The sequence below is a fragment of the Peromyscus leucopus genome, chromosome 17, assembly GCF_004664715.2.
Source record: "Peromyscus leucopus breed LL Stock chromosome 17, UCI_PerLeu_2.1, whole genome shotgun sequence".
NCBI classification, from domain to species: Eukaryota; Metazoa; Chordata; class Mammalia; order Rodentia; family Cricetidae; genus Peromyscus; species Peromyscus leucopus.
In genome coordinates, this window is record NC_051077.1 from 27,212,762 (window position 1) to 27,284,850 (window position 72,089).

The 72,089-nt window shown below is 35.6% G+C and overlaps 1 non-coding gene across 1 annotated transcript; it reads right to left on the bottom strand.

Moving 5' to 3' along the window:
- Window positions 1–27,107: 27,107 nt before the first annotated feature.
- On the bottom strand, window positions 27,108–27,274 carry LOC114695180. Its single transcript, XR_003734818.1, has one exon. It is a non-coding gene; the product is annotated as a U1 spliceosomal RNA (small nuclear RNA).
- Between the last annotated feature and the right edge of the window lie 44,815 nt (window positions 27,275–72,089).

Here is a 72,089-nt window from a genome sequence, read left to right on the forward strand (position 1 = left end):
TCAACATTTGTGCTTAGACAGGGAAAAACTTTTCTATTTCCCTTAGCCTAGCCTGGGAAAGAAAGGCTTTGCCATTCTTATGAGTCTGAGGTATTGGGGTCCTTGATATGACTGCACTTATGTCAAAAATACACATTACTCAGGACGTCATTTGCTCCTCACAATATACTACCAATCTAAATGAGGATATGGCCTCACTGAAGTTAATTTTTCTCTGCTCTAGCTTTCTTCTGTTTTTCCAATATATTTCTGAATTAAAAAAAAAAAATGTGATGCCCAGGTTGTGGTGCACATGCCCTTAATTCCAGCACTCAGCAGGAAGAGGCAGGTGGATCTCCGAGTTCAAGGACAGCCTGGTCTGCAGAGTAAGTTCCAGGACAGCAGCACTACACAGAGAACCTTGTTTTGAAAAACAAACAAACAAAATGGGATGAGTCAACTATATTGTCTAGCATATTGAAATGTACAGAATCCTCTCCTGTGATGAGAAAGACAGAAACTTATCTGATCTAGTTGAAAAGATTATGCAAAAACAAGTACAATAAAGGATACTTCACTTTTCAAACTCTTGTTTTCGCTTCATCTAAGTAATATTAATACTTAAAAGTAATATCTAAATTAATATATAAGAAGAAAAATGTAACTTGCGGTCATGGTCTGTTTCTCTTTTTCTCTTTGTTTGTTGTTTCTTTCTTTCTTTCTTTTGAGAAAGACCCTTCCTGTATCCCTGCATAGTCTGCATCTTGCTATGTAGTCCAAGAAGGCCTATAACTCACAGAGAGCTGTCTGTCTCTCTTCTGAGTGTTGGGATTAAATGAATATGCCACATGCTTCTATTTTTTTTATGTATAAGAATAGTAATAAAAAGCATTCTAGATTTGGGTAGAGTTATAAACTTGTCTTATGTCTTGAAAAGGCAAAATATTTCAAGTAAAAAATGTAGAGCCAGTAGACCTCAAATGTAAAGTAAGCTTTTAATAATACATGCAGCTTCTCCTCTATTAAAGCTTTATCATTGGAGCTAATGTGCTTACTCCTGAAGGACTATTTTCCACAACTTTGATCACAAGGGTCCATAATATGTTTATCATAATCTTGCACAACTACCTAATTAGTAGACAGACCAGTGAGTTTCTGAGGCAAATGTTTCATTCCTTAAATGGAACATCTGTCTTTTTTTTTTTTTTTTAAAGTCTCCTGATCAAATATTATAGTATATGATTTACTGCAAGCTTGGTAGAAAATCTGCCAATCTAGTTCACATCAACATCAAAGTTTGTAAAGTGTTTGTGGTCTGCAGTGAAAAGTGCTAGGGCTGATCTGTAAATAAGTAATGATGTTGCTCGTGGGGGCAAAAGCACAGGAATCACCTCAGATAATGTTCAGCATTCCACCTGCCAGAGTAAGAGTTCTAACAGCTACATCTAGCATCACTAGAAATGCCACAGCTATACAACAACTTGTATTCCTGCGTTTCCTTCATTAAGTGACTTCTTTGTAAATTTTATTCACTGAATATGTGTGTTTTAGTTTTCTAAACTAAAAATATTTTAACTTATGATAAATTATATTTCCTGAAACCTATTTGCCTGTTAAAATGTACAGGACACCCTCCTGTGATGAGTTGATAGATACTGACCTGATCTAGGTTGAAAAGATTATGTGAAAAGAAATTGGAATGATGGAAATACTATATATAATAAAGGAGAACACATTTCATCCACTTTCCTAAGTCAGTACAATTTCTGACTGTACTATAAGTAAATATCCTTATATCTACAGATAAGCATAGCCCTCATTTCTTCTTGAAGGAGTTGCTTTTTTGCATCATACAGAGACCATCACAAAAAAATCGATAACTGTGGAAAATGCAGAAAATTCTATGGGATGTGTGTGTCTAATTATACAACTACAGCACAATACCACAACTTAGACTCAGGGAACATCATAAAAAGGGGGTGGTAGAAAGACTGTAAAAGTCAGAGGACTAAGGCACCTCTTGAAAGACCATATCCTCTGTATGTGACAGGAAAGCTGCACCCTCAAAATCTCACAATATAGTACCCTAAACAAGACCAGCACAGTGGCAATATCAGCTGACATGTTAACGTGAAGGGGGAAAATCCACGTGGTACCACATGTACGTGAAGAGCTACAGGCAATTAGTGGCAGATGAGAGAGAGAAGCAGTCTTCCCCAGGATCTAGCTCCCAATATGTCATCCAATTCCAAATGATCAACCTTAAATATATGTATATATATATATATATATATATATATATATATATATTATGTAAGACTAAACGGATTCCATGAATTGTATTGATTTATTTATGTGTGCATGTAGCATGTATATGCATGTGTGTGTGTGTGTGTGTGTGTGTGTGTGTGTAGCAATAATAAAGAAAAGGAGGTCATGATTTTTAAAGGAAGTGAAGACACGGGGGAGCTGGGGAGAAAGAGAGATGGAAACAATATAAGTACAGTATTTGTGTATGAAATTCTAAAAATAATTTTAAAAAGTAGAAAACAGAAGTGATAGAATTAACATATATTTCAAGGGAGATTTAACAGTTGGGCTTACACCGTAGGGGCTGGCAAGCTTTACAGTTGATGCAGGCTAGAAAGACTGAGAACACAGACTCCTCCATTCATGAGGCTTGGGTGTAGCTTCTTCATATTTTGGCCTATCAGGAAGCAGAAAATAGCTTCAAAAGTCAGGCCAGGCCCTAGTCCCCCATGAAGCCTCCCTAATGACCCACCTCTATCACTGATAAATCTGTGCAGTGAAGCCATCTGCATAACAACTAACTGGAGTTTAAGGATGACACTGTAATTAGTCCCACGGTGAGGACACTCCATATGTAAATAAATATGAATATAACTCCTGACACTATAATATAATGACAATATAAAAATATATTTCTCTCAAGAATTTCACATTAAGAAGGCAACAAGCATACTATATATCAAGCAACCAATAGTTGAAAACATTTCTTCAGCCATTTCTCTTAATGACAAATCTTTTCCCCAATGCACAGCTGCTACACACCTCTCTCTATTCTATACAAAATTACATTTTCTCTTGTGATTCTAACCCCAAGCCGTAATACCCCCCAATGGCCACATATCTTCCTTAGTAAGGCCTCTCTAGAATTCCTTCATGTTTTTCTTATTTCAAGTGAAAATATTCAAGAAGACTTTGCTTTTTCAGTATTTATTTGCACTGATATCAGGATCACCCTCATTCAAAAGCAAAAATAACAATACTTTATTTTGTGTCTAGATAAGCAAATATTTTTAACACATTGTCAAAACACTAAAAAACACATCTATTATTAAAAGTGTCCTAAAGCAACAGTCAGCTAACTTCCTTTCAAGTAAGTTACTTCAGACTAATTAATGGAACAATCTATAAACAGGACATTACATTTCTCAATATAGATGCACAGAACATGGACATGGTGCCACAATTTTATAAACAAACATAGCTAGATAAAGTCACATATTAATCCCAGAACGATAATAAGGAGTGACTTTAATATCCTACTCTCACCAACTGACAGTCTGTCCTGTCAAAAAAATAAACATTTTAATTAAATGATGTTACAGATCAAATGAACTAAGTAGACATTATGGACCATTCTATTCAAACACTGCTGGATACATGTACTTCTCAGAAGCCCATGCACCTAAAATAAAAATAATCATTAAAGTAAATGTTGAATATTTTTAAAAAGATACAGTTGACATATTCAACATGAGAACAATTGGCTCTTTTAGTAGATCAATTAAGAACCCTCTGAAAATATACCTAAAAAGGATCAGAGTTGTCTAAATAGAAACATAATACCAAGATTAAAAATATGAGAAATGGATCCTGCCCCCGACTTCCCTTCTGGACCAGAGAGCACACATCCTGCACCAGACTTTCCTTCTGACAAGACACCCATCCTACCACTGACTTCCTGTCTGGACAAAAGCTCCCATCCTGCCCCAGACTTGCTGAATCTGTCAGCTCTGTCTGAACCAAGTGCACTGATAAGGCCAAGAATGAACCACAAGGAGATGGGCAGACGTCAAGGCAGAAGTACATATGACAAAATGAAGAGCAGTACAGCATCACCAGAACCTAGCCCACCTCCAACATCTAGACCTGAACATCAAAAATTGGAAGAAGCAGAAGAAAACAGCCTTATGAATAATATCATGAAGAAGGTAGAGGCTTGTGTAGAGGAAAAGACAAAAAAATGGGAAGAACGCTGTAAACAACTAAAGGAAAGGGCAAACAAATTAGAAGAAAACAATAAAGTACTCAAAGAAAACAATAAAGTACTGAAAGAAAATCATGAAAAAGCAATGAAACAAATAAAGGAAACAGTCCAAGACCTGAAAAGGGAAATAGAAAAAATGAAGAAGACACAACAGAGGGAATGCTGGAAATAGAAAATCTGAGTAAAAGATCTAGAACTTCAGATGCAAGTATAACTAACAGAATGCAAGAGATGGTAGAGAGGATCTCTGGCATTGAAGATACAGTAGAAGAAATAGTTTTCATCAGTCAAAGAAAAACACTAAAAGCCAACAAAGTCATGAACCAAAATGTCCAAGAAATTTGGGACACCATGAAAAGACCAAACCTACGAATTATAGGGATAGAAGAAGGTGAAGAATACCAACTCAAAGGCACAGAAAATATATTCAAACAAAATCATAGAAGAAACTTCCCAACTTAAAGAAGGAAATGCCCATGAAGATATAAGAAGCCAATAGAACACCAAACAGACTAGACCCCCAAAAAAGTCCCCTCGACACATAATAATTAAACAACTAAATGTACAAAATAAAGAAAGAATATTAAGAGCAGCAAAGGAAAAAAGCCAAGTGACCATAAAGGCAAGCCCATCAGAATAACACCCGATTTCTCAATGGAGACTTTGAAAACCAGAAGGACCTGGACAGATGTAATGCAGACACTAAGAAGACCATGGATGTCAGCCCAGACTAATATACCCAGCAAAACTTTCAATCATCATAGATGGAATGGACAAACATTCCAAGAAAAAGCCAGATTTAAACAATACTTATCCACAAACCCAGCCCTACAAAAAGCACTAGAAGGAAAATTCCAACCGAAGGAAGTCAGATACACACTCGAAAACACAGGCAATAGATAAAGCCACAGCAGTAAACCCAAAAAAGAGAAGTACAAACACACGCTACCACCAGAAAACAACAGGATAAACAATCACTGGTCATGAATATCCCTTAATATCAAATGGACTTAATTCTCCTATAAAAAGAAATAGGCTTGCAGAATGTATACGGAAAGCAGGACCCATCTTTCTGCTGCATACAAGAAACACATCTCAAATTCAAAGACAGACACACCTAAGAATAAAAGGCTAGGAAAAGACTTTCCAATCAAATGGTCTTAAGAAACAAGCAGGTGTAGCCATCCTGATATCTAACAAAATAGACTTCAAACTAAAATCAATCAAAAGAGATCAAGAAGGGCATCACATCCTCATCACAGGAAAGATCCACCAAGATGAAGTTTCAATTCTGAACATTTATGCCCCAAACACAAGGGCACCCACATATGTAAAAGAAACATTACTAAAGCTTAAACCACATATAAAACCCACACATTAATAGTGGGAGATCTCAACACCCCACTTCCACCACTGGACAGATCTCCCAAATTGAAACTTAACAGAGAAATAAAAGACTTAACTGATGTCATGACCCAATTGGACCTAATAGATATCTACAGAACATTCCATCCTAACAAGAAAGAATATACCTTCTTCTCAGCACCCCATGGAACTTTCTCTAAAATCAACCACATACTGACCACAAAGCAATCTCAACAGATACAAAACAATCAGAATAACCTCCTGTGTTCTATAAGACCACCATGGGTTAAAGTTAGATTTCAACATCAAAAACTACAGAAAACCTACAATCTCATGGAAACTGAATAATGCTCAACTGAATCACCAATGGTTAAGGAAGAAATAAAGAAAGAAATTAAAGACTTCCTAGAGATCAACGAAAATGAAGACACCACATACCCAAACTTATGGGAAACTATGAAACCAGTGCTAAGAGGGAAATTCATAGCACTAAAGGCCCACATAAAGAAGTTGGATAAATCCCACACTAGTGAATTAACAGCACACTGAAAGCTCTAGAACAAGAAGAAGCAAAGTCTCCCAGCAAGAATAGACTCCAGGAAATTATCAAAGTGAGAGGTGAAATTAATAAAATAGAAACTAAGAGAATAATACAAAAAAAATTAATGAAACAAAGAGTTGATTCTTTGAGAAAATCAACAAGATAGACAAGCCTTTATCCAAACTAACCAAAAGACAGAGAGAGAGAGAATCCAAATCAAACAAAAATCAAAATGAAATGGACGATATAACAACAGACATTGAGGAAATCCAGAGAATTATTAGGTCATATTTCAAAAACCTCTACTCCACAAAACTGGAAAACCTAAAAGAAATGGACAATTTTTCTGGATAGGTACCACATACCTAAGTTAAATCAAGACCAGATAAACTATTTAAATAGTCAAATAACCCCTAAGGAAATAGAAACAGTCATTAAAAGTCTCCCAACCAAAAAAAGCCCAGGACCAGATGGTTTCAGCACAGAATTCTACCAGATCTTCAAAGAAGAGTTAATACCAATACTCTCTAAATTTTTCCACATAATAGAAACAGAAGGAACATTACCAAACTCCTTCTATGAGGCTACAATAACCCTGATTCCCAAACCAAACAAGGATACAACAAAGAAAGAGAACTACAGACCGAACTCCCTCATGAACATTGATGCAAAAATACTCAATAAAATACTGGCAAACAGACTCCAAGAACACATCAAACAATTATCCACCATGACCAAGTAGGCTTCATCCCAGGATGCAAGGGTGGGTCAACATATGAAAGTCCGTCAATGTAATACACCATATAAACAAGCTGAAAGAAAAAAAAACCACATGATCATCTCACTAGATGCAGAAAAGGCATTTGACAAAATCCAACACCCCTTCATGATAAAAGTCTTGGAGTGATCAGGAATACAGGAACATACCTAAACATAATAAAGGCAATTTACAGCAAGCCAACAGTCAACATCAAATTAAATGGAGAGAAACTCAAAGCAATTCCACTAAAATCAGGAATGAGGCAAGGCTGTCCACTCTCCCCATACTTATTCAATATAGTACTTGAAGTTCTAGCCAGAGCAATAAGACAACATAAGGAGATTAAGGGGATAGGAATTGAAAGGAAGAAGTCAAGCTTTCCCTATTTGCAGATGACATGATAGTATACTTGAGTAACCCCAAAGATTCCACCCAGGAACTGATAAAGCTTATAAACACCTTCAGCAAACATAGCAGGATACAAGATCAACTCAAAAAAATCAGTAGCCCTCCTATAATACAATGGACAAAGAAGCTGAGAAGGCAATTAGAGATACATCACACTTTACAATAGCCACAAATGACATAAAATACCTTGGGGTAACACTAACCAAGCAAGTGAAGGACCTATATGACAAGAACTTTAAGTCCCTGAAAAAGAAATTGAAGAAGATGTCAGAAAATAGAAAGATCTCCATGCTCATGGATAAGCAGGATCAACATAGTAAAAATGGCAATCTTACCAAAAGCAATCTACAGATTCAATGCAATCCCCATCAAAATACCAACACAATTCTTCACAGGCCTGGAAAGAATAATACTCAACTTCATATGGAAAAACAAAAAACCTATACCACTATTGGGCATATACCCAAGAAATGCTCAATCATACCACAAGAGCACTTGCTCAGCTATGTTATATCAGCATGTTTGTAATAGCCAAAACCTGGAAACAACATAGATGCCCTTCAACTGAAGAATGGATAAATAAATTGTGTTACATATACACAATGGAATACTACTCGGCAGAGAAAAACAATGACATCATGAGGTTTTCAGGCAAATGGATGGATCTAGAAAAAATCATCCTGAGTGAGGTAACCCAGACTCAGAAAGACAAATATGATATGTACTCACTCATAGGAGGATACTAGTTGTGGAACAAGGATGACTGGACTGCTACTCACATCACCAGTGAAGCTACCTGGAAAACAGGACCCCAAGAAAGACATGGGATCACCCAATGATGGAGAAATGGATGAGATCTACATGAACAGCCTGGACATGAGTGGGAGCAAATGAAGGCGAGGGTCAAAGGAAAGAGACCCTGTGGGAGGGAGAGATCCCAGCTGGATCAAGAACAGAGAGGGAGAACAAGGAATAGGAGACCATGGTAAATGAAGACCACATGAGAAAAGGAAGAAACAAAGAGCTAAAGAGGCCCACAGGAATCCACAAAGATACCCCCACAAAAGACTGCTGGTAATGGCCGTGAGACAGCTGGGACTGACCTTCTCTGGTGATGGGATGGCCAAACACCCTAATAGTTGTGCCAGAAACCCCATCCAAGGACTGAGGAATCTGGATGCAGACATCCACTGCTAGGCCCAGGTGGAACGCCGGGAGTCTAATTAGCAAGAAAGAGGAGGATTTATATGAGCGAGAATTGTTGAAAGCCAATGTTGGATAAAGCACAGGGACAAATAGCCAAATGAATGGAAACACATGAACTATGAACCAAAGGCTGAGGGCCCCCAACGGGATCAGGCCCTCTGAATAGGTGAGACAGTCGATTGGCTTCATCTGTTTGGGAGGCATCTAGGCAGTGGTACCAGGTCCTGGGCTAGTTGCATGAGTTGGCTGTTTGAAACCTGGACTTATACAGGGACGCTTGGCTCAATCTGGGAGGAGGGGACTGGACCTGCCTGGATTGAGTCTATCAGGTTGATCTCAGTCTTCGGGGAGGCCTTGTTCTAGAGGTGGTAGGAATGGGGAGTGGGGGGGGAAGGGGAGGGGGGCAGGAAGGGAGAGAACAAGGGAATCTGTGGCTGTTATGTAGAACTGAATAGTATTGTAAAATAAAATTTTTAAAAAAATATGAGAAATGGAGATCCTTCAGATATTATTAGCACTAAAAGGTGATTTTATGAGCAATTATATCATTTATTTACTTGACAGTGGATAAAATGAGAAGATTCTTTTAAAATATATTTGCCTGAGATTTAGACAAGAAAAATAATCTTAAGGATGAAAATTCTAATAAAGAAACTTCTAATAAAGAAGAAAATATTATCAAAAGGCAATGTCCTGTGATCCACTTTGGAGAAATTTCTCAATGTTTAGCAAGAAACAGTACAAATTCAGACAACTCTTCCAGAGAACAGACTCAGAATTAATTCTTAGTATTTATAACTTTGATATCCAAGTCTGTTGAAGGTATTACAAGAAGTGAAGTAGAAAGTACTGACTCACATAAACATACATTAAAAAAAACCTAAAGTTCTCAACTGGATAAATATAATTATGGATAATAGAATAAGATATGTTCAAATTAAGTTAATTCTAGAAGGATAAAATAATGTGTCTGAAGTAGAATCTATACAAATCAACACATTAATCTGAAGATTTGTTCATATGGATGCAGGAAAGGAGGACTTGATACAATTCATTCCATATTCATGATTTCATAATTCATTTAAAAGATCAGTTCTATGCTTAACTATGTGTATGTGTGGATGTCTGTGTATGTGTATGTAAGTACAGGAAATTGTGGAAGTCAGAAGAGGGTACTGATAGCCCTAGAGCTCACAACATGCAGTTGTGAGTTGTCCTAGATAGATGTTGAAAACAGAAATCAGGTTGTCTACACAGCAGCAGCATTCCTAACTGCCAAGACCTCTCCCATCCACCATCACAATTTTTAAAAAACTTACTATTAATATTAAAGCTAATGTTTTTGTAATCTTTCAAAAAATATTTATTAGTCTTGAAGACATATCACATTCCTTTGAAAAATTAAAGCCTTCTTGTGAAAATTCAGAGTGATATGAAGAATTTGTTCTTAGCACCTAGATTCAACACTCATCAACATATACTAATCAATACAACTAGATAAGAGAAAAGAAACATCATTGTGTCTGAACTGTATGGTGTGGGCCTGAACTGGCATGGAAGCCTTTTCCCTGAAGACTAGCTCTCATAGAAGGTGTTACACAAACTGGCAAGAGAGGAAAGCAGTTAATAATCTCATTCAAATGTAAATCCTGTGAACTACAACCATGACCAGCTCGCAATGTATCCCCAGTGATGTAATAGTGGTACTTTCATCCTGGGGACAACATATGTCTAACTGGATTTAGGCTTACTCAATAGAAAGTGAATTATGTCTGATAATGCAAACCACTCATAGCTGTGAGGTCATGGTTCCTAGAGAAGAACCTACTACTGCCACTTTCTTCAACCAATGAGCTTACTAATTGCATTCTTAGTATTCTAGTACCCACAGGTGAGTCTAGCTCTCATTCCTCATCAAAGAAGCTTCCCTTTTCAGACTGGCCCACAACTGGTCATAACACAGAGAAGTCGCAGTACTTTCTCATCAGAACAGCAAGCTCACAAATAATTATAGGGTGACTTATTAATAATTATGAATGCCCAGCCTTAGCTTAGGCTTATTCCTAACTCATTCTTATAACTTAAATTAACCCATATTTTTAGTCTATGTTCTGTCATGTGGTTCATTACCCCACCTCCGTACTGCCCATCCTGCTTCCTCCGCATTTTGCTGGTGACTCCATCGCTCTTCTTGCTAGAGTTCTCTCTTGCCTGGAAGTCCTGACTATACCTCCTGCCTAGCTATTCGCTGTTCAGCTTCTTATTACACCGCAATACATCTTCACACAATGTACAAATGTCCCACAACATTTCCCCCTATTTATCTAAATAAAAAGAAAAGGTTTTTAACTCTAATACTGTAAAATTATATACAATAAGAACAATTATCAAGTAAGAATTACATTCACAATGTTCAGACTATGTGTATTGGTAAATTTGGAGACATTACTATCTATCTTATCTTGATGAGGCCAAAGTTTTATACCTAAACCATTTTTTATCATATCTTGAATTACATTCTAAAAATATCTGTTTAGACATTATAACATCTTCTTAAACAACTTGAGCATTCTTGTTTCTCAACTTTATAAACTTTACACCTTTACACAGATGTTTTTCTGAATTTGTAACAAGGAAACTTGTATATCTGTTCTTCAATACCGTCAGAGACCCAAGAAGAATAAAATATTACTTGAGTAAACATGGAGTGCAGAGCAAACGACTTTCAAAGCTACAGAAACAACAGAGACATTGGCTGCCTAGACAGTCACCAAGGTTCCTCTGCAACATTGGCTTATCGATTTTCAGCCTATAGGCCTAGAATATCTGACAGATTTTGTTTTTTGTGAAGCAAGAAATTTTAAAGGACTGTACTACTTTGTCTTGCAAAATTCAGTAGTTGCCTTCTTTTGGTCCTGCTTGTCCAATTTGGAAAGTATACTGTCAGTAGTCGAGGCAAATGAAGTTTCTTGCCCAAACGCCTAGCTTTGCCATTGAAAGCAAACTCCCAGGATGGACTGAGTCCCAGGAAGACCTTGCTTTGGAGTAGGTGGGAATGGGGGGTGAATTGCGGGAGGGATGGGTGTGGGAAGAGGGAGGATGGGGAATCCATGGCTGATATGTGAAATTAAGCTAATTATAAAATAAAAATATTTAAAGAAGAAGAAAGCAAACTCCATATGGATGTTCTTCAATTCCCATCATCCTTCTTTGAAGTAGATTGGTGCTGTCATAAGCAGACATGTTTCACTGTAATGAAAAGCCTTGTGTTATTAAAATATCATAAATGTTCTATTCTGTAGGCTTCTGAAGTGTTTGAAAATCATCTATCTAAAATATATCTCTGTTAGACCATGAAAACATACCTAACATGGTCATAAATTACGACTAACTACTAATCTGTATTTTCTAATTATCTTAATAGTTTGTAATAATAACTTTCAAGGGCTAGAAATTTACATTATGTTATTAAAGGAGCTGCATGGGTAATATACCTTAAACACTGTTTGCAAAAATTACTATTTCTTTATCCATCATTAAAGATGATTTCATATAGTGAGCAAGTCTTGTATGACAATTTCATAATCCACATAAATGCTTAAAAAACTAATGTAAATATATATAATACCATACATAATATGTATTTAGATTGGTGAAAATCAATCCAATATGTATTTTGTTATTGAAATTATATTACTGTCATGATGAAGATAAGTTATGAGTGATTTTTTTAGGTAAATTTACATTTAAGTCATTTTAACTTTGTTGTTATCTGGGAAATATTTGACTTGGCTGACTTCAAAATAAAAATTAATATGATGCAAATGTAAAAAAATATGTATTTTCTAAGTAAAGTATATAAGTGTTAATGGTAGTCTTTTGTCAACTCTGCTCCGAATGTAGACTTACTCTTTCTTTCTTCCTCTCTCTCTTACACATATGAGCACCTAACACTTTAAATAGTTCACACACTTTATAGGACAGATGTGTATAGTTTATTTGTAGAAAATCATGAATGAAGATGAGCTATGAGTAATTTTTTAAAATAAAATTATATTTAGGTCATTTGAAAAAACGTACCAAAGCAGGTACCATCATTTCTTGACTACCATTTTTTTCATCCATGTATCCATTCATTTACTATTTATTGCCTGCCAATCATTCAATATTCATTATTTGTCTGTTGTGTACCTGCTGTTTTTCAAGGAGTTTAGACTAACAGCTAAGTAAATAGGATTCCTATATATGTGAAACCCAAATTTCTTATTTTCTCAAAAGTCTAATTTCAGATAAGCATTACTTTTTGCTTTATGATATTTAAACATATTAATATGTTATTTCCAATTTTAGAACATTTCCCTGCATAAAATCTTACTCTTCTCTATTTTAGCACACTGAAATTTTTTAAGCTTTAAATTTGACATTTAGTATGATACCAAGTGATTACTTTGTTTATAAATAGTGCTTGACAGAAATTCACATATGTATCACATCATATAAAATGCCATCTTCCTAGGGGATAGTTCGATGAAAAAGATATTTTGAACCATCTTTTATCAGTGTGATTGAATTATCTCTTTTGGTAAATATACATATTTTTATAAAGCTTAAGAGTTTATGAACAGTGTGCTTAATGTAGTTAATAAAAATATTATAGAGTGCACTTATTTCATATTCTTTTTAATTAAGTTAAAACCACATTTATCTGTATACTTCAATTCAGTTCAAGTGATATCTAAGAACGGTACATATTTTTCTGACTCAAAGAAAAGTGATTCATTAGTGATTGAATGTAGCATGTTTACTTTCTGCAATTACACTTTCAGTAAATAGGCAAATAAGAAGCTCTGCAGTTTGAATCCTCACAGTCAGGAGATCTTCCCAACATCTGTGTTTGTAGAAAGAAACTGTATTCAGTCTAATTAACCCATTTACTTGAGGTTTGCTGTTACTCCAGAGAGAGATAAATAGCTTTTAATGAAATTCATTTGTACTTTGCAATTTCAGGAATTTAGCAGTTAATGTAATTCAAAAAGATGTAGAGCCTGAGGGGAAAAAAGAACTTTTGGGGTAACCTTGTTAATAAAATATTGATATTGCACACTGTTTTCAAAAATTATTATTTCTTTATTCATCATTATAGACAATTTCATGCACTGAGCAGGTCTTAATGCATGACAATTTCTAAATTTACATAACTACATGTGTACATAAAATTAATTTGTAAATAGAAATTTAAATCCAATTTTTCCTCTTTTAAAATGCTTAGATTCTATTTAAATACAGAAAATTATTTGAGTAAATACTTCATTTCTTAATATGTATTAAGCTAGAATTTCTTTACAGAGTAGTTCAAGTCTCACAAATATTTATTGTTTTAAAAAATAACCACCTCAATTTTCTTATCTAAGTAATTCTTAGGTAGCAAAATATTTTTTCTGTTTAATATCATGATTATAAAGCTCTAATGTCCAATGTCACTAGACTAAATGTCCACTGTGCAAATAGTATCCTATGTTGACACTTCAGCAGCTCATTTTGCATAATATATTATATTTAGAATTTTGAGATGTAATCTCAGTGTTTGCACAATTACAGATACTTCAAGGCAACTCTTTTTGCCATCCAAATTTATTTTATTCTTAAATAATAAACTTAGAAATCTGCATGAAATATTTTAGAATGCATTTAATTTATATGATGAATGTCTTGGTATTTTGTAAGAAAAAATGTCTTTCCTTTGTAATTAACTTGTAACATTCACCAGCTCTGACAGAACATTTTCATTGGCTTAGCATGTATCTCATGGTATACATAAGTTATATATATATATATATATATATATATATACATATATTCTATACAAGTAACTTTATTTAAACAATTCTGCACAAGTTTGTCTCTTTTTCTTATGAGATTATAATGTAATTATATCAATTCCTTCTTCCCTTTCCTCTCTCCAAACGCTCCCATATACCCTATTTCAGTCATAACCTTTTTGTTTAATTTTTGTTACATGTGTGTGTGCATTTCTAAATAAAAGAACATCAAGACAGTTCTAGCTAGTTATGTAAAAAAAAAAATTATATGTGTAGAAAAGTACAAAACAATTTTCAAAGAAATAATATTTCCCTGGAATGTCATATGAACAAAGGATGGAATATTAAGTTACATCTTTAGAAAATATTCCATCTCATATGTTACATTTGTAAACTTATTAAAAATGACATAGTTCCTAAAATTACAAAATTCTTTTTCTTACATTCTTGGAGCAAGTTGGGTGATCCTTCTTCTTTTTTCTAGCCTCCCTTCTGAAACTCATTAATCATTACATTTTTCAGTTTACCTGACACAAAATGGACCAGTATAAACACAGACTATGACAGTATCTAGTTCAACATCTGAAGGCAAAGTAGCAATTCCTGGTATCTGGAAGTCTTGACTTTGATGAGAGTTGCCAAATTGCAACCTCCAGTAAAGCTCTGTTCTCATGGGAAACTTGACAGATTTTCAAAAGCCCAGAAAGACATCATTGACAAGAAACATCTGTCCCGATTCTACTCACCTGGTTTAATCTAATTTTGAGATAAAAAGAAGCCATATTTTATTATTTACGAAATGATGTGCATTGATGGTAAATTTTAAATTATACATGCCCATCAGTATTTACAAATGACATTTTTAGGAAAATAATAGGCACATTGATCATTTAAAGTTTTCTAAGGAATTTTTTAAAGTTTATTAGTCATGATAAGAGACAAATTTGGAGATGTTATTATGCTAGTTCATACAACAGATGCTTTAAGGAATGCTGTATTGCTTTCCCTTTTTGCTTTTAAGGCATTTTAAAACAAAGCCTTATATATTTTTTTCACTCTTTCAAAAATCAAATACAAAACAGAGTGAAACTTGTAAGATTTATTTTCTTTTTTCTTTCTTCTTCTTTTTTTTTTTTTTTTTTTTTTTTTTTTTTTTTTTTTGGCTAGGAAGACAGAGCTTTGAAGCCAGAGTATGTATAAAGTTTAAAAAACAACCATAGAATTCACCATTACAGTTATAATAAATCACAGTGGGGGACCTGCATTCAGCTACCAAAGATTTTTCTTTTATGTGAATACCACTTTTTAAAGAGGAATCTTTTTTCCCCAATTCAGATTCCATTGAAAATGAGAGAAAATAGTTCACCCAAAAATGCAGGTCTGCAAATACTTTCCTAAACTCTTAGGATCCTGGGTCCTCCTACACTGCTTTCTTTCTTCAAGGACATCTGGTTTCTCATCTGAGTTTCTCTGGCACAGTGGGGATTTTGGCACCTTTGACTAGGCTATAAAAGGTATACTTAATCGCTGTGATTGGACTCAGTGGTCCCTGGGGATAGTTTCTTTGGGAAGTTAAATAGGATTTAGTTTTCACAGATAAATGTTCTCATAAGACCAATCCTTCATAAGACCACAAGAATTTTCACAATATTCACTTCCCACTACCAACTCTTAAAGGTTAAAATTTTAACCTGTAGATTGTAGATGCTGATTCTATGATTTTAAAGCTTCTCCTAGCTAGATTATAATATTATTACAAAATCTCAGTTGACTGGAATTTTAATAGATTTAACAACAAATGACACATTACACCTGAACACCTACTTGATGTCACCATTATTTGATTGTTTTAACCCACAAGGAGGATTCCTGAAGTCTACTTACTGGCCAATGGCACAATGCAAGGTGTCTTAAGGTCATTTGTGGGTAATAGGAATCTTGCTATAGTGAGTGCAGAAGAGAAACTGAAATTTATGAGGTGGAGTGAGTGACAAAATCATGCAGAATAAAAGGGCAGAGACGTCTTATCTGCAATCTGAGTCTTTTAATTTCTTTTAACTCAAGTTTTAAAAGACAATGAGCACCATTACCTGAGACCGAGATGAATTCAACATTAGAAATACAGTGACTTGGGTTGTTGAGTAGCTAGAGGGCGTCTTGTGACTATCCTGGTTTGGCAGACATGAAGAAGTTATGCTACAGCAATGTCTCACTCATAAGAGTTTGACATGTGGTGCCAGATATAATCCTAGCCATGAGCCATTTTAAATTTTGTGGAAGCAAATGGTGTAGAGAAGTTTTTCTGTGTTCTGCCCGACCCTGGTTGGGATGAATCTTTCCCACCCGTGGTCCAACTGCTGCTTATAAAATAATTACACAGAGGCTTATATTAATTACAAACTGTATGGCCTTTTGCTTCAGCTTCTTGCTAGCTAGATCTTTCATCTTAAATTAGCCCATTCCTATTTATCTATATGTTGCTCCGTGGGCAGTGGCATTACCGGAGGTCTGCCAGCATCTTGTTGCTCCTTCTGGAATGAGCTTGCAGCGTTTCCATGACTCTGCCTTTTTTCTTCCTCTCTCTCTTGGATTTCCACCTGGCTCCATTATGCCCTGCCATAGGCCAATGCAGCTTTATTTGTTAACCAATGGAAGCAGCACATACTCATGGCATACAAAAAGACATCCCAAAGCAAAATGGAAGTCCTGATGAGCCTGAAAATGATGTTATCTACAAAGAGATGGAGAAAACAGAGAGAATAAAGAACCAGAAAGATCTGAGGAATAAGGATTCCCTAGAGTTTACCCATTCCCCAGGCAGGGGGCAGGGGTCTACATGCAGTGATAAAACAGCCTCTGATTTCCAGCCCTACAGTTCAGGTTCCATGTTGGAGTCATCTCTAGTTCTACTTAAAAAAAAAATTACTTACAGTAACTTAGGTTAGTTAATGATCTACGTATCAGACATAAGAGTATATTAGATACAACAAACAAACAAAATGTAAAAGTTAAGAATATTTTTTGATTCTGCTAACATCGTTTAGTTTATAAAGGGGGATTAATGAAAGAAATGTCTGAAATACTTAACTAATGTCTGTCAAGCCAATTGCATCTACAGCTGCATTCAAATAAACCTGTTGCATTTTGTAGATGTACTGCCTTCTGTTGGAATGTAGTTAGTACTAGAACTACTCAAGTTTTCCTATTCCTAATGCTATGTTATAGTATAAAAATTAGATCTGTGTAGTACAACTGTATTTGTCATTAACTATGTCCCTTCAGTCAAACTTCTTCCCTTTTTAGTGTTTTTTTAAAATTTTTGAGATTATAATTTAATTCCAACCATTCTCCCTTCTCTTTCCTCCCTCTAAAAACCCCACCTCCCTACTTTCTTTCAACTTCATGGTGTCTTTTCTTAGCAATTTTTGTTATTTCACCTATATATGTGTGTATATGTTTGTGTGTATGTATGTATGTACGTATGTATGTATATACATATATATTCTTCAACATAACCAGTTCAATCTATATAGTGTTACTTTGCATGGATGTTTTCAGGGCAGACCGTTTCCCACTTGACAACCAGTTGGTGTGTTCTTCCCTGGAGAAGACCTCTCTCTTTTTCTCCACTTTCCTAAGTTGTCTATACTTCTTCCTGTAGGGTTGAGGTTATATAGAATTCTCCCCATGCAGGTTGTCATGTGCTAGTGAAGTCATGGTTATTGAAGGAGAGTCTAAACCCTCTAATTTATCATTTTCATGTGTATTTATAATATTTAAAATATATATTATATATGTTTAGTATATATCGATAAGATATCATTACTATAATTAACCATCACAATCCCTAATAGCAATCTATAAACGTTTGTCCTTATACTCACAGATAAGTGAAGTCTTTACCTCTCATCAAGGCATCTTCTCTTAGCAACAGACGGAGACCATTAAAGAAAACTGCAAGCAGTCACAATGAAGAGTTGTGGAGGCCAATCTCAATGGGTATATCTACAAAACACTTCATAACCTAAGGTCTAGAGAGCACTACCGATGAAGTGGCGGAAAGACTAGAGAATCAGGGACTTTACTGTGAGATTGTGTCTCTTAGCAACATGAGAAACTATACCCACAGAGTTTCACCAATGTAATGGTCCAGACGTGAGCTGAACAAGGATGACAACAATGGACCTCTTCCCATGTTAACCCCCAGTTGTTGTGTTAGTTACCTTTGTCATTGTGATAGAATGCTGACATATGGAGACCCACAAAGGTTTCCTAGTGAGATCTGACCTTACTTTACTCAGCAGAGCTACATAGGGAAATTATTAGACCATGGGTGTAGTTACCAGGTATTTGGAAGAGTCTAGTCTTGGCTGTGCAGTATGCTTTAATTTAGCAAGGGGGAGGTTTTTTGCCCCACTCCTTGGCATTGTTATACAAAGCCCCTTTGAAGAGACAGAAGGTGCTGGTGGATTTTGATCCGGTACCCCTGAAGCTATCCTGTGTTTCTGTCTGTCTCCTTTCTCTTATCTTTCTATCTAAAACCTTCTTATCCCTCTCTCCTTTTTATAGGAACCATTTTAAGAGGTGGGAGCTGACTGTCCACACTGACATAAGCAAACTAAGGGTGAAAGTATCCATTTTGGTTCATGATTTCAGACTGTGAATCTATCATAGTGGGAAATACAGCAAAGCAGAGAAGTTCACATCATGTTATCCAGCAAAAGCCAATGTATAGCCTTATAAATATGTTCCCAATCACTTACTCTGTAGTCTCCAAGTCCTACTCTTCACTACCTCACAATAATACCATCATATTATGAATTCATCAAGAGACTAATGTATTAATTGGGTCAAAGACTTCACAGTATAATTCTCTGGAAAATATTTACTCTTGCTTCAATCATAATTCAATCAAATCAATTTGACAATTAACTATTCAGTTGGCTTAATGTATAAAGTGGGGAAGATTCCTCAGCCTTATATAACTGTGAAGACAGAAAAATATTACATGGGCAAATAGCTTTATATGTGGCAGTTAGATGACTGACACCCAATGAACAGTCCATTTTTAAAATGCATCTTTTACATAAGCTATGTGTTTCTTTTTTGACTAACTTAAAAATATATTAGACTAAATCTGTTAATCCTATGATAAAAAACAAAGGTTTTTATGTTTCTCCACAAAATTTTTTTGACAGCTGTTGGATCATGTTTCTTAGGGTTAAATTTTTATCTTCTTTTTAGCTATACCTGGAAAGAAATGTGCCAACTCAACCAAATCTATAGTCTAGATCATAAAATTGTATGAGAAAATTTGTTAAAGGCCATTTAAATTTAACATTTGAGAATCTGTCACACATTTTAATTAACCTGTTTTTCAGACTCCCTGAAGTCTATTCTTATACTAAGTCAACACATCCTAAAATACACTCTACAGACTATAACACACACACACACACACACACACACACACACACACACACACACACACAAATGAACACATACACAAAGAAAAGAAAATAAAGTCTTTTTTAATTTAAGATTTAAAGGATATCTGAGATCATATAAACATGTTATTATTCTTAGTTCAGAATGTTATTATTCAATCTTTATTATGATAATTGTTGAATAATTGATAATTTCTTTCTCTTCCTCTTCTTATTCTTCTTGATAAACAATGAGTTTACAATATCATCATTCCAAAATATAAAACATCAGGGATTTCCATAATATGCTTATGCACATGTCATGCTAGTCTTCCCAGTGTCAAACTTGATTTAGTACACATTCTAGAAATGTTCTATGTGTGGGTATACAGTCATAAATTATGTATATAGTATTTTAATCTAAAATAGTTTATGTTGTTTCAATATTCTTCCTCCATAAAGTAATGTTGTTAAGGTCTATTAGCACTCTTCCTCCCCTCAGAATTCCAAATAAATATTAGGAGGATTTTTGTTTTGTTCTGTTCTGTTTTTCTTGGAATCTTAGGCTCTTCTCTTTGTTCTCTGACCTCTCATTGATCAGATGAATCTTTGTTTTGGAAGGAACCTTATCCTGACCTCTATGTCTGTCTTTCTAAAGCAAATGGCTCAACTTTATTCAAGCTTAGGCTATGCTATATTTTTTTGATTGATACCATTTTTAATCAGATATTTCTTTGATTATCAAAAAATATCTTGTTTTCTGAATCACATGTTTGTTCTTAGAGAGCAAGGACACTGGAATCTGAATTGATAGCAAGCATGCTCTGGGTGGATAGTTGGTAGACATATTGATGAATATTTCATTGCTTATATTTTATATCACACATCCTAATAGGAAGTAATGAATTTTTTTCAGAATAGTAAAACTGTAAATGTAATTCAATGAAATTTAAGTGGCCTTTGGTATGTTCATTTAATTTATATAATTTTAGTTTGGAGTTCAGTTTTGAGTTTGTGACTCATCTTAGAAGATATTTATGCCCGGCTACTCAGCAGTATCAATTTTGAGATCCTTCATTTTTGATCTTTAGTGTAAATTTTTCTCATAGATCAAAAGAAACAGCTCTAATTTATTGAATTAAAGATATCTCCTCCTTGAATTCTTGTTTGTGCTTCAGTATCTTTTTATGAGAAATAATCTGTCAATATATCTAGCTCTTCTCATACTTCTACTTATTTTGGATTCTAATATCTCAATTATGTAAAATTCATCAAATTAAAAAGGCCCATACATTATTTGTTCAGAAAAATAAGTCTACTTTGTTAAATGGTGCAGAGAATTTAGAGGAAACACCCTTTCATAAATTGTTTTTTAACCCTTGACACTTACTTAGTCATTGATAATTGGCTATCAGCTCTTAGGGAATGAAGATTTGACTTCATAATGGATTTTTTACAAAAGTTTTCTTTGTATAGCATTACTCATTTTAAAAGATTAATTTTTATTTTATGTGTGTATGCATAGGCTTGAGTATATATCTGTACATCTCATTCCTGCAGAAGCTCATGGAGGTCAGAAGAGGGAGTCAGATGTCCTAGAACTGGGCAGTTATGAGCTATCATATGGATTCTGAGAAATGAAATCTAGTCCTTGGCAAGAACAGCAAGTGCTCTTAACTTCTGAATCACGCCCCCTAGCCATGAATAATATTATTATTCCTGATAACTATCCCTAAAACTACTGATTACAAAGCCAAACAACCTAAAAGGTAAAGAACCTGGGCCTTATATTTCTATCTGAGATTCATTACTATGGACTTTTCTACATAATTTCTTTGTTGTTAAGTTTTTTAAGTCAAATTTGTTAGCAATACACATTATATGACTTCTATTTGTGTCTACGGCTAATAATGTAAGCACCTACTCACATTCACTCCACTTTTACCAATCCATATCAACTAGGTTTCTTCCAGTGATACTCAAAGGGTCCCAAATAAAAACTTAACTAAAAAACAAAGAGAGAGACTACAGACTGGTCCCCTGACTCATTAATGTATCTGCAGCTCTATGAGATGAGGTTATGCTGTCTTGGAGAATTTCATGCATTAATATTTGTTTGGTTAAGTTAGTCAGTGGAAGAAGCACAGCTATGAGTTTTTTAATTTAATTATTATAAATCTACCAATGACATAATTTCAGCACACTGGAAACCTTTTTGAAATCATTCTACCATCTTCATGCTATGATTCCTAAAAGCCTTGAATAAGATGTTTGAAGACTATGAGCAAACACTGGAAATGTTCTGTGAATTTGTATCATTTAATCTCATCAATTATCATTTCATCAATTAATACTTTTTTAACCCTTATTGCTGAAAAATGAAAATTGTTCTCAAAATATTTAACAACATGCCTTACATCATGTTAATTATGTCACTTTGTTTGGCTATTAAATATAGCTGTCATGTAAATTTGGTTGATCTTAAATTATTTAATCGCTACAATGAGAAATGTATAGTGTTGCATTATGTAATCCCACTTGCATTTTATGTCTATTTCACAATAGAAACATGTTCTAAATTTTTTCTTTTACAATTAGTTATTTGTTTTAAATTTACTTTAAGTAACCTATTGTGAGCTAAGACCTGATACCATAATTAGTAGGAAATGACTGCCAACACAACTGATGAGTTGCTTCTTGGATGAGCCCCCTAGGACATTAACTAGATGCTCCTGAAAGTCATACAAGGACCCTGACTATTACCTCCACATTACCTTCCCTGTTGAAGAATAAATATAGATTTTTGCTTTAAAAACTTATTTTAGCTTAGGCCTCTTAAAATTTTGGAAAGCAAAGTGTGAGGTGTATAAGAAGAATAGCTCTGACTCAACACGTTCAGTGGTGGTAGCAACAGAGGTCATGCCAGTAGTCATAAATGTTGTTGGGTAAAGATATTAAATTTCTGATATTTATACCATATTTTCTACTAATATAAAATTAGTTTCATTAAAGTTAAAGCTGAAGATGCTATTTTAGAGACAAAGCATTCCTTTTTTAGGACTTGAATTCTTTCATAAAACAATAAGCATTTACAAAAACCTGAAATACAAATTAATACTACTTCAATCATAGCCCTAAACAGTCATTGCTTTATGTATAATAAATAAATATCATTAAAAGGCCTTGGTAAAAGGAACTTGTATTTAGGTAATAATAGTTAAGTCTAGACTCATACATAAGAGCCAAAATTTTATTTTCTCTGTGTTTGCATAGATTTTAAAAATGTGCTTTATTTTGGAAATTTGAGAAATAAGACAATTAATTACATAATTTAATATTTCTATTTCTTTAACAGGAATCTTAATTACATTTAAAGAAATCAGTGAACCTTTACAACATAAAATCTTATTTAACAAGAATGTAACCAGAAATCACAGCTAGTATATATGTTTGACCTTCTAATTTTTCTTCTTTTTCTTGTTGCAAATAAACACCATAAAGTATTACATGCTAACAGCCTTTATACTGAAGTATTTTTAAATCTACTCAGGAATAGCCAGAAAATATTTTATTAATATGCATAAATTGCTTGAGGCTCTTTGGTTACTAAAGATTAATTTAATAAACTGGAGAACTATGCTATTTACAGAGGGCATCTCAATGACTATTTTGAAGACCCTTGAATGCAAGCCAATGTAAACTGAAGTCCAGGATAGCAGCACTGTCAAGAAACTAGAAGGAATCACCTTGAGAATTTCTAATTGCTGTGTAGGCATGGAGGCAGAATAAAGCACCAGTTAGGTGAAGCTGAGCCAGTGTATACATTTGTGTCAGTAATGAGTGAAATGCAACAACTGTGAATGATGACAGATCTACTGCTGCCTGAAGGACCACACACAGACGCATACACACACACACACACACACACACACACACACACACACACACACACACAGAGGGGTGATGAACTTTTTAAAGGCTTTGTTATTCCAGCTGGGGATCAAGAATAGTCTATCTGTTCCAGCATGTTTCCATTTACCTCCATAAACCTGAAATGTCTAGACTGCAAAATAGTTGATCTTTGGTAATTAGGTAGCTGTAGAAGATCATTGTGTAGAATCACTAGGTGCCCAATGGAGGCCTAAAGCAGCCCTAAAACTTACAAGGGTTTTATTGACAGAGACTGTGAATCTGTTATTAGTTGTCTGAATTACAATAGCCAGGTTAATATAATATGGAGAATGCTTGAAACTTTAAGGCAACCCAACTCCATGCAACAGATATTCTAGAAAGTGAAGATATCAATTTACTATGTAAAAGTAAATTTTCTTTCAAATACATTCTTTCAGTGGTTCCCATTTTCAAGAAAGAGCTTAATAGACTTCAATTCACTTTATTAAGGTTACCACAAGTTCAGAATTCCTAATCCAAATCCCTTGTGGAAAAATGGCTTTTAGATTTTAAGCTTTGCATATTTTAGAAAGTTAATCCTGTGCAAATGCCATGTATGTAAGTTATACCCCAGGGTCTGGGGTAGTACCCCATAATCAAATACATTAATATTTATGCAGTGAATAATAAGATCATTCACTGGAATGGAAGAAATGGAGATGAAGACTAGCTTAATGTCAAATCAGAATAAATTTCATTAGCATAACTTACCCAAAACTTATTGCAACCTTTATGACTTAAAAGGCTTTTAGATATTGGAGTTACATACCTAATAGTACAGGCTCATGCAATGAAGAGATGAAATTTCTCCACTTCCCATTTACAAATCAACAGCAAAGTAATGTGATGTCAAAAATGTGGAAAGGAAGTCCATGACAAAAAGAGCACTCTCGTGTCATGTCATAATAGAGATGCCTTAGAAACATCATTTGAAGGAAAGATACAAGATGGATTTAAGCTACTTCAGTGTACAGTTAATTAATATAAGATTATTTTATAATACTGTTTAGTTATGTGTCCAGAAAATATAATGGTAAGTAAACAGAACTGTCTAAGTTTTGTAATATGCCACATTGGAAAGACACTCCACTCTAATTTCTGCTACTCAAGTCTATGCCATAGTATTTGAATTCTGTCTAACCTATAATGGAGATTCACAAAAAAGTTAGAGAAGATAGAGGCACAATCAGACCTAGATTTCACACAAAGCCTCAGCATCATTGCAGACAAACAAGCAAGGTAAGATATTAGAAGATGATGGAGAGGACTGAGATGTTCTTATAAAATATTCAAAGTGTCTATAATGTACAGCCAGCAGGATATATGCTTGTTTGGAAGAAGGCAATAGTACAAGTAGAAATTTCTCAAGAATTCTAATTGAATAATGGTGGTATCTTTAACAGAATCAGAACACAAAAAGAGGAAACAATTATATGGGTTGTGTATGCATGAAGGACAGAAGCACAGCTAATGATAAAAACAATACTGAGCATACTAAGTTTGAGATTATTATGTGAGCAAATGAAAATACACACAAAAACATTAGTTACAATACTTAAAAGAGAAAAAAAGACTCATTCATTAGTGATGTAAATGTTTTGAATAAGAAGTAAAGCATATTGGGAAGAAGGGGACTTGTTAGGAGAAAAAGAAAATACGCACAGGTGACTTGGGTATCAAAGTATGAGATTGTCTTAAAAAGATGAGATTTAGTAAAAGTTACTATTAGTAGAAAGGTGAATGATAACTTTCAACTGGGTTTCACACAGGCAGGTCACTAATGGCCATGGTGCTGCACTTTCATGGCATCATGCTGTAGAAACATATTGTATGTATCACAGAAAAAATGTCTGCTAGGTGTTCAAGAAGACAGGGTGGTAACTGTTTCCTGCAAGAACACCACATGGGCAGATGAGTTTGTTTCATTGAAAAACCAGCAGGAAAAGATTGAAAATATAAGGAAGACCAAAGTAGGAAGAATAGTGAATCCAGAATTAAGTGATAAAAATGACCTGAAATAGAGGGCAGGGGACTCCTCTACCATTTGAACGGAAGAGAACTATGAAGAGATGAGTCCTGATTCAGAGAAGTGTATGTTTTCCAGTTGCAAAGCCTTTCTAGCTCCTGGATTCTATGTTACAAATAAATTAACTAGATGAGATAAACACAAGGGTGTGAGGTTTGAGGGGAGGAGAAAATGACGAAGAAGCCATAGAGAATGGGAGAAAATGAACTGGAAAACTGAGGGAATTTTCAGTGTGTATTTTCAAATAGGAGCAAGATGGATTTATGATGTCCAGCAGGGTAGATTCACACGTTTTTAAATATCTTACTCAGTGTTACCATAAGATATGGATAAAGATGATTATGTATAAGAGAAAATAAAGAAGTTGCCTAGATATTTAAACCAGAAGAACAAATAAGGAAGGTTTATATTGTAGAATATTATTTTTAGGTGTGTTACTTTTGTTTATATTGCATTTAACTCTGTGAAGTTGTATGACTGTGCCTGTCTAAAGCACCTGATGGTCTAATAAAGAACTGAATGGCCAATAGCAAGGCAGGAGAAAGGATAGCCAGGGCTGACAGACAGAGAGGATAAATAGAAGGAGAAATCTGAGAGAGGAGAGAAAAGGAAGTAGTCAGAGAAGGAGGAAGACACCTGGAGCCAGGCACCCAACTACACAGCACGGCATGGGGTAAAAGTAAGATTCACAGTAGTAAGAAAAAGGAAGAGCCCAGAGGCAAAAGGTAGATGGCTTAATTTAAGTTAAGGAAAGCTTAAAGCTGGCAAGAAAGAAGCCAAGCTAAGGCTGGGCATTTATAAATAAGAATAAGCCTCCATGTGTGATTTATTTGGGAGCTGGGTGGTGGGTCCCCAAAAGAAGAAACACAAACAACAGCAGGCTCATAATGATTTTTATATATATTTCAGAAAATCATATAAAGTACAATAGTGAAGAAGACAGAGTTATCATGACTTGAATAAGGTATTAAGTAAGACTATGTTGTATTAAACCGTCCTCTTTCTCCTTCACCAGGGCTAGCAAACTGGTAGGCAAGCTCAATGCAATAGATAGACTATTGCATTTAGTACATATAGCATTTACTTGCTAACCTCACTGAAATATAAATTTTACTCTGAGTTATTTGTTTTCACATTAATGAAAAAAATTATAAATGTTTTAGCAGAGAGCAAATCCAAGCTAAATATTTGTTCAATGATTAATGAATAACCTTCTGATTAAACTATGTGTAACTATGACAGTTGCGTGGGCTAATTAATGCTAAAAGTATGGAGTGTGGGATTTATGCCAGCCTGAGTCAAAATCTGAATGTTTTCTCCCCTGTTTTAACTTAGGGGAAAAGGCAAATACAGTCCTCCATTACTACAAATTATTTTGTCAAGTTTCCTCTATTTGTGAAAAATCATAAGGATCGTCAATGCATCTCTAATGCCATGGAAGAAACTTATCCTTGGAAAACAACCTTCATGGCCATGGTATCCCTCTGCCAGGTATGTGAACATTTTTATCTTCTTTGATCATATCTTGGCACATAGTGAATGAGAAAATAACAACATAGTTATAAAAGTTTTATTTAACATGTAAACCGAAAGAATTAGAACTCTGAAACTGCACTTTTAACTGTGGAAGGAGACCACAGAGAAGGTCCACAAGCTAGGAAATCACTGTGTTACTCAAGATATATCTGCTAATGGTCGTTTCATTTGGATCCTATTCCCCACATAATGACTCCCATTTGCAGTGATGACAGAGTGCTTGCCTTTGTGGGAACTCATTTAGACAACTGTGCTCAGCTTTGTGCATCATTCTGGGAAACCAGAATGCACTATCTGGAAAATGATTACAGAACTCCCAAACCTCTGATGAAATTGAGGAAAGTAGGTGAGTGGAGTGGAAGGCGGTGGAGGGAAAATTGTACCATTATCAAATGTCAGCAAAGAGAACCAGACCATTTGATAGATTGTAGAACTTCCTGCTTCTTGGAGGACGCAGGTGGCTTGGCGTTAAGATACTGCCATACACTAAATTCTCTGTCTTTTGTTCTAAAAGACTTTTAAAGGATATAAAGAAATAATTCTATCCTTAAATGTTTTTATTCATTCCTCATCTGTATGAGGGAAACATAGAGTTCCTCTTCCAATGAATGATCGTACAAGATGACTTAGTTTCATAACTGCCTGAGCTAAGTCTTTCCTCAAGTACGCCCATCTACATTCTGGTTGAAAAGAACAAGTAACAAATCAAAATCTGCCATAGGTAATCATGTTGGAAGGTCAAGTTTGTGTTTTCCAAATGTTTCTTTAGTCAGAAGACTCCAGAGATTTTTAATTGGCTTTGAGATATTTCACATGAAAATAAAAGATGCATTTTTACCCAAATCTGTTTCAAGTACTCATAAGTTTGTAAGATATCAACTTAGAAAAGCAATACAGAGATGATATGTTTATAATCAATGTTGATAAAACTTGAACATATAATCATAGTTTTTTAGGTTAGATTGCATGGCTCCTGGGGCATTGCATGCTTTTCAGCTCCTGAGAAACAGAGGCACCACCACCCCAGGGAGTGAAGGATTCAGGTCACCTTGTGTTTCTCTGTGTGCTCTAGAAGTCAAAGAAGCATATAGAAGGTTGGCTGGATTATTAGTCTTAGACACTAATCTTATATACTCTGTATAGCTCACTAATATATTAGGAACTGGCAAGTACTGTTGTATTGATGCTGGCAACTGCCTTTCTATTCTGTTTCATTTAAGAGTATAAAAAGTCTGATTGTTTGGAATAAACTGTCCATAGCTTGAGTCTTCATGTGATCCTCCAACCCATGCTTGGCTAAGATTCATTTCTCATTAGACATATTAGGTAACTCTGGCTCACTAAGTAAGACCTGATGCTTTTTGAAATGCATTTAATTTTTATCAATTAATTATGTAACAAGTGAGTTCAATTAAGACCAAGAATTCATGTTGCTTGGGCAAATATTCTTTCTGATACCCCAAAATTTGTTTAAAATATTTCTACTAAGTGAAATCAATTTGATAATCTATCACACATATTTTCCCAAATTAGTTATGTAGGTTTTATGTTTGAAGAGTATTTAGCTAATTAGAGTTAACATTAGCTAAGAAAGGTGCTAAATTATAGATTGATTCATATATAAACATTTTAATGATAATTTATATAAAGATTATGTTCAACTGACTTTAGATATTATGTAGCTTAATCTATTCACACTTGGCTAAACTTAGCTGAAAACATGTGTTCACTCTCCATCTGCATACCTGAACTTTGATGGCATAGAAACAATACAAAGCAAAAACATAGCCTCAAATGTGGTTTAAAAAATGCTGACATCAGAAATGGCTAGTGTCTGTAGTATGCTAAATGTAATTGATGGGAAGTTATCAGGGCTTGCAGGTTACTTTTTAAATAGTCTTTGAAAAACCAAAAATTGAAATGACAGCACCAGTTGACATGTCTGAGTAGATGGGGAAGGTCGCAGAAGGATCGACTTCTACATAACAGCATATATTGTGTGTGTACACGTGCGTTTATGTGTATATGTGCTTACATATATGTATGTTATATATATATATATACATATATGTATGATATATATATATATATATATATATATATATATATATATATATATATATATGAGCAACATTGAATAGGTTATATATTGGTGAAATTATTAAGGCAACTCCACGTAGTTAAAAGGGAGGTTTATTTTGTGGGGTAACTCACAAGTGAAAGGATAGGTAACAGGGTCTGCGAAAGGTGTAGCGCAGTCTGGTGGTGTTCTCTGGAGAACTCTGATCAGTCTACCTCCAGTGTCCAGGTTCCAGGAACCAACAGAGCTGGCGCATCCAGATCTCGGGTCTTCGGGGTCTTCTCTTGACCCCGCCTTGTAGGCATGACAGTTACCAAAGCCTCAATGAAGGTTGGAACTTCCAGATCAAAGCTGGAATGGCTACCCACTACAATTATATGTATGTATAATAATAACAATTAAAGAAAAAGAGGCCAATTTTTTTAGAAGAGTTGATGTGGAGGGTGTGGGAGGAGTTGGAAGAAGGAAAGAGCAGGGACAACTCATGTAAATATAGCACTCATGATTGAAATTCTCAAGAAATAATTAAACAAAAAATCAAAATGAAAAGAAATTAAAATACACTTAAACATAATTTGGAAAGTCTAAGATAAAACACCACTGGGAAATTGGTCTTAGAAATTATTTTAGATATATTATTGATTAAATATCATCCCACTTAATGCTTTAAATTTGTCTTGTAAGTCTTTTTAAAGCATTTTTCAACCTGTATAACTACACAAGTAGAGTGACAGATGAAATATAAACTCCATGGTGAGAGCTCGAAGGAGACTCGTCAATGAGATGCTTGCCACAGAAGCATGGCAAATTGATTTCAGATATCCAGGATCCAGATATAAATCTAGGTGCAGTAGTGAGTGACTGTCTCTTACAATTTCAGCCCTGGGGAGGTAGAGACAAAAGGATCTTTGAAATTTGCTGGCTAGCCAGTCTAGCTGAATCAGTGAAAGTCACTTCCTCAAAACATGAGGTCAAAATGCTGAAAAGGGCACCTTCGGTGGTTTGAATGAAAATGGAACCCAGGCAGTGGTGGTGCACGCCTTTAATCCCAGCACTCGGGAGGCAGAGCCAGGCGGATCTCTGTGAGTTCGAGGCCAGCCTGGGCTACCAAGTGAGTCCCAGGAAAGGCACAAAGCTACACAGAGAAACCCTGTCTCGAAAAACAAAAAAATAAATAAATAAATAAATAAAAAGAAAGAAAGAAAATGGAACCCATAAACCAATAGGGAATGGCACTATTAGGAGATGTGACCTTGTTGGAGTAGGTGTGGCCTTGTTAGATGAAGTGTGTCACTGAAGGGCACACTTTGAGTTTTCAGAAGCTCAAGCCAGGCAGCTTACCCTCTTCCTGCTGCCTTTGGACCCAGATGTAGACCTCCCAGCTGTCTCAGTAGCACCATGTCTCCCTGTGTGTTAGCCATGCTTCTTGCCATGGGCTAAACCTCTACCTGTAAGCCAGCCCCAGTTAAATACCTTCATTCATAAGAGCTGCCATGGTCATAGTGTCCCTTCACAGCAATAGTAACTCTAAGACAGCATCAAACATTGACTTCTGGTTTCTTTACACACATATACACACACAAAATTTCCACAAGGCACTTGTCCTAGTATTTTTCCTAAATCTAGATAGAGAAATTATCTTGACAAAACACAGTTCCTTAAGTAAATGATGGCTATTAAAATTAAAATGAAATTGTGAAAATCACATCATGAGACTTTTGGTGTGTCTTTATGCCAATCATTTTTATTATAGGATTTTTTAAAATAGGATCTTAAATTAATCACTTATTTTAAAGCTTAGATGCTTCCATCTTTATAACAGACAGTCCTATTTTCATTACTTATCTTTAAGAGTTATTATAATGATGTGAATGTGTAAGCCAAGCATAATAGAAATAAAATATACTAAGAAATGTATGCAATTATTCTACAACAATCATCTTTGTGTAAACCCCTGAGTAATTTGCAACAATCCATATTCTCATAAAGGATATTTCTAAAAATATTTTATGCTAGATTTTCTTTTCATGTCAAGAACAGTTCTTATCATGTATGCTACATATTTCTAAAGAATTATAAATAATTAAATGAGCTTAAAATCCTAATAGGTCTCACTACTCATGTAGTTGTTACAATATTGATTCTATTTTTAAATGAAAGATCTATTGTTTTTAGAAAGATTGACTTCTTATTGCTTTGTTTATTGTTGATAACTGCTACTATTTATAGAGATTGCTCTGCCAAGAATAGCTACATGTGGGTACAGCAGCAGATTCCCTAGCAATTGGGGGCATTGGCTGAGCCATAAAATTTGTGAGAGGAATATCAGTATTCCTCATGATGTGTGGTGTCCTAAGAAGATGTGTCAGTTCTGGGTGGTTAATCCAGTATCCTTTCTCATAATAGTTTTTAACCTATACAAAACCAGTAGGAGGTTTTATATGGAATGATTGCATTAATCATGAAGAAATCTTTACCCAACATAAGGTACAGTGGACATTACATATCCATCACCAATACTCACTGGACATCAATACTGCACCAAAGGGCAGAAAGGAAAGAACATGAGATTTTGAGTTAAAAACTGCAGATTACATCTGAAAGAAAAAAAAGCACGAGCTGAGTCATATCAAAAAAGGCAATAAATGCTCTGCACATATGTTCTCTAAGCTTAGAAAAAGAAAGAACTTTAGACTTTGTAATTTCCTTCTAAAACAAACCATGGAAGGCTTTCTAGATAGGTTTTTAACTCTGGAAAAAAAGCATTTTCTTAAATTCTGGAAGTGTGTGTGTGTGTGTGTGTGTGTGTGTGTGTGTGTGTGTGTGTGTATTTCACTCTCAGAATATTGACAAAGATTCTGACTTGGCACTGATGGTTTTTAAAAAGTAACATTATTTAGATAATATACTAAAATGTACATGTTTCTTTCATTAGAATGTGCCATGGGAATAAAAAGAAGAAGCCTTTTGAAAAGTTATATGCTGTATGATTAGAACAGCTATTATATAAGTATTTCACGGGGAAGGGGAATATAAATGTTCTCTTTCTTATGGAAAGAAGTAATTTACAACTTGACTTAGGTACTTAATTATCATGCTCATGTACCTTGAAAATTTACTAGTCAAACAAATACATACTGCTAAGATATGAAGAAAGAATTCAGTATCTGCATCCATACTGGGACTCCGAAATGAATAAATATATGCATGCTTTAAAGTCTGTTAAATTGAATATATTATATTTCAAAGTTCTTCCATTAAGTAGAAACAATAAGATAATATTATTTCTTGGCACTTTGATATTGGAACAGATCTTTACACCTACTACATAATCTAAATATTTCCACTTGTCTTTCCCAGGTCAATAAACTATCTACTTCTGTTTAATGTGTCCAGACTGTTGCTGTCTTGTTTATCTACACCCACCAGGTTGTTATGGCGTGAATATGAAATGTTTCCCATGGGTGAATATATATTGTTCACCAGATGAGGAAACTGTACAACTTTTTGAAAATGGGACTCAGCTAGCAGACGTGTGTTAGAGCTCCTGGTCTGCTAAAATGTGAGAAGCAAGCACAGCCCTTGACATTGTGGACTAAGCCTGTCCCATCACCTGGCCATCTCTACCATGGACTGTACACACTGATACAGCCAGCCAAGGAGATCCTTTGTCCTTCAGGATTTTTCCATCAGATATTTTGTCACAGCAACAAGAATATCTGAGTCTTATAACCACTTATCTTTACATTTTCTTTTCAATGTTGCCAAAAATGGTATTTATGTTCCTAAAATTGTCACCCAGCTCTCTTAAGAAGTACGCTACACCTCTGTTATCCAGCCTGAAGTTTGTTTCCTAGCAATTCTCATTTTGTGATAATAATTAACAAAATCCAGAAATATGGGATTCAGAAAATAATAAAATAAAAATAAAATTGAGAAAAATGCAATGAAAAAATGAATTTTAAAGGACTGCCTTAAGCTGTTGGTGATAATTGAAGGAAAGATGGATAATCAACACAATCTGTCACAGTAGAGGTGGAAGTAGCCTTTGGGCAAGAGTATTGAGAAGCTGACATGTGCCAGAATCTTTTGGGGGGTAAAAATGTTCTGCATCTGGATTATGACACTGATTTCATTAGTCAGTATATTTATCAATAACCGCTGACTTGGACATTTGAAGCCTGTGTATTTGAGGTATGATGGGTCAGCAGGTAAAGGTGCTTGATGCCAAGCCTGGCTGCCTGAGCTAGGTCCCTGGAATCCACGTGGTAAAAGTAGTTTCAGACACCCACAAATTGTCCTCTGACTTCCACATGGATGCAATGCTAAGCTTGTGGGCACAGGCACACACACACACACACACACACACACACACACTCCATAAATAAATAAACATAAAATTAACAGAAGCAAAGCATAATTTTGTAAGACCTTATTTTCCACTAGATATGTATAGCCCTAATAGATGAGGAAGGACATTTTCATCACATCATTTAGAGAATTAATGACAATAAAACAGTAACTGTTACTCTTACTGAGAGTATATTGCATGTCACCATTTTAATTGCCTGGGTAATTTAAAAATCTGTATTTCTAGGCTCTCAGTGAAAATGAAATTGTCTGGAAAGAAATTAGGAAGATATGAGCAAAGACGACAGAACAAATCTATATAAAAAGAAGAAAGACCTGATAGAGTAAATAAGCTAGTAAATAATGCTTATTAAATACAGGTGATTTTTTATACAACTTAAGCACACGGGTAGCACAACGAAATTGTGAAGAGTGAAAAGTACTAACACTGAGAAGCAGCCCATTCTCCAAAGCTGTGAGAGTCTCCAAAAGGATGAGTCTTCGGTCCTCTCATAACTTCTTTCTGTTATAGTGCCAAGTGAACACCTGCAAAGCAAAATTTCCAACCTAAAGCAACAGATTATGTCACCTTTAAAGAAACTCCATCGTCACTATAGCCTGTAAAGGTGGTTGTCTGTATCCTGAAGCACCGCCCCTATTAGGCAGCAGGTAACTTCTAGGCACCTGCCCCTCTTGGGGCGTGGCCGAGACTGGGACCCCTTAAAACCTGGGATGAATACTTGCTCAGGCTCCCTTGGCTACCTCGTGGTCTTGCATGCTGGTGCTGCGGACCAAGGCAGAGTTCTCCAGAGAACCGCGTTGGACCTCGCCCGCCTGAAATCCTCGATCAACTCAATTGTTCTTGTTGTGTGTTAAACCCTGAATAAACTCTTGGACCTGCAATTGGACTCCGTGGAATTTCTCCATTAACAGCCCTATAATCACTACCTACTTTTCTCTCATAGAGGACATTTAATATTAATAGATTGTAGAGAGCTTGAAACCATTTCTTCACCATCCTCTCATGTTTTCTTCAGACATCTCATGATGTGTTTCTCATGAAGCTGTGGTCCTGCACAGGACCAAAGTGTATGTCCTATGTACATTCAAATCATGTATGTATTTGTTTTTCCACAGAACATAGCCAATATCACCATCTTTTAATACAGAACATTTCCATCTTTTAGGGACTCATACCCCCATTGTTTAATTGTGGGAGATTTTTGTTTGGTTTCTCACATCTCACCAGGAATTAGTCCCAATATTTGAAATAACTCTGAGGTCTCAGGAGTATGTTACACTGTTTATTGCAAATGCCTTCCTACATTAACCTCACTGCAAGTGACTCAGGAATAAAACTGAAGGTGAGGAATTGACTGTGAAAGTCACACTTCTCAGCAGATTTTTAGCTCAGCTTGTTAATCCTAATATAAGATAAACAATACAAACTTGTGGTGTTGTATGACCATTTGAAAGCCTTGTTTGTGGGGAGATGTCTGAAAATATGGATAACATCTCAGGCAGATAGACGTTCTTTCAATTATAATCTTATTGAAAGGACAGGCACAGTTGATTGAGAATTCCTTCTTAGAACTCAGAGCAACTATTTAGGAGGGCCAGTCATTCAATTGACTGTGATACCTCAATGCTGACATATTATGCCATACCAGAAGCTAAAAGAAAATAAATAATACATAGGGCAGATGAATGGCTCAGCAGGTACAGGTGCATGTTCCAGTCTGGAAGACCTGAGTCTGATCCCAAGAAATAGGGCATAAGAGAACCAACCTTCTATAAGTTGCTGTCCTCTACCTTCCAACCACATACCGTGGCATTGTGCCCATACATATGCATGCATACAAAAGGCTGTAAAAAATATAAGCAAAAATGTAATAAAAATAAATTAATAAATAAATATGGGGGAGCAGTACAATAGCTCAGTAGGTAAAAGCCTTGCTTCGCCAGCCTGATTTCAATACCTGGAACCTGCATAATGATGGAACGAGAACTGACTCCAGGAAGCTGTCCTCTGGCCCCAGTGTGTGTGATTGCACAGGCTCCCTTCCTATGTCCTGCACCACAATAATGCATATTTCTAAGTTTTAAATTAGTACAATAAAGGAAGACTGGAAAATTTCTTTCAAAAATAGTAAAATAAATTTATTTATTTATTTATTTATCTATTTATTTATTTCATGATTTTATTTTACTTATAGGCCCAAACCAAAAGATAGTATGTGCGTGTTATATAATTTTTGTCTTGACTGTTTACTTTAAAACTTAAGGAGATTGTGACATGAGACTGGGAATTTAAGTTTAACTTTCCTACTGCCTAAAAAAATATTCCTGTAGGATATGGTAGCTTCGTTAGTGTCTTACAGTGAGTTGACTGTTGTATTATTGTTACTAACGGTGCTGTAGAAGAATCATCAGACAATGTATTAGCAATTTTCTTAACACAAACTGAAAACATGGATGTTGTGTGAATGCAATGCTTATTGAGTCACAGCTGTGAGTAAATAGTACAAGGTTATAGGCGCCTTTTAAAAAGTATTTCACCCTATGAATGATAGAAACTCAGAAGATCAGTTAAGACCGTGAATTCTGAAATGAAAGTGTCTGTTTTATGCTTTAATCCTAATGTTATCCTTACAAATAAGTGTCATTTTTTAAAAAAAATTATTAAATTTTTTAAATGCATGAGTGGTTGGCCTGCATGTTTATCTATGCACCACATATATGTGCAATACCTGTGGAGGCCTGGAGAGGGAGTTGGATCCTGTGGACCTGGAGTTATGGTGGTTATTAGGAGTCATGCTGGTGATGGGACCTGATCTGCGCTCTCTACAAGAGCAGCATGTGCTCTTAATTGCTGAACCATCTCTCCTGTCCCCCAAATATGAACAATTTTGCTAATTAAAAAAAGAAATAATTTTAAATAAAAAGCTGTATATCTTTCATCAAATATTAATTGTTGTGTTGCGTCAATGAGTTTCTGTGAAGTAGAAATACTTATATTCAACTCCTCAGGTTATCAATACTAAACTAAATAATACGTATGAGCCATACATCATGTTGACAATAATCAAAAAACAAATGGTATGTGCTCTTTAATCTTTAATACTTTCTAAAAGTAAACTTCATATCCATGTAGAATGACAGTTTTTAGACAGATAGTAAATGGCGTTTCCCTTAATACATACAAAGAATAAGTATTATATCCACTTACAATGACAGTTTCTAGACAGATCTATAACTTGTTTTAATTCCTTTTTTTTTTTTTTTTTTTTTTTTTTTTTGTCAGAGCTGAGGACCGAACCCAGGGCCTTGCACTTGCTAGGTAAGTGCTCTACCACTGAGCTATATCCCCAACCCCAACAGGTTTTAATTCTAACAACTTAATTTCAGTAATATATGTTCTTTAAAATTAAATATTGTTTCAGGGGTGCTTTTAAGAAGCATTTATTCTTCCCACATTTGTAGAACCATCTGTTATAAGAAAAGCAGAGATAAACCTAACATCACTCTCCCCATTTACTCTTTCCCAGCACTGTGTTCATCCTGTGTGTCATCATCAAGTGTGGGTGCAAAGAGTTCCTCAGAGAGGAGGATTGGGTCCCTTGGAAAACTACTCCATAGCTTTCCTGGCCTGTTCTCTGTATTTGAAACTGCTTGGGGAATGAAGGATTGATGCATCTTTTAGAGTTTAAATGCATACTTCCATGAAGTCAGATTTTTGCCCAGCCACTTGATAGTTTATTGTACCCGTCAAATGTCTGTTACTGATTCCCATCATTGATCTCTCCTTGAGGTCTCATATGATCCCTAGCATCCATATTTTCCTCAGATCTTGAAAGGCACCTATCTGTGTGCTCCTTATCATCAGGGTTCCAGTTCCAAAGCTCCTTGACTATGTACTCAATATTTTCTTAGTTCAGAAAGCCTCTACTGGTGGTTATAATCACTCCTCCTTCATTTCCCATACCATAATTTACTCTGCATGATGTAGGGTGACATAAGTCTTAGCAGCAGGATTGCCTAATAGCCCTCAAGCAGTGATCAATTGGAAGCTAAGTTTCCATAAGTATTTTTTATTCACTTTCACCTCCTCATCTTCAGAAACCCAAACAATGAACAGAATAGAAGGTGAAAAGTCTGTATCTTAATGAAAATGGGGCACTAGGTTTGATGAGAACAAGTACACCTTCACTATCAATTTTGGTATCGAGAGAAAAATGAATCATACCAAAGGACAGAACACTCCAATGATTTCTGATTTATCATCAAACAATGTGATTTCCTGATCCACTGATCCATGAACAAGAGATTTATTTGTGTTCATGACCTTGTTTGATTATTTTCTACCCATGAAGTCCTACAGAAGTTTCTGAAACTCTAAGATTCATGTAACACCTTGACTCCATATCCTGTTAATCATGAAACCTTCTTTATAGGACCCAAAGTGCCAGACTTCATGTAATCTTCCAAATCAGGAAATTCATCAAAATGTGTGTAATATATATATATATATATATATATATATATATATATATATATTATCACAAAGAGTACCTCTGCCCATATTAGTATATTTTTTACATAGCACAAAAACATGTTTATGAGCTTTTATCTTACTGGTACCTTGTTGGACTAATTTGCAATTCAACCATATATACATATCTATTGATATTCTCCACAGGACATTCAGAGGATAGAGCAGTGTGTTTACCAGAAGGTAGTTTAACTTAAAGCAAATTCATTAGATTGATAATAATTTGTTATTTTCAAAAGGCCTGTCATTTCCTCTTTCTACAGGAGAGCTCAGTTACTGGCCTGGGGAAAACAGAATTCATCTACACAAGAGAGCATGCAATCACAATATTCACTATGATTTTCTCTAAGCCAACATTTTCAATCATCTCCTAGAAGGTAAATTCCTGCCCATGCAAAGTAGTTGCTCTAGTAATTGCTACACAGTGAGACTGTCTAAACAAAAATTAATGTTTACATTCTTTTTAATCATCCAATCAGCATATAATGCTTGAAAATTCCTTCTATTATATGAGCACACATCTCCCTTTGTTCCAGAATTTCCTTAGTTTCTTTTCTGCTTACATGTTTTTAAAACAACACTGTTTCAAGTGTCTTTCTTTTAGTTCTCATGAGGATACTTATATCAGTGAGTTGGATTCCTTTTTACCTAAGCTTTTGTCAAAATTACCACTGACTCCATGCTGCTAATATCAGCAGCATTTGTTACAAATTTGTTGAACTCTTCATATATATGTGTATGTGTGTTATATGTGTGTGTGTGTGTGTGTGTGTGTGTGTGTGTGTGTGTGTGTGTGTGTATACACAAACATATGGAGAGAGAGAGAGCTCTCATCCTCATCATAGAAACTTCTTCTTGGTCATGATTGCCTTGGCCATGATGTCTTATCACAATAGGAAAGTCACTAAGACAGCAATAACATGCTGTCTTATGACTTATACATGACCGAGTCAGGGTCAGTAGCAATAGGTGTCATGCCTGGAATACATTCTCTCTTAATTCTATGATGCTCCAATCATAAATACTTTCACCTCATGATCTCGGAAATATCTACGCACAGCAATAGAAGAGGCTTCAAACATTCTCATGAAGCTTTAAACACAAAATGCTATGTATGTTGCATTTTTTTCTGCTTCTAATTTTACTTCATTGACCTATTTCTATATTTTCTTCCTCAAGTTAACTGCTTCAACTGCTGGATTATAATAGTTAGTATTCTCAATAACACCTAACTGGGCTGATTTAACAACATTGCTTTTGTTGATTTTTTTTTGTCTTTTCTGAATGAATATTACAATTTATTTCTATTTTAAAAATCTTTAGGGGACTTCAATTGTGTTTTAAAGCATATTTATATTTTAATTGGTAGTAATTCGACAACTTTTTTGAAATCAGAAAGTATTTGTTTCTATTGAACTATTTAGACATGCTTTTGTTAGTCATTTTACAATTCTGATGGTTTTCATAGAGTTCATAATTTCTTTCTTTTATCTCACACATTTTTCATTAAATTCTGTCTCATTTCTTAATAAAATCTTGATTAGTCTAGTGAGTGGAATTTATGTTTCATCTTGTTTTCTAATTAATTTTGCTATACTGGAGAAAATTATTAATTAGCATGTTCTAATATAGTATTTTTCCACTTACTTGAAGTTCTTCATTTTTTTAGTGAATTAACTCAAGATTTTCAACTTAGATAATTTTTAATACAAATATAATTTTGTCATCCCTTTTTATTTATTTTTGTTACAGTGCATTGTGTCTATCATCTAGTTCAGTAGTATGTTACTATTAGTACCATTGCCTGTTTCTGCTTTGAAAAAGTGAAAAATATCAGACTATCATGTGTAATTCACCCTGGGTTCCTGGTTCATAATCTTTATCAGGGTAGATACAATTCCTTCTTGAATTTAGGTTTTTGTTCATAATTACCATGATGACTGCGTTGAAAAAAATGTTTCAGCTTAATTTGTACAGTTTATCAACTTGATATTCAACTGCATTTGATTTGCTCTTCTGATGTTTTGTTTTTTGCTTAAATTTCATGTCATTTCATTATGCAAGAAATGTCTATTTTTTATAGCAATCCAGATTTATTTTTAAGAGTGACTTTAGAATTTCAGTAAGCATTCTAGTGCTATTTATTTGAATAGCTTCTTTTTTTCTTCATATTTTTTTTTACTTTTTATTGAATTTAAGGACACTTAAAACATTAGTTTTCTCTAAATAGTAGCAAATTTTGATTGCTGTTATTTACAAGTAAATGTTACAATGGTAACTATTTCCTCAGACCACATAAATTGACTTCACTAGAATTAGTGCATTGTTTTATTATAAAAGTTGTTTAATTGATTTTCCCAGTAGAAACAGAATATATTCTCTTCATCTTTCATGGCATTAACCTACACGCCTAACATCTTAGGGCTTTAAGTTCTTATTAGAGGCAAAGAATACCATCTATTAATAAATGAACAAAATAATGGAAATACAATGATATTATAAAGGCAAGCACCTAACAAATAAGACAAACTTGGAAAAACTCAGCTCTAGATCTTTTAAGCACAGGAACAAAGGCATTATTAGATTAATACTGAGAAGTGTTCTCCTGTCATGGAATATTAGTTTAAGATGCGTTACATTCATTTATGCTGTGGAATATTTGTTTAATGATACAAAGATGTGTTGTTGTCTTTCATGTTGCATTTGTTTCACTCTGTAAAGCTGTGTTACTTTGCCTGTCTAAAACATCTGATTCGTCTAATAAAGAGCTGAATGACCAATAGCAAGGCAGGAGAGAGAAGTAGGAGGGGGTGGTGAGCAAGAGAATAAATAAGAGGAGAAATCTAGAGAAGAGGGAAGAGCAAGAAGAGAAGGAGGAGAGGAGGACACCAAGAGCCAGCCACCCAGCCACACAGTAAGAAGGAAAGAAATATGCATACAATAAACAAAAGTAAAAAGCCCAGGGGCACAACACAGTTAAAGAGAAACAGGATACTTTAAGAAGCTCTCTAGAAACAACCCAAGCTAAGGCTGGACATTCGTAAGTAAGAGTAAGTCTCCATGTATTATTTGGGAGCTGGATGATGAGCCCACAAAGAGTGAAAAAAAATCAAATAGCTTTTCAAACAGCCTCAGATTTTCACACATACTATCATCAGGCTTACTGTTGAACAACTCAAAAGACATTTTTTTTCTAGGAATGGTTGTGCATGGCTGTAATAGTACTACTCACTGTGAGTTTGAGACCAGACTGGATTACACAGTGAGAGTCTGTCTTCTCAAATTAAACAAATATATATTTTTTGTATAGCCAACATTTGTAAGTTCAGAGGTATTAAAAGAAAATGGAAATATGATATTAAATTAAAAAGGATCGTATTATTTTTCAAAAATGCATCCCTTACACATCAGTCACAATTACATTCAGGCATATTTGTGTTCATATGATAGTAGAAAATCGATAGAATAGTTAGATGTTAAATCTTAGGAAACAGCAGTAGAGTTTGTAGAAGGTAAAAAAATATAAACGTAGATTGAAATATAGAGACATCAAATAGGTGAAAAATCTCTAAAGAGTAAATTAGCAGACACAATGTCCAATTTCAGAAATTCAGTTATAATAATCTAAACATCACAGTTCTATCACAATGGGTAGACATGTGTTCAATTCAATAGAATTGAAAATCCAAAAATATATCTATGTATTTATAAGCAAGTGGTACTTGGAAAATCTACCAAGACAACTATTGAAGAAAGGAAACTTTTTAATAAGAGATTGAGAAAATAATCAACAGTCATATGTAAATGACTCATTTTATTGATATACAAAAATGAGCTCTAAATTAAAAAAGAGCTAAATCCAAGGTGCACATTGTAAAACTCTTATGAGAAAGTAATGAAAGGAAAAAGCCTTCATACTTTGGATTATATGATTTTAGTTTTGTTTAATCTAACTTTAAAACCAAAACCCCAAACAGAGAAAATTAAGAAGTCTGTGCTCAAAAAGACCATTAACGGAAAACAAAACACAAAATGATACAAAATATTTTCAAATAAGGCAGACAAAATAGGGAATAATCTAGGGTGCAGGAACATCACTTCCTTTAAGCAATGTGCATGCACCTTCTATGATTCCTTACTGCATGTACTATGCATACACATACACACACACCACACACACCATACACACACACCATACACACACACACACACACACACACACACACACACACACACACACACACCTCTGCAACAATGCACTTAGGGACCTGGGAGTAATGTAAGACCCCACCTGTACTATAAACTTCACCCACACTTCACTCTGAACTATGGAATGAGTTTTTCCTTTTACCTTAATGATGATTAAACTTGGATTCTATTCAGTCCTATCTCAGTTGTGTGTGGAGATAGATGGTAGGATGCTGATTGGTCTGAACTGGTTATAAGTATCCTCAAAGCAAACTTTTAGTAGAAGTTTTTTTTTTACCATTGTATGTTTACGCATAATTGTGAAAGGATGTGATGAAAATCAGAGGCATACAGGATGGGACATATACAGTAGAAAGAGGTTATGGCACAGTAATAAAGATTTACTTTTGCTATTCCCATTAACAACCAAACTCCTCCTGAACCATATAAAAAAAGAAGTTGTAGGTAATAATGACGCTTTTAAATACCTGCATTCATGAGAACCACTGTCAATCTTAACAGTGTATTTCTGGTCTATAGTATCACTTCACACTGAATAATGTTTTGTGATTGTTTTAATATGCATGTCCTCTGTTATTTCCATCATTTCAATATGAGGTCAAGATGATGGAAACACATGGCACAGACACTGAACGCTGGTAATTTTTAAAAAGCATATATCTGATTTTAAAGAATGACTATCAACCACAAAGAATTTTCCACTTTCAATAATGAAAGATAAATCTATGTACCAAAACAGACAAAGCATTTTCTGTAGATACTTCTCTAAACATGATACATAAGATTCTCATCTTTTTAGTAATCAGAGGATGAAAATCAAACACACACACACACACACACACACACACACACAAAACATATTAGTTCACTCACATTGGAAATGCCATCATTTAGAAAATGTACAACCATTGGAGAGGATGGAGTGAGACTGAAAAGCATAGGTAGCTCCTTTGAAAATTACATAAAATTTCATAAATCCCATCAATTTATTTTTCCTTTTTTATTCTTTATTTTATTTTATTTTATTTTACAATACTATTCAGTTCTACATAACAGCCACAGATTCCCTTCTCCTCCCCCTTCCTGCCCCCCTCCCCTTCCCCCCAGCCCACCCCCTATTCCCACCTCCTCTAGATCAAGGCCTCCCCCGAGGACTGAGATCAACCTGATAGACTCAGTCCAGGCAGGTCCAGTCCCCTCCTCCCAGATTGAGCCAAGTGTCCCTGCATAAATCTCAGGTTTCAAACAGCTAACTCATGCAAGGAGCCCAGGACCTGGTATCACTGCCTAGATGCCTCCCAAACAGATCAAGCCAATCAACTGTCTCACCTATTCAGAGGGCCTGATCCAGTTGGGGGCCCCTCAGCCTTTGGTTCATAGTTCATATGTTTCCATTCCTTTGGCTATTTGTCCCTGTGCTTTATCCAACCTTGGTTTCAACAATTCTTGCTCATATAACCCCTCCTCTTTCTTGCTAATTAGACTCCCAGCACTCCACCCAGGGCCTAGCCTGACAGAGGACTGATATCCAGAATATATAAGGAACTCAAGAAATTAGACATCAAAACGACTAACAGTCCAATTAAGAAATGAGCTATAGAACTAAACAGAGAATTCTCAACAGAGGAAACTCAAATGGCTGAAAGACATTTAAGGAATTGCTCAACATCCCTAATCATCAGGGAAATGCAAATCAAAACAACTCTGAGATACCACCTTACGCCTGTCAGAATGGCTAAGATCAAAAACACTGAAGACACTTTATGCTGGAGAGGATGTGGAACTAGGGGAACTCTCCTCCACTGCTTATGGGAATGCAAGCTTGTACAACCACTTTGGAAATCAATATGGTGAGTTCTTAGAAAATTGGGAATCAATCTCCCCCAAGATCCAGCTATACCACTCTTGGGCATATACCCAAGAAATGCTCAATCATACCACAAGAGCACTTGCTCAGCTATGTTTATATCAGCATTGTTTGTAATAGCCAAAACCTGGAAACAACATAGATGCCCTTCAACTGAAGAATGGATAAATAAATTGTGGCACATATACACAATGGAATACTACTCAGCAGAGAAAAACAATGACATCATGAGGTTTACAGGCAAATGGATGGATCTAGAAAAAATCATCCTGAGTGAGGAAACCCAGACTCAGAAAGACAAATATGGTATGTACTCACTCATAGGAGGATGCTAGATGTGGAACAAGGATGACTGGACTGCTACTCACATCACCAGAGAGGCTACCTGGAAAACAGGTCCCCAAGAAAGACACGGGGATCACCCAATGACAGAGAAATGGATGGGAAATCCCATCAATTTAATTTTAGAGATGTTCCCTCAAAAAATCTGTGTTGAACACAAAACACACACACACACACACACACACAAATCAGAATTATTGTGTGAAAGACGGGCTTATGTATTCATGTCTGTGTACATGTGAAAGCAGGTGTATAAGTACAGGGGTTAAGGCCAAAGGTCAACTTCTGGTATTTTTCTAGACTCCTCTCCACTTTGTTTTATTTTTAAAATTGTTTTTATTACATTCATTTACTTATTTTGCTTATGGGGCAAGAGAGTTTTTGTGTATGTGTATACACACTCATGCCACACTATGTGCAGAGGTCAGAAAACAATTCACAAAGTTTGTTTCTTTCTACCATTTGGGTCCCAGGCTTCAAATTCAGGTCATGAAGCTTCATTCGGCTCAGAGGCAAATGGCTTTTTGAGTTTGGGATTTTGTTTTTTACCTGCTTTACCCTCTTGCTAGCTCCACCTAAGTTTTTAAAGACAGATTAGGTCTCTCATCAAATCTGGATCTTCTTTGTTGGATAGATTCAATGAACAGCAAGCCTCAGGGAATCAACTTGTCTGCATTCCCTCAACATGGGTTGGTATGTATGGCCACCACTATGCCCTCATGTGTTCAGTGGGCACTTTACCAAGTGAGTGATCTCCCTAGTCCTTCAAAATTATTTATAACAGATAAACAAAGAAAACAACCCAACTGTCTATCAACTAACACATGAAGAAACAAAATATGGAATACAAAATATGTATTGTGATATATTATTTATGTATATAAATGATTATATATTATATGTATATAGTCTCAGAATACATAAGTCCATAAAACACAAATCAAATTACTCTGATCTGGGTGCTGAAGGAGCTGGGCAGAGTGAGAGGTAATACTCATGTGACTGTTATCATCTCTATGGACCAATTAAACATTATACAATCAGATTTTTTGGTGATGACTGCATAATGCCTTAAGTGTACTGAAGCCTCTGAACTATACTTTCTAAAAGAACTTTTGAATTACACACCGGTAAATTTTATGGAATATAAATTACAACTTCATCAGGCCATACTTTTCAAAAGAGTTTCAGAAAAGAAAACAAATTTGGCCCTCACACTACAATTCACGAACTGACTATAATGTGGTATATCCAGTTGAATATGGCCAAGTTGCTTTCAGCACAGAACAGTTAGGAAAATATCCACACCTTCTAGCATGATGTTAACACCTTTTTGAAAACATATTGTAGTGTAGAATACTTCATTCTCACATTAGTTCCCCACATTAGTAATAGCAGAGCCTTCCCTCTAAATGATTTTTCCACATAGAATGCTTCACTGAGTGGTTATTGATTCTCATACTGTCTTTGATTTAACATGCCGGCTCCATGTGAAATCCACTTTCAGATGTTTACAAGGCATGAAATGTCTTTCACATTATCATATTCCCCTTCATTAAGTGCATCTGAGAAAATGCAACAAGGCATGCTAGATCTTCAGGTCATGCTAAATTTTCCCATGTGATAACTTGCATTACTTCCTTACAATGAAAGAAGTCATTGACTGTGATGAAAGCTCACCATCTAAGGCAGACAGCTATTTCCTCCCACATGTAAAGCAGTTTTAAGAAACTGAAATGCTCGTATGTAATGAATCACAATGCTCACTGAGAAGCCCTCTCCTCACTATGGATTGGAGAACACTGGCCATCTTATAAATAATCATGAAACTCCATCTTCACAGAGGTCTTCTTATGTGCCAGTCACCCATCTAAATATTATGATTGAATTCATCCTCATACAAAAACACAAGTGCTTTTATCACCTTGCAGGTGAGAAGTAAGGTAAGTTAAATAATTAGCTAAATACCCATAGTTTTCTAAATTGAACATATAGGTACAGACATACTAAACATTGTTAGGATGGGACTGAAAATAATGTGTCTATTCCAAATTTATACTATAATAAAGCATTTTATTACGTTATTAAAATTCTAGTGTTTTCTACATATGATCAAGTCAGTAACTTTAACTTACTCGAATGAAAGGATTGAAATTAGATGTCTGCATCCAGATTCCTCAGTCCTTGGATGGGGTTTATGGCACAACTATTAGGGTGTTTGGCCATCCCATCACCAGAGTAGGTCAGTCCCAGCTGTCTCTCGACCATTGCCATCAGTCTTTTGTGGGGGCTACGCCCAAATTCCCAAATATACCAAGCTGGCTTTGCAGATGTGTAAAAGTTAAAACCTTCCTTTTTTAAAAAAAGAAAAGGGGAAGTGCTGTGGGATGGTCTGTATGTCAAATTGTTCTGATTGGTCAATAAATAAAACACTGATTGACCAGTGGCCAGGCAGGAAGTAGGTGGGACAAGGAGAGAGGAGAATTCTGGGAAGCAGAAGGCTGAGGCAGAGAGACACTGCCAGCTGCCACTATGACCAGCAGCATGTGAAGACACCGGTAAGCCACCAGCCACGTGGCAAGGTATAGATTTATGGAAATGGATTAATTTAAGCTATAAGAACAGTTAGCAAGAAGCCTGCCACGGCCATACAGTTTGTAAGCAATATAAGTCTCTGTGTTTACTTGGTTGGGTCTGAGCGGCTGTGGGACTGGAGGGTGACAAAGATTTGTCCTGACTGTGGGCAAGGCAGGAAAACTCTAGCTACATGGGGTATCTTTGTGGATTTCTGTGGACCTCTTTAGCTCTTTGTTTCTTCCTTTTCTCATGTGGTCTTCATTTACCATGGTCTCCTATTCCTTGTTCTCCCTCTCTTTTCTTGATACAGTTAGGCCCCCGGTGGAGCACTGGGAGTCTAATTAGTGAGAAAGAGGAGGGTTTATATGAGTGAGAATTGTTGAAACCAAGGTTGGATAAAGCACAGGAACAAATAACCAAATGAATGGAAACACATGAACTATGAACCAAAGGCTGAGGGGCCCCCAACTGGATCAGGCCCTCTGAATAGGTGAGACAGTTGATTGACTTGATCTGTTTGGGAGGCATCTAGGCAGTGGTACCAGGTCCTGGGCTCCTTGCATGAGTTGGCTGTTTGAAACCTGGGACTTATGCAGGGATGCTTGGCTCAATCTGGGAGGAGGGGACTGGACCTGCCTGGACTGAGTCTACCAGGTCGATCCCAGTCCTCGGGGGAGACCTTGATCTGGAGGAGGTGGGAATGGGGGATGGGCTTGGGGGAAGGGGAGGGGGCCAGGAAGGGGGAGAAGAAGGGAATCTGTGGCTATTATGTAGAACTGAATAGTATTGTAAAATAAAATTAAAAATATATATATTTGGAAGAAAAAAAAAAGAAATTAACAGATATACTTCCATTGGCATGGAAATGTGTACTTGAGTTCCAATAATCTACTGTAGCATTAATCTTCAAATACAATTCTATGAGCTAAAATAATACTTAGAATTCAGACCAGACTTCACTAGAGTTATCATAGTAATCAAACCATTTGCTTTAACAGCTAGGACCTACGTTAGTACAGACCAGGATCAAACCTAACAGCTTCATCTATCAGATCTAAAGAAAAAGAATCTAAATTCGTACATGAGCCACAAATTTCTCTTCCTTAGAGTTGCAACATTTTCCATTCATTGCTTTTAAAGACAACAATATGGTTTCTCTAAAGCCTAGCCATCCATCAAAAAAACTTTATTATAATAAAAAACATTTACTCAGTTCATATATTTACAGAAACTGCTCATAACTACACATTATACCACATTGCTAATTTGAATGGTAAAATAATAGTTTTCTAAGATACATGTGAATTTTAACATTTTAAAGGATTTATTTTTTTGAATCAACCCTATACTTTTATTATATATAAATATTTATATGAATATATAATGAACATTTGAGTATATTCATATATAATAAATATATGTATATATTCACATACAATATGAATATCTTTGTATAATATGCATATTTGTAAGATACAGGAAAAATAACTTTTCAAATATATCTACTTTACTAAAATCTAGCACTTTTGTGTTCCTAATATAAATCTTTGCTGTATTTACTAAGACCAGTGTATAATACAAAATAATATACAGAGAAATCATGTGGTACCCATTCCCAACTGATACATCTACAGGACAACTCCTTCACTGATAGCTCGGGATCATTGTGAAAAGGAAGGAAGGACAATTCTCAGAGCCAGAGGGACAAGAAGTTTGCTGTTGGATTTGCTTCTAGATATGTCAGAGAAGCTACACCCATGAAGTCTTGTCAACATGACTGCCTAAACAAGACCTAAACAGACAGCACCAAAAGATACGCTAGTGTGGGAAGGGGAAGTGTGCTAACATGAGGCCACATCTTAGACAAAGAGCTACGAGCAACTCAGAAGTAGTTTTCCTCAGAGAAGAGCTCCCATTGGTTATATAATACCAAGTGGGCAGCACTGAAATCCTATACAGAAAATTACCATTATACAGAATGAACAAGTTGTGTGTGTGTGTGTGTGTGTATTTCTGTGTGCATTTGTGTGTATATGTGTATACAACATTTATATAGATATATGCACATATATAACATATTATGTATAAATATTGTGTGTATACAACATATTATATACATACATATATAAATGTTATATGTACGTATTGTGAGTTTGTGTACATATGTAACAACAAAGAATAAGGGGTTATGTTTCTGAGAGAGAACAGGTGACAGAAATACATAAAAGGATTTGAAAGGAAGAAAGGGAATTGGGAAATGATGTAGTTATAACTTCAAAGAGATTAAACAGTATTATAAATAATAATAATGTTTAGATGAGCATACATTTTCATACTTATCAAACCATAATTAGGGACAATGCCAACTAATTGTTAGTATATGTTGCACAGTACTCTTTCTGTAGTTGTTGAAGGAAAAGAAAATGTCTTATTTCATAGCTCTTTAAGTTTCATTTTCAACACCAACAGTTTTAAACAGTAAGAATTAGGGTTTTGTTTTTACCAAAAGAAAGAAGTAGACCTAAGAAGGAACATACTTAAAAACATGAAGGATCAAAGAGCATCAGATAACTGAAATGTATGTTGATTGAGCTGCTCCAAAACAATTCTTTTTCAAGTGTAAAAATCTTTTCTGACAGAAATCAAGCTGACCCTCACCAGAAAGTTTCTGTTCCACCAGTAGCTTATTACACACACTCACAGAGGAGAAAAGTAAACTAACGATCAGTAGTTCCCAGCTTTAATACTGTGAGCTACAATAACAACCGGCCTGAATGGGTTTTAGGCATACTTCATGGATGAAGCCTGTACCTGGCACCAATGTCAGGCCAAGAATCTGTAGCTAGATAGGCATTAAGGAAAACCTGTCACTATTATTATGCTAAATGGGTATAGAGTTAAAGTATTGTCTTATCATATTATCCAAATATTAATACATCCCTTACCCTTCATCAGAGGAGATTTTATTTACAGTAAATACTGATTAACACTGGAAATCACAACTGGTCAAGGTGTAAATAAAGAGAAACAATGGCATGCTAAACACTGAATGGGACATCTGAATCATATATATTCTCCTCCCAGGGCTCAAGAGTCACTACAGAAAGAGAGATGGTGAGATTGTTAAGATCCAGAAGTAGTGGATGACTTCAAGGAAATTGTTTTCAGGACACAGCAGGGCAACTGACCAAATAAACACACAGAGTTAGTTATAGCATGCACAAGACCTTTGCAAGCTCAAGTCAGACCAAATCCAAGTACGATGAGTGAAGGTGTGCACAAAGTCCCACCCTTAGCTGAGAAACAATTGGCAATTGATAGCTGCTGGAGAGAGAAAGAGAAAGAGGGAGAAATGAGGGGGAAAGAGAAGGGGAAGGGGCAGGGAGAGAGAGAGAAAGGGAGGGAGAACGAGACAAAAGAGATTGTAGTTTAGCCCCTGGTAAATCAACTACTATGGAAGACCACAAGTCCAAGGTTTTTGTGCACAGCACAAATAGACCAGATGGGATTAAAAAGAAAAAGGACAAAAAGTTGTGTGGGTAGAGAAAGGGGAATGAATTTGGGAAGAGTTGGGGAAAGGGGCGAATATGACAAAACACATTGTATGACATTCTCAAAGAACTAAGAAAAAATAAGAGAAAAAACTTAGCAATGCAAACCACAAATTATTATATTTATTATTTTATTATTAATGATTTGTATTCTAATCTATTAATTGGCTAGTGGAAATGTTAAGTACAAAGCCTTCTGTTACAATGGGGATTGTATTTAATGTTGATAAGGTTACTCTACTAATGATCCTTATTAGTTGAATGTTTTTCACTTTTTGAGCTAAGATAAAAGGCATTCCCAATCATGACATTTTCCAGATTGAGTTCTATGGGCACTATTGATTATTCCAAGAAGTATCATCAACAAAATGTGGAGTGTAAGATCTCTTCTGAGATGTAAAATGAGATTTTTAAAAAAATATTTTACTAATTTTAGTTTTGTGATCCTTTAAAAATAGGTATTTAAGGTATTGACGTGTGCTCTCTTATTTTCAATACAATCAGCTTTTAGTTCCAACTCTGATTAATTCAGATTAATCAGTAGATAGCAGAGTAATTACTATATTTCATTTAATTATAGATAAAAATAAGTGTGACCTTTGAAAGGTCTTTGTAGGCTATGAAAGATCACATATGACATGGAGAGAGTAAATCCAGAAGTACTCTTCCTAGTGCCTATGTTTTCATCCACATTTTACATGCTTTGCTTCTAGGGAAGTGTTATTTTCTTTATTCATTGTGATGTAAATCACCATGCAACCATAACATGCACATATAAGACACCTCCTTTTGCTCCACTTTGCTTTCAACTAACAGAGTATTCTGGGAAGATCATTTAATCTCTGTATTTGAGTGTATCCTTTTGCTGACAACTGAGTTCACATCATAGTTTTCCTTTCTACTCTTCTTTCTTCTAAATTCTCTTTCTATTATCAATGGCATTTGTGCTTGTAAGATATAGTGTTTTCACAGAAATGGAGTATTGCTTAGAGTGATTACAGGATTTAATTAGAGAAATACTCTGTGGCCTGAGATAAGAAAATGGCCAGCAATAAATTCATATAAAGTAGAAAACTGATCATAACAAACCATAATCACTAATGCATTTATTTCATTTCAAAAAACAGGAAAAAGACTTCTGTATTTGAACTGATGTCCAATGATTCTCATAGGATTATTGAGAATATCTGTCCCATAATTCTGAGTAAGAGATATGAGTATGCACACGGATGAAGACATATGAAAAGCCTCATTGCTTATTACATAAAGCCAAGTCAAAAATAGATTAGCAAACAGCAAATGTTCATTAATTCTCTGTCTTGAATATTGTGGTGAGTACCAATTTCATATATTATGGACATGAATAGAAACTAGTATTATCCCCTACAGACAACAATTTGGCAACAACTACATGCATATCTTCTAATGTGTTTCTACACCCACATGGAAATAATGATGACATCATCAGGCCCATGGAGTTTTATTCTTTAAAGTATATTATGCAATCACCCAAAATAAAACAATGATTATACAGTTCATAGTGGTCATAGTGAAAATAATCATATACAGAATAACTAACTTTGAGGAGAATATGATCTTAATAAACTCTACACAAGTATGATAATGTCAAAGAATAAAACATACTTTTAAAAGAAAACATATGAATATATTCAGCTATCCATTTAGTATGAGGTAGATTTGGAAAAATTAAAATAAACAAAAAGAATTTTTCCTTGTCTCTGGAAATAAATTGAAATACAGATGTCAAGGAAGTGATCCAATTTTATCATGGGAAGCCTTTCAATTATTTTAGCATATGAATGCATAATCTACTTAAAGAGAATCAGAGAAAGAAATGAGGGAGAGAAAAAGAAAAGAAGAAAGCAGTAGAGAGCAAGCCTAAATGTAGTTCTTGCTATTCAAGGATTTCTGCAGTTAAATGTTACTAGTGAGACGGAAAGGCAAGGGCCCCCCTTGAAGTACTGAAAAGCAACGCCAGGATGATAATGTAGCTCAAAGACAAGATTCTGTGTTCCTTAGGGTAAACAGTCCAGGGCAACTCCAAGACCTACGGGAGAGTTAAAGGGAAGAATCTCTTTTGAAGGCCTGCAAACCCACGGCAGGTTGAGCAGTGTAACACAGCTGCAATGTAATGTTCATTTTGGCCTTGTCGATGTGGTCAAGACTTTCTGACTTATCCCATGAATATTTGATACTTGTGTAGAAAGAATTCCTGACAAAGGCTGGAATTACTTGTCATTGAGTATTTTAGGACTAACTTTGGTTTCTGTGAAAAATGTCAAGAGTAATAGAAGTGCTACATTAAGTTCCCTCCATGGCATATTGTTATTTAAAAATATTTATTATATAACAAGAAATATTATCTTCTCTTACTAGTGTTAGTTTCTTTAACTCTGCCCTTTTGGATTTGAACGTAGAGTTTCTAATATCGTGTCTTATTTTATTTCTTAAGTAAGGAAACTTATTTTCTTTGTATTAGAAAAAAAGATTTTAAGTTATAAATGTTTTGAAGATAAGAAATTGTTAGTAGCACATGCTATTAACAACATGTTAGATTAAAAATATTTCAAGATAGTTAAAGGGTTGGGAGATGGTATAGTCAGTAAAGTAGTTGCCATGAAAGCATCAGGATCTTAGTTTGGATCCCTAATGGCCATATACAAAGTTAGTGATTGGTAACTCATATGTAGGTGGGTTACATCACCAAACTGGTTAGCTCCAGGCTTAGAGAGAGACCAGAATTAAAAATCTAATGTGGTTTTTTTGTTTGTTGGTTGGTTGGTTGGTTTGGTTTTTCGAGACAGGGTTTCTCTATATAGCTTTAGCTGTCCTTGGTTATCCTGGAACTTGCTCTGCAAACCAGGCTGGACTTGAACTCACAGAGATATGCCTGCCTCTGCCTCCTGAATGTTGAGATTAAAGGCCTGTGACAATACTACCCAGCTAAAAGTCTAACATGTTTTTAATATTTAAGATACAATAAAACAAAAAACAAGACAAAATAGGACAAAACAAACAGAGGAAAAGAAGCCAAAGAAAAAAAGCAAAAGGAACACACATAGATATAGAGACACATACTGTTTTAAACCCTATTTGAAAAAAAAAGTGGATCACCTATGGTATGGCAAAGTCATTGTAACACAGAACTCTTGTCTCCCTTTTTTCAAGTGAACCTAGTTACAAGTGTAGTCAGTTTGATTTAATTTGGGCTGACTCAACCAAAATGTTCAATTTATGAATTGGACTCAGTAAAAGGCTCACTCAAGAAATGGGAAGCTAAGTGGATGAATTCAAATAACTGTCTGCCTTGGCTCATTGGGATTTTCATTAGTTGCTTTTTCTGCCTCTGGGAAACATTCTGATCTAAAATGTATTGAGTCAAGTGCAGTTAAGATTTTGCTATTAGTTTCTTGAAATGACTGCTTTTGAGTCCTCAAGGACCATGAGTAAGAAAGACCAACATTTTATAACTGGATCATAAAATTCCTATGGGAAACAGATGATCTAGGAATCATAATGAATAGATATGATTTTAATAGGAATTTTTTGGCATTCCAAAATTGGCTAAGATAAAATAATTAAACTTAGAGAAATGAGCTCTATCATCACCTCAAATTGTATTCCCTGGCAGTTTTGAGCAACAAATTATAAAATATGGTTATTATTTTTAGAGATTTGCACTACATAATGGATAATATGTGTTTTGTTTTATTTATTTATTATTGTTCTACTCTTGATGTGCTTTCTGCACAAAAAATAAATAAAACAGAAAAAAAATCCAGTCAAGTCTGGAAGATGATTCAGCCAGTAAAGACACGGACTTGAAAAGCCTGGCAACCCGAGATGGTGCGTGAATCGCACATATATGAAGGAGAGAATGGACCGCTACAGGTGGTCCTGTAATCTCAGCACACATGCTGTGACATACCCCCCTATACTCACACACAATATGTAAATGTATCAATAAAGTAAATTCTCAATGGAAAAAATTCATTTTCCAGATTTCATAGGAGGGATATGAAGGTATCCTGAGATTTCTGCTGTCTAGTACTTTTGCTAGCTTGACTCAAGCTACAGTCATCTGGGAAGTGGGGCCTTTGAAAAAATGTCTCCATAAGATTGGCCTTCAGGCAAGTCTTTGGGGCAATTTCTTGATTAAGGATTAATTTAAGAGGGACCAGCCCACTGTGGGAGGTACCACCCTGGGGTAGGTCGTCCTAGAAAGTATAAGAAAGCAGGCTGAGCAAGCCAACAGGGAGAATTCCTCATTGAACTCTGCTTCAGTTCCTGCCTCTGAGTTCCTGCCTTGAGTTCTTGCTCTTGTTTCCCCTTGTGACCAACTACAACTGTAAGGTGAAATAAATACTTTCCTTCCCAAGTTGTTTTGAGTGATAGTGTTTAATCACACACACACACATACACACACACACACACACACACAAAACTGTGACAGAAATCTGTGATATACTTTAATACCCAGTCCTTTTTACATATTTAAAAAGTTTTCAGTATAAAACTGAAACATTGAAAGTAGTAATATAAGAATAGGTTAATACTGCAAATAAAACATCTTCATTAATATTTAGTTATGTTTATCTATGACATAGGATGCAACCAAAATTTAATTGAAGGCATGTTTCTAATTTGATTTTATTATCTAAAATATATAAAGAACTAAAAAAAAATCAAGAAAACAAACAACCCGATTAAAAAATGAGGTCCAGTTCTAAACAGGGAATTCTCAAAAGAGGAAACAGACATGTCTGAGAAACACTTAAAGAAATTTTCAACAATTTTGGTCATCAGAGAAACGCAAATGAAAATTACTTTGAGATTTTGTCTTACACTCGTTAGGATGGCTAAGATCAATAAAAATAATCTATTTCCAGTAAAAGAAAAAATACGTGGAGAAAAAAATTCTAATTTTATAATTGTACTTATTGTGATGTATCGAATGGTTAAAAAATGCCCAATAATATAAAGAAAAACAATAAATGGATAAGGCTTTATAAGCAGAGCTAGTACAGGGAATAAACAGTATTATTTTATGGGGGGGGCAACTAAAGACTTCAGTACACTATATTTCCAGTAGCAGGAAGTGAACACAAAAACTATAAATCTAGAAAAGTGTAAACCAAAATGCAAAAGTGATTTCTGAAGAGGTTTCAGCAACATTATGATATCTGAGCACGCTTGTCTCTCGGACTTCTCTTTTATACACAATTTAGTCTGCAGGAAGCTCAACTTTTCACTCAGTTAACAATGCAATGTGACAGTTTGTTCGTTGACTCATTAAGAAACATTTACTGAGAATCTACTTAGGTCCACACACACCCCAACATCCAGTAGGACAGGGTTACTGCAGAAACACATATTTGTGGAAAGCAGAAACTTCTGCTTCATTCCAAAGCCACTGAGTTCTCAGGGATGCGACAGAGCAAGCCATTGTCTTTGTGGGGACATGACTTGTATTCTTTTGTGTCCAAATGGATTCTAGGGTCAGTTTTTCCAATAAAGAAGTATTATCCTAATCAGTCATGAGTTAAGGATCATAAGCTAAAAACTTGAGCCAAATAACTTATATTTTTTTAAGTATGTTTCTTTAGAAATGTGTAGGTATCACATATCCAGATAGTCTCATAGCCCCGAACTTTAATCTCCTCATGGAAACCATCTGTAAGGACTATTGACATGGGGTAGGGAGAAACACACCTGTAATCTCAGGTCTCAGGGAAACTGAAGCAGGGGGTTCATATCCAGAGCTGTACAGTGAGACCTTTATACATACATGCACACACATACACACACACACACACACACACACACACACAACTGTTGGAGTACAATTTGGTACTTGGGGGAGAAAATGATGTGAGTCTCCCACAGTGCATTATGAATTGTCCTCAGTCCCTCTGTTTATACAAACCAGTTATTATTGAAGAACATATGCAACATTTAGCAAGTCAGTTTTCCTGACTGTAAATGGCTTCTTCACAGATAGTTGGCCATAAGGTCAGCAACAATTCCCCTTTCTTTCTTTTCGATATGCCGGGATGCACTTTGTCACCAGGAATTCACTCAAGCAAGAAGATTCTGTGTGCTGTAGGAAGGAAAAAAGATCTAGGAGAAATAATATCATTAAAGAAGTTGCTAGACTTATAATTAGACAAAAATATTTAATATCTGTTTCTTTCTTTGTTTATTTGTTTATTTTTTGGGGGGGACTTTGAGACAGGTTTTCTGTATGTAGTTTTGGTGCCTGTCCTGGACCTCTCTCTCTGTAGACCAGGCTGGCCTTGAACTCACAGAGATCCACCAGGCTCTGCCTCCTGAGTGCTGGGATTAAAGACATGCACTATCACTGCCTGGCTTAATACCTGTTTCATAGTCATGAATACAGAACAAGTTAGTTGGCAACTTCCTATTCATGACATCATTTCTAGGTCACTATTTTGAATACTTGTGTTTTATTTCTGCATTTTTTAAAACAGGGTTTCCAACTTCTTTCCTATTATTAATAACATTCCTTCATCAGGTTTCCTAGTTGCTTCTTGATAAAATTTAGCACACAAGAACAATGTAGGATTTGTAAAATAAAATTAAAAATTCTGTTGTCTAGAGAGTACTTTCACTGAATGTATTAGTTTTACATCCTGGGATATAGAAGTCACTAGAGTAAAAAAATTTCTTGTCATATTTTATATCAAAAAAGAATAATGTTATATAATCTTATGGGAAAATGAAAATGATAAAAGTAAGGATTCACAAAACAGAAAATTCCACTTCCTAGCAAAAGTTTGGAAGAATATTTAAGTGCAATCATACTCATTATATGAACCAGCCTTAAATAGAAAAGGAAGTCATATTTCTGTGAGAAAAATCAAAGGCAATCTCAGCTTTGAGGAATGTACATGGCATTACCTAACTTAGAGTTATTAGTGATTACTAGTGATCATTTCATGTCGATTAAAATTTCAAATAGACACTTGTGATTTAATATCCCCACTTCTTGAATTCTGTCACAAAGAAAAATCTCGGCTTTAAAGATTTGTGTGTAAAAATGCTCAAGTCAGCATCCCCTGTAATGTTAAAAGCCTGGAAATAGTGGAGCATCATGATGTATCTATAATCTCAGCTGCTCCTGAAGCTGAATCAGAAGGATCTTGGATTCAAGACCAGCCTCAGGGAATAAACAACCTGAAAATAAGGCACATGCCATTTACAGAGGAATTTTTGTGACTAATATACTTCACTAATTTATATCAGCATAAAACCACAGTCAGTTAAAGATATATGTGTTGGTCAAAAAAAATGATTTTTATAGTGTATTGTCAAGAGGAAAAAGGAGAGACATCTAAAATTTATGATGACTCCTAAAAGAAGAAAGAACAGTAGTATATTTACATTTATGAGTGTTTCCAGTTTGCATGTCACTGTGTCAGAATGTGGAGCCATCTAAGAAAATCTCTTCTGCTTGACCATGCAGACACTCTTCAACTTGCGATGGGCTGAAAATACAGAAGCCAGAAATGCATTCAACATCCATACAAAACCCAACATCCTGGTCAAACATAGACCACACAAGAGCGTGCTGCTGCCCAGATGTGATCAGGTGGCTGACTGATGTGGCGGCTCAAGGTCACAGACTCTGCAGAGGTACCGCCAGCACCATTCTCTCACTGAAATACATAAACGGAGCTAATGTCACCTCTTTTGTCTCCTAGTTTAAGGTTCATCTTGGCCAGGAAGGAGTGGGATCAGGCAGCTCCTGTCTGTGGCAGAAGCATGAAGTGGCTTGCTCACATCTCAGCGGCTCAGGAATCAGAGGCTGGGGTCAAACAAAGGTGAGGCTGTAAGCAGAGAATCCTGCCCTACATCCTATCTCTGTCAGTTAGGGATTTGCCATTTGCCATGTGCCAAAGCTTTCACAAGCTCTCAAACACGTGTGCCTGTGGGGGACATATCACCTTCAAACCATAACAGTAGTCATCCACAGGATGAGGCGTGGAGAAGGACTGGAGACACCCATCTTTCAGCCACACCTTACTCTGAGGAATACCATGTGCTCAGCACACTGGAAGTTCCCAGAACCCTGTCCTTTGAGGTTATATGAAGATTTCAATATACAGATCTGATTAGATAGATTATGGGTCAGCAACCCACACCTTCTTTTCTTTTCCTTGAAATGAAGGGAATTCAATTGAAAGCTCCAGCATTCTCATGTGTGTTCACTTCTCTGGTGAGGAGCCGCTTCTGGAGTGAACTAGGGCCCACTAGTTAGTTACCAGTCACCTCACTACCTTAAAGAAGATGTACTCACTACTATCCCAGTGGTCCTCACACTATGGATTGTGACCCCCTTGGAGGTAGAGTTACCGTTTCACAGGGGTCTCATATCAGCTATCCTGTATATCAGAAATCTACATTACAATTCATAACAGTAGCAAACTTTACAGTTATGAAGCAGCAAAGAAAATAGTTGTATGGTTGGGATCAATACAGCATGAAGAACTGTATTAAAGGGCTGCATCATTAGGAAGTTTGAGAACTACTGTACTATGGACAGTCCATGAACTTTTGAATGTGTGCCAGGAACCAGAGGCAGAGACCAAATACATATTCCCCATCATTTCTGTTCTGTTTTAGAGAATAATCGCCATTGTGGAGAATAAAAGCTCTTAGGTAACTTGGAAAGAAACCAATGGTAGTGCTCAGTGGCAGATAAGTGCAATAGGAATGGGAAAAATTTTTAATTACAAACCACTCCTGGGAAGAGCTTTCTTGGCCCACTTTGTAGGTAGAAAACATTAATGTGCACCTAGATGAAGTGCAAGTGGCTAGTGTTAGCTAATACGAAGCAAGCTCAAGTGCTCTGTTACTGTGACTTTTTTCTGGGGGAAAGGCTAGACACTTTGAGGATTGCCATAACTTGAGAATGAGTTGAACAAAGACTATAGGGCAATTTAGGAGAAAGAAAGACAAGAAGCAAGAGCGTATTCGGGTGGAAGAGTAATTTTCTACTTGTTTAGCATTTTCTGTACATTTCAAGAGCATGGATTAGTGAGGTACAACTACTATTTCTAATACATCTAGAGTTAAAGTGATGTACCTTTGGCATGCATGTGTTCATGGCTCTCTAACAGTGAATAAAGAAAAAGGGGAAACTTTAGAAATCGTTAAGTGCCACCCCCTACTCAGAGGAAGACAAGAATGGGCAGATGAGCTTCCTTGTTCCCTAGGGAAATTTCATCCCAAGCAGAACTAACTCTCGACAGTTCCACTTCTCTTGAGAAACTGAAGAGAAAGAACTTCAGATTGGTGACCTTATCCCTGCACAAGTCTCCAGACTGTCCCTAATGCAAGAGTAGAAGGATCTTTCCTGTGAGAAAAAAAGCTTATGCTGTGTAGACTACCTCGTACTTGCAGACGACAAAGGAAAATGCCTTTAATGCTTTACAGAAAGCATTCCCTTAAGAGATTATCCAAGGCTATGCAGAGACCCCATGAAAAAATCATACCCTGAAACACTTGATGATATACTTGGTGCTATTTGACATTATTACATGTTATATATTAGGATCCCAATGGAAATTTAAGATAGGATGAATAGGTACTAAATTCCATAAAATAATCAAGTAGTCATGTTATAGACCAGGAAAAGAAAAAGAATGATGTATAACTTGTTGGCAGGGTATTTAGGTATTGTGTTCCTACCACAGCCAACTTGTACCATAGGTTTGGGCAGCAGCTTACGTCCCCCATGAGTGGTTTTTAATGGTGATGGAAGATACTCACGTGCTGATGTAGCACCATTTCACATATGAGGAAGCTTTAGACAAGTAGAAAGTGACTTAGAATGTCTTGATGCCAATTTCAGACTCTCCTGATTCTCGAATAAGGATGACCTCAGCTCAAGGTGAGACCAGACTACTTGTTCAACTCATCACTATGTGCTGATCTAATTGCTATGATATGCTTTTAAGTCACTGTGAATAAAACTAAAATGTGCCACACAAATAATTCACTTATTTCACACACAGTTGCTTCCAAAAAAGGAAGAAATATAAAACTATAACCAAGAAATAATAATCCATTACTAGAACTTATACTTTAAAATTCAGAAATACATAGGGATTGCCTCCTAACTTAAAGTATAATGCATTTTAAAATCCATTATAATTATTGTCTAGTCCTCAACCATTGCCTTGTAGACCACATTGGTTTTCAAACAGTCTGCACAAATAAATTCTGAGGCACATTTAAAATTCAGGTTTCACAATCCACTTCTGTCTAATGAATCAGAATGTCTGTGGTTGCAGCCTAGGTGTTGCTAAGATTTTGTCTAGTGCTCTGTGGAGTGTAAAGGAGCAAGCACTCTTTAACACTGCACTGATCTCTGGACTGCCTTTAGAGACCAATGATACCACAATCTTATACCACAGAGCCATTTTGGGGCCAGCCTGATTTATTTCCCAAGACTGACTTGCATTAGTTGCTGTATCACTGTTTATAAAGCCAAGAAGTAATTTAAGGGGAAAAGGGTTTACTTTGGCTCCAGCATAAGAGGATACAGTCTGTCATTCCAGTGAAGGCACAATGGTATATGGCTCTGTGGTGGCAGGAGCATATGACAACTTCTTGCTCACATCTCAGTAGATTAGAAAGTAGAGAAAAGGGAATTCAAACACAGCTGTCTTTTGTCCTTTTCTCCTTTTCTCCATCCGGAGACTGCAGTGCTCGGTGTCATCCCACTCAGTCAATCATCTCTGGAAAGTCCTCAAAGGCATACCCCAAAGGATGCTACATTAATGTCCCCAAGCACTTCTTTATCCAACCAAGCTGACAGTCACATTAAGTATTATGGGCCTGTTTTTGTTTTTGTTTTTTTTTTAACCATGGGCATCATCCTACCTCTTCCTACTGTCATATCATAGCACATCTTACCAATTGTGAAACACTGCCTGTAACTTCTGCTCAATTCTATAATTCTGGTAATCCCTTTTCCAGAAGACTTAGGTACCTAGCTTTTTCCTCATCATAATTCATATTAAAAGACCTGAGCTATAATTAATGTACAAAAATCACAAATCTATAACCTAACCGAAACAGATAAATAGTAAGTTTGACACTTAGAAAAAGATGAAATCAAATAGATATTATGTGAAAGTGCTTTTATTATTTACTTGGAAAACCAGGAAAATTTATAGAAGTTAGTTTAAGCCAGAGGAGGGAATGTATTCTCTGTTACTGGATCTCTCCACCAAGACTGGTTTGGGGAAGTGTTTTATTCTTAAGACAAAGGAAACAGACATTCTTAAATATGATCTACATGAAATAAAAAATAAATCTCATTGGTTTGGATCTGTGTTAATGAACTTACACTTTATTCAAGCATCAACTTGTGAGTAAGGTCTTTACATGAATCCAGATCTGATAGGTTCTGAGATCCTCCCAAAAGCAGTTAACGGCATCAAGTTTGAAATTTTAGGGAAGATAAAGTCCATTTATCAACTCTTTTCTTGTTAGTTTTAATCTCTTAAAAATGTAAAAAGTTCAAAATGATGAAATAGCTATGCTAAGTTCTACTGAAAATATAACATTTTATAGGACTTAGAATTCTTGAAATTCAACTGAGATCCTATCTCAGTATAAAATTTATTTTGGTTTTTAATAGTGGAGTTATGTGTTCTTTTTGACCTTATTAAAACTGTGATCCATAATATGCTTCATACAGTACCCTGGAAATAGAAATAATAAAGCCTGAACATATGAAATAACCTTTCTGAACCTTTCTTTGCAGCCATATGAATACGAGTACTTTTATTTTGTTATAATGAATCTTAAATGAAATAATTCTTTCTGCATTAGTTTTATATATATATGTATGTATGTATATGTATGTATGCGTATTAGTTGTATATCTATTGCTATATAGCAAAACATTCAAAACAACATCTTGTTGCTGTTGTTATTGTTTAATTTCTATTGAGTCTATGAGTCAACTGAACATTTCCAAAGCTGGCCCTCCTGAGCTCTCATTCCTGCATCTGTGATCAACAGGCACTTAGCTGAAGGAGAAGGGTCTCTGGCTGCCGTCCTACTTTTAAGCCTTTTTGTGGATACTGGGATGGCTGAAAGAGTCGGCCCTCTATTTAAACATGGCCTCTTATTTTAGGCTTCTCTACAAACCATCAGAAGCACTCCAGGAAAATGAGGTAGGAAGTTGCATGTCTTCTTTTACTGGTATTTATAAGTCATGAAACATACACATAACTTATCAAAGAGGGTGGCAAGATCAGTCCAAGTTTAAGAAATAATATGTTTTCACCTCCTAAAGGAAAACCTAAGAAGGATTTGGGTCACACTCAAAATAGTCAGGTACCCCAAATATGTTGCCCTGTGGCAGCGTCCATGACAACAGGTAAGGTAGAGCTGTATAGACAAAGAGCAGAGAATGTAGAAAGTGCACCTAATACAGCAAGTCCAGTCTGTCCCGTAGAAATGGCTGCTTTACACCCCGATTTCAATGATGTTAATACGTAAGTTTTTTCTTCAAGTGTAAAGTAGTACTTTCCACAAGAATGACCTTGATAATTAATTAGATAACAAGATAAGGCTACAAACACAAGCAAAGCTTATAATGTTTTGGTTACTCAATGGTAGTGACTTAATACATAAATAACAATGAAATCAATTTTTTTTCTACCTGGCTTTTTACAACATCTTAAGAAAAAAAATAAAAGCAGAGATTGTGAGATCTTACATAAATGTTGAGATTTTAATAGCCGGGCGTTGGTGGCGCACGCCTTTAATCCCAGCACTCGGGAGGCAGAGCCAGGCGGATCTCTGTGAGTTCGAGGCCAGCCTGGGCTGCCAAGTGAGTTCCAGGAAAGGCGCAAAGCTACACAGAGAAACCCTGTCTTGAAAAACCAAAAAAAAAAAAAAAAAAAAAAGTTGAGATTTTTTTAAAAGGCTATTGGTAGACTCTGTGTATCATTATCAAGAAAAAAAATTAATTGTTCTTTGCCAGAAGCAGAAAGGAAATGGAGCATTCCCAACAGGCCTTCAGACACAACTGAGTGGACAGAAAATGAAGCACACGTTTAGCGACAGGTTTATAGAGAATCACTACTTTTAGTAAAGTATGCTAATTTCACTGGATGCTTATTGAAAGTGGGTTTGTAAATTAACTTTTTTCATTGGAGTAGGGTAGAATGCAGTACATGTGTATGCCCAGGGTCAGGAAAATGGGCCTTGTGAACATAAGCTCATAGTAACTCCCAGAAATCATAACAGGAGCTTTAGACCTACCCTAGCTCTGCAAATGCCTGCTTCAAACTTGATTTAGTTCCTTTACAAAGGGCAAGGATTTAACAGTTGACTGCAAGATCACATCCCACCGAATCAGAAGATTTGCTTGATTGGATTTTGATCTGATTATCAAGCATGGATTCAGTTAGACTAGAGGCTGCAACTCCGGTTTCCTTTCTGTGCTAAAACTTTGATTGCTCTGATTAGAAAACAGGTGCCGCACACATCCTGGATTATAAAAGAGCATTTGTATTTTGCCCTTCTCTATCAAAACTGAGAAGAAAGGCACAACCTGGACACAGCCCAACTTGATTAATTTTCAGAAGACCAGCTGCAGGTGTATCATATTTACTTGGCTGAGATCTGTGGTTGCCAATGTCACTAAGACAGGTCTCACTCACTGGCTGACATTCAGTTACCCAGCAATGAGACTTGCACAGAAATCAAATGAAAGTGTTATTGGTATAAACGGAGCAGCACTGCAAACTAATGGCTTCTGTCCCTTTAAATTATGGCTAGCAGAGATTAGAACCAGCCAGGCAATCACTTTCAAATAGCCCATCAGTATCACCTCGCTGTCATAAGCATCAGCGTCACTTTGACCCCTGCCCTCCATTGGTGTGGCCATTTCTCTAGGGGCATTCCAAAGCTTTTGAGTTTGGTCTATGTCGTTGCTGTGAAATATTGTAAGATTCACAGTCGGATGTTTGATTTCTTGTCTGTAAGCTAGTTTGTTTTCAGGTAAAGTTTGTGAGCTTTCTCAAAAACTAATAGTGTATATAATTGGCCAGAGACAAAATATAAGTGTTTCTTTATATTTTGCTTCAATGTTTCAAAATATACAGTTTCTTCTTACTACAACTTTAGGTCTTATCTTTGTCTGGTCCTCAAACATGGCACCAAGCTGCCCTCTTCTCCTCTAATTTCTGTTCTATTAATTTTCTCTGCTTATTCTCCAAATTTCTTCCATGTTTGTTATAATTTTCTATATGGCTTCTAAGAATTCTTTTATAACTCAGTTATAACTCGGCTAAATCATTAAACTATTTTTTAAAAAGTATATGCATGATGCATGTAGACATGAAGTCAGTTATCTTAATGATTCTCTCACTGATCCTAATATTGGCCAGGCTTTCACATTGAAAAAGAAAGTCTAAGCAATTATCTAAGGAACAAGTGAGGGAGAATTCACTGTAGCAGACAAAGTGACATCCAATAGTCATGTCTGTATTGTACTGATTATATTGCCAAACATCCAGCTGTATTTGTTGGAGTCCCTAGGACTTTTGGTATCATTTCTTCTGGTCATCGTCTATTGCCTTCTTGCTCTGGCTTATGTACTGAATATCCATTTTTCACAAATATGCTCACTAGATAGAGGTAGTATATGATCCTTGCTAGAGCACCAATGTCACTGCTCTGGAGACACAGCTTATTTGTTTAAGATACTCCCCTGACACAGGACCGTGGCTTAGCCTACCACTACTGATACCACTCTATAGCATCTAATAGATGCATAAAAAACAGAATTTATCTTCAGCTCTTCTTCCCATGTCATCATGTGCAATTTAAAAATACACGTGTCAGAAGCACAGCACAACTTTTGGACTCAGAATAACTCCAAATCTTATGTATAAACAAAATGTTGTCTCTAGGAAAGGAGACAAAATACAGCTTGACATGATGGGAAGGTACCACTTCCTATTATTAGAGAAAGGAACTTCTTTCCTGAGATTACAGTACATCAGGCTGGTCTCTCATATGTTTTGCTGTCCTCTTTCTTAAGAGAGAATTTATTTTTCTTTGTTAAGCTATAACCACAGGCAGAATATGGACTCCTATACAGTAACTCTCAGAGACTCTATTAAGATATTTAGCTAAGTAATCTCAAAGGTTATTTTGACAATTTTTTGGTATAATCTTTTACTTTGGCATTAAAAGAATTCTGGCATCAAACATTTTCAAATTGAGATATTGTGTTAGAATATTCTTTAAAAGGGCCATTTTGCCGGGCGGTGGTGGCGCACGCCTTTAATCCCAGCACTCGGGAGGCAGAGGCAGGCGGATCTCTGTGAGTTCGAGGCCAGCCTGGACTACCAAGTGAGTCCCAGGAAAGGTGCAAAGCTACACAGAGAAACCCTGTCTCGAAAAACCAAAAAAAAAAAAAAAAATAAATAAATAAATAAAAGGGCCATTTTGCATCTCCATTACTTTTTTTAATTTGTAGCTTGGATGCACATGGCAGGAAGCTCTGGGAAGAAGTAAGAGCTACACAGAGGCAACCAAGAGCCAAACACTATAGCATAAGAGGCACTTGGCTGTCAGAGAACAAAAAATTCAACAGAATCAAGTAGAACTAAATATCTTCTTTTTATCTTACTTTAATGACTGGATAAACAGAAGAAGAAAGAGCAAGATCTAAGACAGAGGGCAAATCTGTAAGTCATCCATTAACACTAGTAGTCTCTAATTCTTTCAAATGCTTCCTTTATGGCCATGATTGCATTTAGTGCTAAAGTCAGTCTCCAATTGGTTCAGATAGACTCAATGTAAATTAGTTAATAACTGACAAAAAAGATGCCGCCTTACACACACCATTCAGAATTGTGTTTTTCTTCAAAGACCAACAAATAATCACATTTATATCTATTATAGCTATAGAACAAAAAAAAATCCCCTTTTTAGTTCTAGTGACTAAATTTTAACTCTGTTTCTTTTTATTTTTTGCCCCCAACTCATTTCCAAAACCCAGTGTTTTCAAAAAACATAGGTTGATTATTAGCGTCATTAGAAAATATAATATTCCTCTAGTAGACATGCCAGTTGTGTCTGTCATTTCTTAAAGTTTTGGAAGTTGCTTGTCCTGCATTTCCTGTTTACTCAGGTATTGTTATATTCTTCTTGGGTCTTTGATGAGATTGAAAACTAGATAGTTAGAGTTTTCCTTAGTCATGATAGAAGGTAAATTAGGTACAAAAACTTTGGGCTCATCAAGAGAGGATAGATAATAAAGTATTTTTTCTGAATTTGCCAAATACAAATGGACTGGACATTGTGAATGTAATTCTTAATTGATAATTATTCTTTTAATATATAGTTCAATGTGTTAAACTTAATACCTTTCCTTTCTATTTGGCCAGTACCTGATAATTGTTCTTATTTTATATAGTTTTACTATGGTAGAGTTAAAACTTCCTGTTTATTTAGAAAAAAAAGGGGGAAATGTTGGAGGAGATCTGTTTATGTTGATTGCTCCAAGACCACCAATAGAGTCCAACCTCAGTTCAGAGAGCAGAGTCCACATTCAACTGGCGAGAGAGTTTCAGAATGACCAAAGAGTTTTCTGGCAGACTCAGAGGGAGACAGAAGGACACATGGGAAAAGAAGAGGAGGATCCAAGGGGTTATGGGATCCTTTCAATTAAGGAAGTAGAGAGGGGCAGGATTGTGTTGCGCTTACTCAGTAGATCTCAGGTTTATTCTCTATTATTTATACCTGAGGGTTTTTTAATAAATGATTAAATTTATTAAAATCTCAATATATTTCAATGACATGATCAAAACTAATATCATTTAGGAGAGACAGCATATGAACTTAGCTCTTAGATCCTGATAGGATCAGGAACTTGTAACCTTAATCTTATTGTGGAAAACTATTGAGCAAATTAATAAGAACATTCTAGTTTATTGAACCAAAGTCATAACAAACAATCATATAGAGATATTCTAGATTAAAGAAAACAAAACAGATTTTTAAAATTAAATATAAGAGCCTCTGACTTTGAATTGGGTTCTTTAGTGAAGATGAAAATAAAATAAATTATATTGATAGCTCTTTTGACAAAACCAGGCTCCTGATGGTAGACACTTTAGTTTAGATATAGTTTGAGTATGTACCCTAAAGGTTTTGTTTGTTGTCAGGTATGGTGATATTGGACACAGAAGAATCTTTAACACTCAGTGCTTAATAGAAAGTGGTAAGGGCATTGGCATCATAAGGCCTTAGTGTAGATCTTGTGGGTTCCTGACTCTGATGAGAAACTTTTATAAAGAACAAAACTGACCACTGGCCACTCATGGACTTCCCACCTTGCCAGTTCATCCCTATTTTTTGTATGTATCTTTGTATTTATTTTCATATATGATCTCACCATGTAACCCTGGCTGGCCTGGAACTCACTGTTAGACCAAACTCACAAGTACCTGCCTCCAGAATGCTGAGATAAAGGTTTGAATCACAACACCCAGCTTCATCCCTCTTTATATGTGCTCCTGATAGTTTCTCTCTCTCTCTCTCTCTCTCTCTCTCTCTCTCTCTCTCTCTCTCTCTCTCTCTCTCTCTCCCACCTTTCCTCCAACCATCATTAAATATTTTGATAAAACAAAGAAAAAGCATAATGGGAAGTGACATAAGATTAAAATATTCCAGCTGGTTGGTGGTGGTGCATGCCTTTAATCCCAGTACTGGAAGGCACAAGAAGGAGAATCTCTGAGTTCAAGGCCAGTCTGGTCCACAGGGTGAGTTCCAGGACAGCCAGGGCTACACAGAGAAACCTTGTTCCAAAAACAAAAACAAACAAGCAAAATATCTCAAAACAAAAACAGATTAAGAATCCATCAATGCTAAATTTCCATAAGATAATATAAAGAAAAGTCAAATGGAAAATAGATAATGTGAGAAAAGGACTAAACTCTGAATTTATGTACTTCATTATTCTGTGGGAAAATGGTTTGGCTGTTGCCACTCTATTCCAACAAGTAAATACTTGAGCTAAATTGAAAAGTCATTAACTACACTCAGATCTATAAAGGGAATGAGATCATAGGTCAAATTAGGGAGAGATGATAGAAGCAAAGAAGCAAGGCACGCTGGAGCAAGACTGCTTGCAGGAAGTACTTCCAGGGAAAGGAACCAGAACCATAACTAAGGAATTGTTGAGTGGTAGATGAGAGCACACCTGGATGCTAAACGTTCGATATGAGGAATTCCCAAAATTCTGCTGGTTGTTCCTCATGGAGGAAGACTAGGCTTTTCATGGAATATCGGGAGATATTACTCCCATGCTTGCAGCAGAGGGTGTGAGCTGGAAACAGTTTGGGGATGGGCATAACACTGTGTTTTTTCTGCTAAAAGAAATTAGTCAACAGGAGCCTGACTTGTTGGGATTTCCTTATCTCCCTGAAGGAAGAGATATCCTTAACTCCAACCCACACCATGCTGCCAAGTAGGAGAAAGGGCCATCTCATTGCCGCACATGGAGGTTTTCTGTCCACTCATGGGAGGAAGAAATATTTAGAGGCAATTTTGAAATGTATAGTCCAGAAGCTTATACTCACTAACACCATGGGAACATAATCATAAAACATTAGAAGATTTCTTCTCTCCTTGAACAATATCATTATTTTATTAAGACATATTTTCATGAGTCTCTTTTCCCCAGGGCAGCATGTATGATTATCAATAAGCTGACAAGAAATAATGCAAGGGAAAAAGCAAACATAGTTTGAAAGGAAAGGGCAAATATCAGAACCAAAAAATGTCATGAATGTTAAAATATCAGATTGAGAATTTTTAAATTATGACAAGTATCCCAAGAGCTCAAATAAATAAGGTAATAAAATGAATAATAACATCGACAGGCTTGCCAAGAGACTTGAAACCCAGGAAAGAATTGCAAAGCTAGAGAAAATTTTATTTGAAACCTCTAAAATTGAACAACAAAGAAAATAATGACCAGTTAAAAACAAATATGGAAACTGTGTAACAACTACAGAAGTTATAACAAGTAATAGAAATACAAGGAGAAATTTAAAAAGTAAGTATTTTAGATAATACTGCTTGAGATTGCATGCCAAATGATTGTCAAATACCAAGCCCCAGGTCCAGGAAACTCAGAGAATGCCAAGTAGGGTAGTAAAAATAATCACAAACAAGTCCTGGGTATACTATCTGAAAATCATGTAAGAGAAATGTATTTACAACACTTGCCAAACTCTTTCCATGTCTCCATTGTGCCCTCTCAAATTCAGTGTTCCTTTTTCTTCAATTATTCAATGATAATTGAATCAAATAATTATATATAAGATTATATATATATATTCTTTTATAATTACACACACACACACACACACACATCCAGCAGAATCCATTTAGTACTGCTTACAGGAAAGTCAGCTTGTGTCCTCCCTCTCTGTATGCAATGAGCAGCTGAAGTCAGAGAAAAGTTGCATTGCATGATGTGAGGAAACCTTGCAACTCAACCCATAACTGGAAGAAGAGAAAAGAAATCCAACATTTCCAGTCACAATTTTTAAGAAACAGAAGACAACTGAGATCCTAACCAAGAGGAAGTTACAAAATAACAAATAGAGTTTCAGCACCCAGGCGTCTTACCTAAGACCTCATGCATGGTAGAAATATGCTCTGTTACTAAGTTACATCTCTCCATTCTTAATCATTTTGCAATCATTAATACAAAGTTCTCAAGCAGAAAAAAAATAAATCATTTGTAAAGCCAGGAGGAAAATGCAGGTCTCCTGTTTTGCAATCAAATGTTCATCCCAAAGAGGGAACAGTACAGCTTTAGGGAACATTAATAAAAAACAATGAACACTATTCGTCGAACAGTGATTTTCAACAGCCACATTGAATGGGGGAATGTTTTCTCCGTCAGTGATCACAGTGATACTGAAAGAGATGGAAAGCTGTTGAATATTTATCATCTATCTGTAAGGGAGCTTGGAGAGAGATTGTTCTTAGACTATTACTGTTGGAGATATTTAAAAGGAGGAAACTCTGAAGATAAGGAAAAGGTATCATCATAATAGATACATTTTAACATCCTTGAGATGTTAGGCATGGCAGCATTGTGGTGCATGCCTGTAACTCCAGAATTTTGGAAGTTAATAAGGAGGATCACAAGTTTGATGACAATAGACTGGACCCACTGTAAGTACTGGACTGTGAAGCAAGACCCAGAATCAAAAGACCAGAGGGAAAAAAATCTTCAAAGAGTTCATTTGAAGGGAAGAAATCAAAGGAATAAGAAGTAGGAAGAGGTAGAAGATAGGATCATAAATAATTTCCCTTTATTTCTTCAAATTGATTTTTAAGTTTCATTTTATTTAGGATGTCCATTGCAAATTAAAGGGAAAAAAGAGGAAAGAGAAGAAACCCTAAAGCATTGAAAATGCTCCTCACCATGGTAGAAGATAAACTTTAAATAGCTTGTTAAAAAGTGGTGAACTGTCGAGTCAAGTTTGAGCTACTTGCTGCCATCAATGACTACATCAGAATCAATAGATTTGTAAAAACAAGGGCTAATTTAAACTAAGTTTCACCATAGATAAATAAGCACATTTATTATTGTGTAATTGCAACTTGTAAAATCAGTATCTCAAAACCCATTTACTCAGAAGCCATCTCATTTAAAAAATAATTCTGATTTTCTTCAGAAGCTAAGGGTTAAAGATATCTATAAAGAGATACAAAATGTTGCTTAATGTGATTTTATGTATCCTCTTGTACAACTTGCAATGAGCCAGTTTGTCAAAAAAAAAAAAAAGTTCTAAAAAAGACAAACTAACTAGACATGTCCTCTGTGTTGTTCATGTAAGGATGCTGGGTTTATTTAAAAGCTGTATTTATGCATCTGGAAGGCAGAAGATACACTGAATGTCCTAGCTATACTGATATGGAAACATGTAAGGATGATACCAGTCCCTTTATTGAACATAAATGGGTGGTTAGCCTCAGTCTGAATTCTAAAACATGTTTAACCCTACCACATATATAACATTTCAACCTACCATGGATGACTCTCCTTCCTCCAGATTGAAAAAAAAAAAATCACATCTGTTTCTGCCCTCCCTTTTAAGATTTTTTTTTATTCATTTTACATACCAATCAAAGATCCCCC